This window comes from Rhea pennata, chromosome 17 (genome assembly GCF_028389875.1).
Source record: "Rhea pennata isolate bPtePen1 chromosome 17, bPtePen1.pri, whole genome shotgun sequence".
In the NCBI taxonomy this organism is placed as follows: Eukaryota; Metazoa; Chordata; class Aves; order Rheiformes; family Rheidae; genus Rhea; species Rhea pennata.
This window is the reverse complement of record NC_084679.1, coordinates 1232389-1299344: the sequence shown is the minus strand read 5'-3', so window position 1 is coordinate 1299344 and position 66956 is coordinate 1232389. Positions and strand designations below refer to the sequence as shown.

The 66956-nt window shown below is 53.3% G+C and overlaps 6 protein-coding genes across 10 annotated transcripts in view; 2 read left to right on the top strand and 4 right to left on the bottom strand.

Annotated features, from left to right (window-relative positions):
- Positions 1-9042: 9042 nt before the first annotated feature.
- ASPHD2 (aspartate beta-hydroxylase domain containing 2) lies at positions 9043-14625 on the top strand. The gene is made up of 3 exons (XM_062590114.1): positions 9043-9934; positions 12710-12823; positions 14512-14625. Exons 1-3 carry the CDS (start codon positions 9049-9051, stop codon positions 14619-14621), a joined length of 1110 nt encoding a protein of 369 aa, XP_062446098.1. The 5' UTR covers positions 9043-9048; the 3' UTR covers positions 14622-14625.
- Positions 14626-18668: 4043 nt separating this feature from the next.
- HPS4 (HPS4 biogenesis of lysosomal organelles complex 3 subunit 2) lies at positions 18669-35113 on the bottom strand. 2 transcript variants are annotated; one of them, XM_062590578.1, is made up of 13 exons: positions 35073-35113; positions 33769-33859; positions 33069-33212; positions 31944-32051; positions 31377-31493; positions 31153-31247; positions 28979-29051; positions 28228-28261; positions 27509-27605; positions 26136-27054; positions 22540-22672; positions 21490-21598; positions 18669-20007 (listed from the first exon to the last, which is right to left on the bottom strand). In XM_062590578.1, exons 3-13 carry the CDS (start codon positions 33153-33155, stop codon positions 19836-19838), a joined length of 1944 nt encoding a protein of 647 aa, XP_062446562.1. In that variant the 5' UTR covers positions 33156-33212; positions 33769-33859; positions 35073-35113; the 3' UTR covers positions 18669-19835. The 2 variants fall into 2 exon arrangements, with proteins under 2 accessions (XP_062446562.1, XP_062446560.1); XM_062590576.1 differs by lacking the exon at positions 35073-35113 and adding an exon at positions 34838-34908.
- Positions 35114-35251: 138 nt separating this feature from the next.
- SRRD (SRR1 domain containing) lies at positions 35252-37155 on the top strand. The gene is made up of 7 exons (XM_062590579.1): positions 35252-35355; positions 35430-35470; positions 35559-35716; positions 35789-35887; positions 36129-36283; positions 36558-36603; positions 36880-37155. The coding sequence occupies exons 1-7, from the start codon at positions 35252-35254 to the stop codon at positions 37102-37104; spliced, it is 828 nt and encodes a 275-aa protein (XP_062446563.1). The 3' UTR covers positions 37105-37155.
- A 1074-nt stretch (positions 37156-38229) lies between these two features.
- TFIP11 (tuftelin interacting protein 11) lies at positions 38230-46369 on the bottom strand. Its single transcript, XM_062590575.1, has 12 exons — positions 46117-46369; positions 45710-45863; positions 44866-45022; positions 44208-44335; positions 43544-43696; positions 42220-42729; positions 41419-41525; positions 41030-41198; positions 40629-40872; positions 39850-39992; positions 39388-39553; positions 38230-38677 (listed from the first exon to the last, which is right to left on the bottom strand). Exons 1-12 carry the CDS (start codon positions 46311-46313, stop codon positions 38322-38324), a joined length of 2484 nt encoding a protein of 827 aa, XP_062446559.1. The 5' UTR covers positions 46314-46369; the 3' UTR covers positions 38230-38321.
- An 812-nt stretch (positions 46370-47181) lies between these two features.
- TPST2 (tyrosylprotein sulfotransferase 2) lies at positions 47182-57785 on the bottom strand. Of its 4 annotated transcripts, none has more exons than XM_062590066.1 (7): positions 57705-57785; positions 56651-56718; positions 52452-53367; positions 50837-51035; positions 49459-49509; positions 48403-48450; positions 47182-47643 (listed from the first exon to the last, which is right to left on the bottom strand). In XM_062590066.1, the coding sequence occupies exons 3-6, from the start codon at positions 53285-53287 to the stop codon at positions 48421-48423; spliced, it is 1116 nt and encodes a 371-aa protein (XP_062446050.1). In that variant the 5' UTR covers positions 53288-53367; positions 56651-56718; positions 57705-57785; the 3' UTR covers positions 47182-47643; positions 48403-48420. The 4 variants fall into 4 exon arrangements, with proteins under 4 accessions (XP_062446050.1, XP_062446051.1, XP_062446049.1 ...); XM_062590067.1 differs by lacking the exon at positions 57705-57785 and adding an exon at positions 57026-57042; XM_062590065.1 differs by lacking the exon at positions 57705-57785 and adding an exon at positions 56959-57022.
- A 6832-nt stretch (positions 57786-64617) lies between these two features.
- The window catches only part of CRYBB1 (crystallin beta B1), a 2516-nt gene continuing 177 nt past the window's right edge, over positions 64618-66956 (bottom strand). The window contains exons 2-5 of the mRNA XM_062590010.1: positions 66395-66513; positions 65781-65913; positions 65541-65683; positions 64618-64798 (exon numbers count right to left, since the gene is read on the bottom strand). Of these exons, the coding sequence (XP_062445994.1) occupies positions 64618-64798; positions 65541-65683; positions 65781-65913; positions 66395-66513 (576 nt within the window). The remainder of the gene's footprint in view (positions 64799-65540; positions 65684-65780; positions 65914-66394; positions 66514-66956) is intronic.

Genomic DNA, 66956 nt, shown 5'->3' with positions numbered 1-66956 from the left:
GGCAGCAATCCGCCCGCCGAGCCGCTGCCGGCGCCGGCGGAGCAGCCGCAGCCCGAGCCCCGCGTGCCCCCGGGGCTGGCGTGTGCCCCACGTCCCGTGCCCGCCGGCCCCGGCGCCCTTCCCGCATCCTCGCCCAGCGGCGCCTGTGCCCACGACAATGTCCTGGAGCCTCTGGCAGCTTAGGGATGGTCAGTGCATCTCCGCAGTGTACAGCTGAGACTTCGGTTTTTTCCTCTAAAAACAACGAATGTGTGTTTGTAATTTGTAAAGGTTAAAGAAAAAAACGGAAAAAAAATGTGCCAAAAATGTACTAAGCATTTCATTTCCCTTCATACATGTCTGTTTTTATAAGAACAATGTGAAAATTGCTGGGATTAAATATTTTTGAACATGATGAAGTACTTCGTGGGAAGCTCTGGCATTCGGTGTGACCTTGACACAAATCGTCCCGTATTTTTAACTGCTGTGCACAGGGGCTGGAGCCGCGGGCAGCCCCACGGGCCGGCGCGCCGCACTCCGGCGCCGGCTCCAGCTGCGGGCAGCAGCCGCCCTCGGGGCTCAGGGGTCCAGGGCTCAGGGGTCTGGGCTCGGATCGGGGCTCGGGGGTCCGGGCTCGGGGAGGGAGGGATTTCAGGCAGCGGAAAGGCCGGGGCGGTGGAGCAGCCCAGCAGGTCGGGGTGCAGCCGCCCCGTGGCAGCGCCGGGGAAGGGGCTGGAGAGGGGGGAGCAGCACCCGGCCCCACCGGTGCGCCGGACAGGGAGCACGCTGCTGCCGGCACCCGCGGCACACCCCCGCACACCCCCAGTGCACCTCCAGTGCACCCCCAGCTCACCCCCAGTGCACCCCCTGCTCACCACCAGTGCACCCCCAGCTCACCCCAGCACACCCCCAGCACACCCCCAGCTCACCTGCAGTACCCCCCGGCACATCCCCAGCTCACCCCCAGCACACCTCCAGTGCACCTCCAGTACAGCCCAGCACACCCCCAGCTCACCCCCAGCACATCCAGTGCATCCCCGGCACATCCAGTGCACCCCCAGCCCATCCCCAGCACGTCCCCAGCTCACCCCCAGCGCACCCACAGCACACCCCCAGCACATCCCCAGTGCCCCCCCCCAGCTCACTCATCCAGGGTCCCCATGCAGGACAGCCGCACCTGTCCCCCCGCAGGGTCCCCCTGCATCGCCCGTACTCAGGACCCCCGCACGAGGATCCGCTCCCCGGGGCCCCGTGCCGGGACAGCCCCGCGTGCCGCACGCAGCCCCACGTGCAGCGCCCCGGGACCGCTCCCCCCGTGCCGCCTGGCCGCCCCTGCGCGGTCCCGAGCGGCCATGGCGCGCTCTGCAACGCGCTGTGCTCTAGGGTTATGATGAAGCCTCAGACAACAGCTTCACTTAGCAGCTGTCGGGCTAATGCACGGGGACGGGGGGCAAGGCTCCCACGCGGAGCATTCCCCGGGGAGGGAGCTCGGGCTATTTTTGGACAGAGACTACGAGAGAATAAAAATGACGGAAAAAAAAAATCTCGATGCTCCCATTTCTCCTTGGTGACGCAAAGCAGAAGCCGATCTCCAGCCTCTCGCTCTGTGCCGCGGACCGGCTTTGCCTGGGCGTAGCAGCGACAGCGGCCCGCGCGGCAGGGTGCCGGGTGCTCGCTCCCCGGCAGTCACGTAGCCGATGGCCGCGTTGTGCCGCGCCGCGCCGCGCCGCCGGGGCTCCTTGCCCCTCTCCGGCACCGGGAGCCGGCGCTGCCTCGCGGCACGGCGCTCCTGCCCCGGGGACCCGCGCTGCAGGGGTCCCGGCTGCCACCCACCCCGCAGCGCAGCAGCAGGCAGGGGCAGCGCGCCGAGCCTTGCGGGAGCGGGCGGGAGAGGGTGGGTTAGAGCGGCAGCCGGGCGCTCAGCCCGTCTGCTGGCAGCTGATGGCGACGGGCCCCGCCGCGCGAGCAGCAGCCTCTCGCCGCTGCACAGCCGCGGCCACCGGCTCCAGCGGAGCAGCAGAGCTGCAGGGCTGCAACAGCATCCTTCAGCGCAGAGCCGCAAAACCGCCGCGGTGGAAGAAGAGCGGGGGAGGGACTGCGAGGGCTCTGCGCCGGGAGGGGAGGCTGCCGCGGGGCCAGAGCCGAGCGTGGGGTGGGGGAGGCAGCACGGAGTGGCAAAATCACGCTCAGAGGTTCCTGCGCCTTGCCCGGGCCTATGGAAAATGCACTCGAGTGCTGAATTCCCTGCCGGCTGGTCCGGAAGGGAGCCAGGAAGCAGGAGCCTGCATCCATGAGGGTCTTCTTCCCTTGGGAGCACAGTCAGGACCCACCGTCCGGGACCCCAGTGCCAGCAGCAGGCTGAACGAGCCAGCGAGCCCTGGCCCTGGCAGAGTGCAAGTGCAGTTGGCTGCAGCCGCTGCCTGGCAGCAGCTCGAGGGAGGACTCGGAGGCATCTGCCCCAGAGCAAGTCTCAGGAAAAGGGAGAAGGAATCCCCTGAGCCAGGAGCAAAGCCAGCGGCCTGCCAGGGCGGCACCGGCAGCGCCGTGCCGAGCGCCTCCCGGAGCTGCTCTGGGCTGTCGCTGTGCTCGTTGCAGGCTGGTGTCCAGCTGGCCCCACTGTCGCTGCCTCGGGGGCTCTGCTGCCTGCCTTCCCGTGCCAGCTGCTGCAGCGCCGGGCGCCTCCAGGCACAGCACGACGTGCAGGAGAGCCGCTCCCTGCCTGCTCCCCCGGCCGGAATCCACCCCCTCCGGCAGCGCGGCAGCCCCTTCCCGCGGCTTCGGCACGTGGCAGCACGAGCGCTCCAGGGCTGCCGAGCAGGCAGGGCGCTGCCGGCCTCCGCCGTGCCCGCAGGCTGTGTGTTCCTGCTCCCTCTGCTCCCCGCGAGCCCTGGGAGCCGTGGCTGGAGCAGGCTGCGTGCTGGAGGCCCGGAGTGCCGAGAGGCAGGTCACAGCACTAGAGGGTGAAGGGAGCCGAGTGGTATCTAGAAACCAAGAAGAAAGAGAGAGGAGCCGCCGGTCCCGCAGAGGGGAAGAGGCGAGCGGGAGAGCTGAGGAGCAGAGGCCGGGCAGGAGCACGGGGAAGCGCGGCAGCGGAGGTGGCGAGGTCCGGAGCCGCGCCGCGAGCCAGCCTGCCCGTGGGCAGGAGGATGCGCTGCATGCCATGGGCAGGCAGGAGGGAAGCACTGGGGTTGCGAAGGGTCTGGGTAAGAGCAGGAGGGAATAAATTCACCATCCTTTCACCCTGGAACAAGAAACACTTGAGGGGACACGCAGGAACAAGCTGAAGGTGAGGGGACGAAGAAAATGTCCATGGGAGCAATCCCATCGCAGGAAAACATCAGGAATAGAAAAAGGAGGCAAAAGCGTGGCAAGACAGAAAATGTTGTGCAGCGCACATCTCCAACAGCCAGGGAGAAGGCTGCTCTGGAGCGAGCACGTACATTCGAAGGGGTGCACAGAGCAGATCTCGGTTTACTTCCAAAACAGAGCTCAGGCAGTGACTGAAGGCAACGCAGCCCGGCTCCCCGCAGTGCCCAGGCACCGGATGTCCAAACCGACCCGTGCACCAGCCCCCTGCAAAACCAGCAGCCTTTCAGCAAGCCTCTGCCCGCTCGCAGCACGGACAAGTGTGCAACACGGCGTACGTGGCAGCCTGTCCCGGCAGCGCCGCGCTGGAAGAGCGCAAGGGCTCTTCCTGGAGGCAGCTGGTCCAAACGCCTCTGGTACCAGGGAGCTCGGTGGAGGCGGGTCTGGACCTGTGCAGCAGGGGCTCCTGGGCCCTGTGGATTTGACAGTATTAGTGTGGGTGAGCAGGAAACGGTCTGGGAAAGAAAAAAGCAAGCAAGCAGGAAGCAGAAAAGCTCAAAACAAGCTAAACAAGCTGTTCCTCTGCCAGCACTTAAGAGTTATTAAGGGACACCCAAACTGATAAAGATTTTACTTGCTCTACAGCCAACCTGCAAAGTTAGTTTCTTCTCTTACACAGTGCCAAAGCCTGGAAGCATCCAAAATCAGTTTAAAAAGAGAACATATGGGGAGACGGTTGTGTTGACCCCCTTGAGAGGGCTGAACAAGCCAGAGAGAAGCGCGTATGGAGACAGCTGCATTAACGGTCTGTCTTCTCCAAACGCTGAGATCTGGCTGTTAGAGAAACGCTGCTGTGCTGAACGTGGCTCGGCGGCGCCTGCACTCGCCGCCCGCGGGCTCTCAAAGGGAAGCCCCGGGCGCCGACTCTGCCGTGGCATGCGTGGCTGGTCCACGAGGTGCTGCAGCCCACGCGGCCCCGTGGATCTGTGCACAGCGTGCCAGGCTTCTTCCAGGAGAGCGCAGGTATCCAGGCCCGGCTCCTGTGAGTGTTTTGGCGTCCATGCAGCCTGCTCTGTGCCTGCTCAGATGTGCTGCACATCTGGGGAGGGTTCGGCTGGAGACGCCTGTTCAGCCCCCAGGACATGCAGCACCTGCACCGTCCCCCACGGCCGTGTCTGCAGAGTGACGTGGCCCAGCACAGCTCTTGCATGAGCTCCCAGCAGGCCATGGGATTCATGGAAAGACAGACTTCCCCGAAGACAGAGGCTTCATGATGGTCTGATGGCAGCTGAACAACTCCCCTCCCCCCAGCACCTTCCCAGGAACCCCTGGAGGAGGAAGCTCCTCCTCACACGGTGAGTGGGATTAGCAAATACGCCAGCAGACAGAATTTCCCAGCTGAGGGACCCTCCGAACCAGACTGACAGGAGCCGGCTGCAAGCCCAGGGGGCTCACACCTTTCTGTGCCCCACCCACCAGATCTCCCTCATCCTTGGGACCTGCATTCCCCAGGTGCCTGCATCCATGGTGCTGCATCCCTGTGTACCTACATCCCAGGAGCTTGAGTCCCTGCAACCAGCATCTCCTGCATCTTGGGGGCTGCATCCTTGGCACCCCCATCCCTCACATCCTTGGCAAAGCATCCCTGGGTGCCTGCATCTTGGGTATGGTGCCTTTGGGCGCTCGTATCCTGGTGGCCAGTGTCTCCTGCACCCTGCATGCCTGCATCCTAGGGGACCAGCATCCCCTGCCCGCTAAGTGCTGCAGATGCAGGTGCCAGTATCCCAGGCCAGGATCCCCTGCCTCCCTGGACGCCTGCATCCCCGGGATCAGCATCCCGGGCTAACACGCCCCGCACCTCGGGAGCTGCCGCCCCGGAGGCCTGCGGCCCGGAGCCGCCCCCTCCCGCCGGGGCTCAGCGCGCCGCCCCGAGGCCGCGGCGAGGGGCGGGCCGGGCCCGCAGCAGAGGGCGGGGCGGCGGCGCCTCGCCCGGGCCCGCAGGCGGCCGCCCCGGCGCGGCTCCGGCTCCGGCTCCGGCTCCGGCTTCGGCTTCGGCTGCGGCGGGGGCGGCGCGGCGGCCCCTCCTGCTCGGGCTGCTGGGAGTTGTGGTCCGCGGCGGCGGCGAGCGGGCGCGGAGCGGCGGCGAGCGGGCGCGGAGCGGCGGCGAGCGGGCGCGGAGCGGCGGCGGCGGCGCGGCCCGGGCGCAGGTCGGTACCGCCGCGGCGGAGGCGGGGGCGGCGGCGGGGCCCGGCAGGCTCCGCCCGGGCGGCGGCGGCGGCGGCGGCAGCGGGGGCGCCCGGACCCGCTGCCCCGGGCGCGGCGGCGGCGGCGGGGTGGGGGCCCGGCCCGCCCGGGCGGCGGCGGCGGCGGCGGCGGCGCGGAGCTCGGCGCTGCCCGGCCGGGGCCAGGCGGGGCTCGGCATCGGCCGGGCAACACCGCCGGGGCGGGCGGCACCGCCACGCCAGCAGCACCACGCGCCCGGCGACACCGCCACGCCGGATGACACTTCTGCAGCGGGTGACACCACCGTGCCGGGTGACACCACTACAGCGGGTGACACCGCCGCGCCGGGCGGTGCTGCCAGGCTGGGTGACAGCAGCATGCCCGGTGACGGTGCCACATGGGGCACGCTGCCGGAGGGGGCCAAGCGGGAGCCCCCTCGCTGCCTGGCCGCGCTCCAGCACTGTAGTAACAGCCCGCCTCACCCCAACGCTTGTTTATCCAGAGGAGGCTCCTCGCGCCACTCCAGACGGCGATGCCGCGAGTGCCAAGCCAAGGAGAGCCCCGGCACGCGTCCTCGGCGCCGTGGGGCGAGCGGCGCGGGCGGCCCAGCCGGGCTGAGCGAAGCCTGCCGCCTTCGAGAGAGGCTTGTGCCGCTACCGCGCCGTCCGGATTTTAACTTTCTGCTGCATCGAAACCGTTCTGGCTTCCTTATGTAACGTCGCTGCTGCCTGGCACTGCGCGCTCAGTTCCACATCCTGCACAACTTCAGTGCAATTTTGAATTGATTTCTACTATTTTGGACTGACGCTGCTGTTTATTATTAGCTGACGCTCCTTCTCGCGGAGCTCGGGCCAGCGCTAAGGCAGAGAGGCAGCACGCAGCCGCGCCGGCGGCACAGACCGGCCCTGGCAGCAGATCCTGGCCCCGGTGCCGCGCACGGAGCGGGGCAGCGCCGCGGGGCCCGCTCTGCCGGAGAGGGGACGTTTCCCAGCCAGGCACAACCTCTCGCGGAAGGTGGTTTGAATCGCTTTGCCCCAAGGCTGTCCTGGATCCACGCCGTTTGCAGAGGAGCCTTGCGCGTGCTGGAGCGGTGTGCACCGAGGCACAGGGGAACCGCCCGTCACTCCGAATGCCGAGAGCCGAGGCCAGGGCTCTGTCTTGCCTTCCCGGGGCTCCTTCTGGCACTGCTGGGGACTGCGCCTCCCTCGGAGAACAGCCCCGGGGGCCGGCCCGCCGCTGCGCTTGGGCGGCCGGGGCAGCAAAGTCAGTGTCGCCAGGCAGCGGGGATGGAGAAAAGTTACCTTGCAATTTCCAGACGGCTGTGATGTGCCGTGGGGATTCCTGGGCACGGAGCAGGCACGCGGTGCGCCGCAAGGAAGTGGGATGGAGGGTCGGCTGGGCAGATGTCCCTCCCCTCAGAGAGCTCCAGCTTGGCTTGGCATAAGGCTTCCCGAGGCCGGGGGCCCAGGGGTCTGCGGCGAGGGCAGGCGGCAGCCAGAGCGCGGGCCACTGAAGCACGTCACCATTGCAATCAATAGATAAATGCATGTTTATTAACGAGCTGCAGGATCTTGGTGGGGAGGGCACGGAAGGGTTTGGATATCTTCCCTGTCTAATAAACCCATCCTGCTTCTTTAAGTCAGCGCACATACAGATGACAGAGTGGCTCCCACAGCATCTGCCCCCCCCTTACCTGGTTCATCCTTTTCTATCCTCCTGGATGAGGCTTTTGGCCCCTGCCAGCCTCCGCCTTTCCATGCGGCTCCCAGCCAGCCGCTGCCGGGCCGCGTAGCAGCCGACACTTCCCGGAGGTGCTGTCTGGGCACAGTAATGTCGCAGATTAACAGAGTGGGAACTGGTATGCCTTGCTCCCGCGCCGCGGGGCAGGCTGCGACTGCTTGCCCAGCTGCGCCTGGCCTGGGAGCCTGTTCGGATGGCGGTAGCTGACCCGCCGGATGCTCTCGCTTGGCTGCTTTAAGGGCTGTTGTCAGTAATTCCAGGGCTCTCCTCTGGGGCTGGCAGCATGTTGGGGCAGCTTTCTGTGCGCTTCCCAGCTGCTTTGCCTTTCCCCTCCGTTTCTCCGCCGTCGCCTTGCCTGGCACTCAGAGGCGGCTGGTGTTTGCACCCAGCGAGTGTCGCTCGTGGTTAGGAGGAGTCTCGGCAGCCAGCTGCTTTCTAAAGAGCTTTGACCATAAGACTGCCTGGACGGTAACACTGCTGGTGTGTCTAAAGGCAGGGTTTCCTCGATAGACATTACAAGCAGCCCTTGCCCTCTCCCACACACATCTGCATGGTGGGGTGGGCATGGCTTCCCATCACACGCAGGACGGAGCCGCTGCTCCGTGCGTGCTGCTGAAGGGTTGTTTCCTGGAGCATTTGGCCTCCTGGCCCAGGCAGAGAGCACAGGCTCTGTTTTGGAGAACCGTTTGCTGCCTGGGACCTTCAGATTGCTGTGAGCCTTTCTCCTGAGCTCAGAGCCAAGGCCAGACCCCAGCAGAGCCTGGGAAACTTCAGTAATGAAAAAAAAAAAGCCAGCGCCCAGACCTGACTCCATCAGCGCTGCTTCCTTCCCGGGCCGGGGCAGTGCCGGCTCCTTGCCCGGAGGTAGGGCGGCTGCACGTGCTCGGGCTGGAGACCCCCTGCCCTGCTCACTTCAGTCCTGCTGCTTCGTCTCTGGTTTTAGCCTGGCATTTTGCTTGCATCCCTGCTTTCTCCTTGTATCTGTTGGGACCGGCTGCCCTGGGGAGGGCGTGAGCTGGGGCGCCCCGGGGCCAGGGCACCTGCCTGCCTCGCTCCCCGGTGTCTTGCTCTGAGCTGGACGGTCCTGGACTCAGGAGCCGCCTGAGAGATGCCATCTGCTGCTGGTGGAAAGCCTCTGGAAAGAGAGTCATTTCAGAGCAGTTAGATCACGAGGATAAGCCGATGTGCTGTGAGATAGGGCTGTTAAGAGACTATTGGGAGCTTTGCTTCCAGCTGACTTATCGGCCAGATTTCAGGCGTGATAGTGGTGGAAGAGAGGAGGGGACGGCGGGAGAGCAGAGACGGTGGCCCCAGGGCAGTGAGAGCAGGGGGAGGCCTGGCTCTCCCCGCTTTCTTCCTGTACTTACGGATATTTGGGGATTTGGGGAAGACGCTGTGCTGGGGGCTGGATGCTATGCTTACCATGGGACGGTGTTGGGGTGCTGGGCAGGCTGGGGGGCAGCAGGGCTCCTTGCCCCTGCCCTAGGAGGGGACCGCTCACCCCATCCCCGCATGCACCCAGCTCCCGCAGCACCCGGCAGGGAAACCTGCCTCCCTAACGCCTCTGGATTTGTTTCCCCAGAGCGTTTCAGGATGAGCAAGCCTGGAGCATCTGCGGGGACCCTGCCGCAGGCACGCCGCCGCTGACGCCGCAGTGCTGCACCCCCCGGACCCCCGAGCACGTAGGTGGGACCCTGCCGGCTCACTGCTCCCTGATGCGGTGCTCTGCGGCACGCAGGGGACAGCCGCGGCTCCACTGCCCCATGGTAGAGCTTTCCCTCCGCACCCCGACCAACCTGCATGGTGTGGGTGCCCCTGGGAGCCACAAGGACTGATCGCCGGGCCCTCCTGCACGCACCCCACCACCGCTGCACAAACATGTCTTTGGAGTGGCTGACGGACTGGAGCTGGTCCCTGGACGGACTCCGGGATTTTATCGCCACGGGCATCCAGTCTTTCCGGGACTGCGACACCAGCGCCCTCGCCGCCGTCGCCTGCCTCCTAGTCCTGTTTGTCTGGTACTGCTACCACGTGGGGCGGGAGCAGCCCCGCGCCTACGTCACTGTGAACGCCCTGATGCAGGGCGCCGACGCCAACGGCTTGCAGAACGGGTACGTGTACTGCCACTCGCCCGAGTGCGTGCGCTGCACGCACAGCGACGGCCTTAACCAGAAACTCTACCACAACCTGCAGGAGTACGCCAAGCGCTACTCCTGGTCCGGCATGGGCAGGATCCACAAGGGCATCCGAGAGCAGGGCCGCTACCTGAACAGCCGGCCGTCCATCCAGAAGCCAGAAGTCTTCTTCTTACCGGACTTACCAACCATGCCCTATTTCTCCCGGGACGCTCAAAAACATGATGTGGAGTTACTGGAGCGCAACTTCCAGACCATCCTGTGCGAGTTTGAGACCCTCTACAAGGCTTTCTCAAACTGCAGCCTCCCGCAAGGATGGAAAATGAACAGCACGCCCAGCGGGGAGTGGTTTACCTTTTACCTGGTGAACCAGGGCATGTGCGTGCCCAGGAACTGCAGGAAATGCCCACGGACGTACCGTTTGCTCGGGAGCCTTCGCACCTGCATTGGCAACAATGTCTTTGGGAACGCTTGCATCTCCATGCTGAGCCCCGGCACCGTCATTGCAGAGCACTACGGACCCACCAACATCCGCATCCGCTGCCACCTAGGTAAGCGCCCGGCAGCCGAGAGCTGCGGGGTTGTTTCTTGCTGGGAGTCCTCCCGGGACGCTGCTGCAGCACCGGAGCTGCCCCCCAGCACTGCCCATCCAGCCGCTCCCCCTCACCTGGGTTTTGAGGTGCGCCGTTAGCGACACAGGTATTGCCGCAGCGCACAAGACCGCCACGGAAAGATGTGAGCAAAGAGCGGCGCTGTCCCTGAGGCGGCGAGGTGCTGCTTTTGTGCGAATCACCCGGTAAAGAGAGGCCCGCGCGGCTCACTCCCGGGATATCCCCTCCGGCGGACCTGGTGCTCACCCGCGGCGAGCTGAGCGCTTGCCACGATGGGCTGGCGGGCGCCGCGCGGCTCCTCCGCCCCGCGGGAGCGCCCGGGATGGAAGTGCCCACGCGGCACAGATGGCCGGGATTCTGCAGCGCTGGAATAACGCCGCTAGCGCGGGGGGAGGAACCGCACGGGCCCTGCTGGCAAACACGGAGCAATTGTTCAGCCAACTCCGCTTGGGTAAACACACTCGGGCTGCGACTTGCCATTTAATTATCAGTGAGAACTGGGCTTCAGAACTAATCTAACAAGCGCTCCCGTCCTGCAGAGCAGTTGGTGATATGGGAACTACCCGTCCTAGTGCCGGGAGGGCAGCCCACCTCCAGGGACCCCGGGGCCCCCCAGGCCTCTGTTAGGCCAGCAGGGTCCGTGCTGAGCAGTTCCGGGGAGGTTCACTCACGTGGCCAAGGGCAGAACGGTTCCTGGCACGCAGAGCAGGTGAGGCAGGCTTCAGCCTTCTTCAGACGAAGACCTCCTGCCCCAGCAGCGTACAGCTGAGAGGATGCTCCTCCTCCAGGAACACGCGCGCCCTGGGGACGCTTGCAGTACGGGTCATCCCCTTGTCCTCTCCTGTTTACTCCGGTGGCCCTCCATCTGCTCTGGGGCCACTGGCAGTGCTGCCAAGACACAGTACTTTGCCCAAGGCATGCCAAAGGGCTGCTCATAGGCTCAGCAGCATCCCCACTTTGGTGCTGATGTCCCAGCTCTCCTATGTCCAAACACAGCTGCATGTACGAGACAACCAGCCCCCTGGGGCCAGCTCACTCTGACAAGCCAGAGCGGACTTTGCTCTGGGCACCTGCCATCAGCACAGCCAAATCCCTCTCCAGACTTTTCCCAAGCCCGCTGCCACCAGCCTTAGCACAACTGCCCTGGGTGCTTTGCTGGCTTTGCTGAACTCAGCCACCAGTTCCACTCTTCCCTTCTGAGAGACAGACATGCATCCCCGGGGAGTGCTGCTCTGGAAGGATGTGCTGTGCACTGCGAGCCGCCTCCTCCCAAGGCTTCCCTGACTGCTCAACTTGCTCCTTCCAGCTGGAGTGCCTCCAGTTGAGGCCGCTGTGCAGGGAAATCACTTTGTTTTTTCTAGACTTTGAAGCATGCATTTGAAAACCAGACCAGCCTTTAACTCTCCCAGCTGTCCTGGGCAGCTGGGAGCCCCTGCTGTACTCAGTTTTGGCTTTGGCACTTGAAATCCATTCCTGCTCACGTTTCCAGCATGTCACATGAGCCTTGACCCCTTTCTGAGCCATATCAGCATCCACAGGGTAGGCAGGCTCTGCATCAGCTCCAGCAGTCCTCAGCTCTGCATGGGTGACATTCCCGATGCGCAGGGTGGTAGGATTGGCCCTTGCTGCACTGGCCTGATTTGTACTAATATTTTAGGAAAAGATACATTTTTTTTTCTGGGGTTGTCTTTCTTCATGGGGCCTTCACAGAGCTTCTCCACTTATGAGGCTTCTGGAATGCTCATGAATTCCTGGCCTTGCAGCTGCACGGTAGGGCAACAGCTGTTGCAGCGTCTCCGGTGGGTGACCAAGTCCCAAGGCAGACGATATGAATGATGCAAAGTCAAATGGGGAGTTTGTGGCAGAGCAGGAATTGAGCCCATTGCTCAAGTCCCAGTGCATTTTTCTGCTGATTTAGCCTTGCAGTGGGCAGTATAATTGCAGCAGTGCTGGAGAGAGATAAGAGTGCAGGCTCTCTCTGCTTCTGGCCCTGAAGCCAGAAAAATGCATCAGGAAACTAACCTCCTACATGCACCCCATGCTTCACAGGCTCCAGGGACTTGGCAGCATTCCAGGTACAGAATAGCATGCCGATGATGCTCAGCGCATTGGGATACCCACAGCTACAGCACAGGGCTGCCCAGCAGCGGCCAGGCTGCAGCCAGGCAGGACAGGAGCAGTGCAGGGGCAGGCTAGTGCTGAAATGGATCAACTCAGCTGGGAAAGGCTCAGGCTTTGGAGTTTGGCTTGCAAATGCAGTGGCAGCTTTGTATTTTTTTGAACCCTAGACTTTGCCATGAAGTGAGTTTGGTTCAGCATCTGCTGTTCCTGCTCTCTAGAAGGAAGCAGCCCTTCTCGTCTCCACTTTGCCCTTTGGTGGCAGCAGCGTGGAGCTTGTGTGGCACTCGCGTTCGCATTTCAGGACGTGGCACTGCAAAGTACAGGTCTCTTGACAAAAGCTTGATCGTGTGAGCTGGCTGAGCAGCTGCCCATGCTGCCTCCTGCCCTGTACTGCCACAGGGCCAGCTATCAGCTGCTAAACTCAGCAGGGATGCAGGGCTTGGAGCCGGCTCAGGTGCCAGAGCGCAGGAGGGCTGGGGAAGGGTCTGCTCACTGAAGGGTTGGCCACAGGCTCCTGGTCTGCAAGCCCTGGTCAGCTCTGGGAGCACGGCACTGCCTGACTCACCTCTGTCCTCTCTCTCTTTGTACCTGAAGGCCTGAAGACTCCCAGCAACTGCGAGCTTGTGGTGGGAGGCGAACCTCAGTGCTGGGCTGAGGGCCGGTGCCTGCTCTTTGATGACTCTTTCCTGCACACTGCGTTTCATGAAGGTAAGTACAGAGTGCATGGCAGATCCTGGCTCTCGGCTTGCAGGTCCTCGCAGCTTCATCTCATACAATGCCAGCTCCTGCAGGGCCTGGGGAGAGCAGGGAAGCAGCACACGCTGTGCACAGCCCCTTTTCCTGCCAAGATGTCTGCAGGTCCTGGAGACATTTGGATCCCTTGCAAGTTAGACTGCTGATGCCCTTGGCTTGCACCAGGGTCCAAAGTACAGGGAAGGCAGTATCCCCGTTCCTGGCACTGCAAAGACCCACACATTACTAGTGCTTCTTGCTGCTTCAGGGTAGCAGAGCTTGCCCAGTTCCCTTTGCCCAGTCGACCTCCCGGAGTCCCCTCCTCAGCCTGCCCTAAGGCTCAATTCTCTTCTAAGTCTACAATTGGATTTCAGCCTTGCAGTAGTCACAAACATTTGCCGGTCCAGTATGGGTGCCTCATGGCCTTCTCCATGCCATGACAGCAAGCACAAAAAAAGCCTCCCTCTTCCTCCAGAGCTTTGCAAGGCTGCTCAGTTACTACTGCTGACAGCCACAGCATCCTCACGCTATTGCACACCACAGCAGTACTGGCTGCAGCCTGGCCCTGCTGCATTGCAACAGACCAGCCTGTGAAGTGCCAGAGGGGCTCTTTTCTCCAAAGGAGGGAGAAAAGCTTCACAGGATCCCAGAATCCAGACCCAGCAAAGGCAGACTCTGCATCACCTGTCATGCCCCAAGTACTTGCTCAGGACAGGCAGTCCCTTATGCACCTCATTTGTCTGTAGCTTTGGACTCAGATGACACCTCTCCCACCCTCTGGGTTAGATTGCAATTGGTCTGGCTTTTTCCATGAGGCTCCTTTCCAGCTTTCTAGAGCTTAGATCATCCTAAACCTTTGATGGCAGCAACCTCAGGTAGATGGAATTCATGCTTCCTTGGAAAAACACAGCATTGCAGGTGGGAAGAAGCACGAACACTGGCCTGTTTTGTTGCCTCTCTCCCTCACAGCTAGAGGCTGTACTGTTTCAGCTCTCCTGGATTAACCAGCATTAGCTGCTGATGGCATAAAAGCATCAAGCAGAGGTGTTTTACGCAGGGGAACGTGTGAAGAGAGTGGGAGAACAAAAGCTGCTGCTCCCACATAGACTCTGCTATGGATTTGGGAAACTCAGTTTATTTCAGAGCTGTGGGGATAGGGAAGGCCAGAATAGCACAGCAGAGTCAGTGCATTGCTCTGAAACAGAGCAGGAATAAAAGCTGCCTTTAAACAGCAAGACCAGCGTCATCATGCCTGCTGCCCTGAGGTGGGAAACCTTCGTGACTTGCTGCAAAAAAGCAGCAGTTGCGGGGGGGGGGGGGGGGCTGTTTACTGGGGTTGCACTGGGCAGACACGTCAGGATTTGAGCTTCCAGAGAAGGGACCTTCGTTGTCTGGCATGCACAAACAGAGGGGCTCTATGGCACACGCGACTGCCCTGAGCTCCTTCAGCTCTGGCACACGTGCCTGCCCTGGGGGTGTTGCAGCATCCTCACCGAATGCCTCAGCTCCCCGTTGCTCCTGGCTTCCTCAGGTGTGGTGCAGAGGCCATCCCCTGCACAGGCTCAGAGTGAGCGCAGGTCTCTGATGCGAGAGGAACAGGAGAAAATCCTAGATGCTTCATTGCTGCAAGCTGACATCTCACCAAGCTCTTGAATCCCATCCAGGTGCCCCGGAGGAGGGCCCCCGCGTGGTCTTCATGGTGGATCTGTGGCACCCCAATGTTGCAGCTGCTGAGCGCCAAGCCCTAGATTTTATCTTTGCTCCAGGACGATGAGCATACTGCCTTGATGTCGTGGGTTCGAGGGCAGTCGAATGGCCTGGCGGGCCTTGCTGACTGAGCTCCCGCCGCAGGTCCAGCTCCACACTCGGAAGCCTGCCTCGCGGAAAGCTTTCTCGCAGCACATTCAGTGTTGAGTTCCTCCTTCCTTTGGGTTCTTGTAAATGGAAATTTCCAACTTGTATTAACTCCCCATCTCTTTCTTTCCATCATTTGCTTCAGGGATTCTTTTCCAACATGACAGTGCATTATTTTCTCTCTGTGGTTAGATGCAGTACTACTCTAGTACGTGTTATGTTGCTACTGTGTTTTGCAGTGTACAGAATTAGACTAACAAAACCAAGGGTGTATGTTTGAATGTAATAATGTAGAATTTCTTGTGGTCATCAAAAGAACAACACACAAACTCACACACACACACACACACACACACACACACACACACACACACAGCAAACCAGCCAAACAGCAAAGCGCTGCATTGGCCTGCCTGCGTCCGGGTTTGCAGTCACCCTGCAGACAGCCAGACGGGGCTGCTGAGGCTGCAGCAAGCTCGCTGCCGCTCTGTGCATAAAGCACGTTCAAGGCAGGGGTTGTTCAGGCTGGGGGCAAACCGAGGCAAAATTAGGGCAGTGCTCTGCCAACAGAGTGCTCTTGCACCCACGGCCAGAGGCTCTTGCTTTATCTCTAGCATGTGAGTAGTGTCACAGGGCTGTCGAGAAGGCCCCAGCACATGTCAGCCTCTGTCACTTTTGCCTGGAGAAATCATTTTGTCATACTGGATGCAGAAAACACCAAAATGTCGTTTCTCATGCTTTCCATGAAGCTGGAAGTGCCAGAGCCACAGAAAGGCAGCAAGCCCAGGAGAGCACGTGACATACACCCTATCGAGGGGACAGCTACACAGCAAGCCCTGCTCTGTAATCTGACCAAAGGCTTTATCAATTTGCCTAAATCTCCTTGCTTTATCTGCAACCTTCAATTTTCACAACTCAAGGCTGGGAAGCTCCTGCAGAGGCAGGGAAGCTTGTTTGGAAATAGTACTTTTTTTTTTTTTTTTTTTTTTTTTGACAAAGGACATAGAAGGAAATCTGACTGCCTTCCTTTAACTTCTTGATCTTCTCCTTCTCCTACAGCAAGAGTGAGCATACAGAGAGAGGCAGCTCCAAAATACCTGACAGCCAAGGGTGGGTTTTCAAAGGTAGGGGGCATTTAATTCTGCAGCACAAGAGAAACAGTCCTCCACCTACCTCTAAGAGTCCTGCCCACCTAGCAACCACCAAGCTTTTCTCAAAGTCTGTCCCCAGCATTCAAGGTTTGTCTGGGGGGTTTTGGGTACAGAGCTACTAACTAGTTTATAACATGCTACCCTTAAAGCACAGCATGTCATGGATGTTCATTGCCATACTTGCTCCTCTAGCTGGAAAGCAGCTGCGATAGGCTAGAAAACTGCAAGAGACAGCTGCCTCATCAAGGGTCTTGGGATCATTCACTTCCCAGCACTGTGCCAGGGAGGTAATCTAGCGCAGTTCCAGTAAGATTTCTATACAGATTTTTCAGTTATTAGATTGCAAGATAAGGCAGAGATTTCAAATACGTCTGAAATATTTTTTACACCTGTCTTGTTACAAAATATCTGAAATGCATGATTTCTACACACATTGACTACTTGGAACAGAATCTGAGGAAGCAGGCTGGCTTGTTAACTGTCTTACAGTTTGGTAACATTCATACAGTGGATAAGCAAAGATAATCAATAAACAGTTGTGCTGAAAACAGAATGGGCTCTGCCTGCATGTGTAACTATTCCAGGATAAAGCAAAATACTGAAGATTTGGGTCCATCCTACCTAAGCTGACCTTAACCTGCTGAGGCCTCTGCACAACTTCCTAGTTTGCTGGTAAGGAGAAAAGTGTAGCAAAGACAGAACTTGGGGGTGGAAGAAGGGGCACACCTGGGCTGAGTCTGCAAGTGATAGAATAAGCAAGGAAATTGCTTTAAAATATCTGGCCCCATGGTGCTTCTGTCCATTTCTGCCCAAGCCCATTTCTGTCCTGACCAGTTTTAGCTTCTGTCCAGGATCTCACCAGCAGTCCATTAGCAGCCATGCTGTTAAGGAGCACAAAGAATATTTGCTTTGAATCTCCCTGTATTTATCACATCCCTTTGGGCCATACACTTCACTGCAAAGCCAACCAGCTTGCCACAAGCTGTAGATTACAGCAACATTGTCTGTGTCCAACGTTATCATTGATAACCCTGACACACTAGTCAGCAAAAGAAACAGAGCCATAGACCTGCTTGCCACACTAATTTAGCACATTATCCAGGCTCAGCAGAAGGGCCACCAGCTTGCAGGAGAGTCTTCAAAAAAAAAATGATTTTGGAAAATGCCTCCAGGTTTCTGCGTTGACACATCAAAGGCAGCAGGCACCTTGACCGGGGGAGCTCTAGAACAGAGGATGCTGTGCTGCTGTCAAACTGCCCGAAACCAATGCCTGACACCACCCAAAGCACGGGGCCTGTTTGGTTATGTAAAAAATTGCTCAGCATGAGGCCCCTGGCCCTCATTAGCAGCTTTCTCCTTGCATGGTCAGTCAGGACACAGCCAGAGCAGCAGCTGCTCTTCATCTTGTTATATATGAACACGACCAGTTTTTAAATATCCTTTCTACAAAATAATAGTCATTAAGTCAAGAGCCTGGAGTACTTGTGCTACCACAAAACAATGTTCTTCTCAATACTCAAAGGACTGAAACTGGTCTTGGTGGCCAGATGTAGCACAAGAAGTAAAATAAAATGAAGCCATCACAGCAGTTCCACTCTTCACAGAAGGCATAGCAGATTGTAGCAGAGGACTTCTGAAGACAGCAGCAAAAGTATCTATTTTGTGCTTTGCTGCTGTGCCAAAACTCCCTCCTGTCTCTCTCAGGCTTTTCTTTCAACTTTTTGGTTTTTCCTCATAGAGCTCACAACCATTTCCCAAAACACCCAGCTAGGGGACAGCAGGATCTCCCTCAGGAAAGCAGAGCAGTCTGGAGCTGCCTAGCATTCCTTCTGGCAGATGGGACACTTTCTTGCCTCTTAAGCATTGCAGAGAGCCTCTGGATCTGGGATGCTGAGCAAGCCATGATTAATGCCTGCCTGGTGTCAGGAGGCAGAGTAGCACCTAACTGATCACAGGTGGGAGCCTCTTGGCCCAGTATGTCAGAGGAGCCCTGAGCACTGCAAAAGGACTAGAGCATGCAACCATCTTTTTTCCTGCCTTCTTCCATCTCCTCCCTCACCTACATGATGCTTCTCTACTTTGCACTCCAGAAGTGAAACAACATGCAGTTTGTTCGTAACCTGGGGAAGCAGCACCTTATCTCTGTGTCCTCTTTTGCATCAATCATCACTAAGTCAGGAAGTCTCCTGGATGGTTGTAGCTCAGGCTTTTCAATGAAGTATCACATCTATGCTGCTGTTAGCCAACAGGCAACAGATGGCATTTCCCCACAGAGCAGTTCCACTCTCACTGTCCCCATTTCATGAGGACAGCATCAGCAGGGAGCAGAGCAGCACCTGGAGCCATACAGTTCTACTGCCTGCTGAAACATCTTCTCAGCTGACAGAGCTGGAAGACAAAAGGTAACCCATAACCAGCTTCCCTATGAGCAAGCAGCTGAACTCCCCCCTGGAGTCCATGGAATTCCCTGGCTAAGACCTGCAGAGGGAATCAACAGCCACGAGAGTAGAACAAGAAGCTGCAAGGATGGTAACTTTGCCATGTCCAACTCCTGGGGTGCCCTGCTCACAAATTCACAGCAAAGCCAGTAGCACATCTACCTTTAGCTCTCTTCTTCATACAACCTTTTGTGTTCCCAAGAGATCCTGACAAACAGCTACTTTGCCAGCATGGTCTAATCAACAGGCAGTGCCTGTTCAAACTCACCAGTACAGGCACTCACTCTCAGAGAGGAGCTAACAAGCAGTATGTGTGTTGCCCAACCCCAAACCCCCACAACAGGATCACAAACAAGAAGACCAAGCAGTAAGTGGGACTTTGGCCTTGGACAAATGAGTCTTGGGGACTCTACTTTATTTTCAGTTACAGTGATGTGTGTATATGCACCAGTAACACTCTCTGCAGCATACAGCCCTGTCAGATGGCAAGTGTCCATCTCTCAGGTCTAAGCAGCCCTCAATGCCAATCCCTACCCCAAGCTGCAGAAAGGGGACATACAGTCTGTTTACACAAAATGACAACAACCACAAAGGAGCTATAAAGTCTCTTTCATCCCATTCGCTTAAGGAGCTCCCAGTTGCCTCTTCTGTCAACAGAGTGTAGACAAATCAAGCATTAAGAGAGCAAGGAGGTGAAACAAGGTACTCCAACAACTGTACCTGCAGAGAAGGGAGGGGAGGAAGCAGAAGGCCTAGGAGCAGGCAGGATTGTAGTGCATTCAGTTTCACAGGCAACACCATCAAGGCCCCTACAGGAGGCTAGCAGGTTACAGCACCTTTCTGCATTTGGTGGGGAGTGTGGAAAACAACAGCGTACTGCACAATCTCTGAATAGGCAAAGGAGGACAAGGATATTCCCGGTTCAGCTACAGTATAAAAACCTATTGATAACTACTATAGGAGGATTATTAGTTCTGCAGCACTTATTCTATTCCAGTTAGTCTGAGAACATGCAGGCTCCGTTAATTCAAGGTAAGGAATTACACTGTGGCAGGGGATCATTTCTGCAGATTAAGAGGTATAAATAAAGCCCAAGTCTGACCAGGGCAAGTGTAGGCACAGAACTCCAGGCAGATGTCTGACTGACATCTCTGAAAGCAACTACTGCACAGTGACCCGGCATCCTGTGTAGCTTAGAGCAAGAAAACAGTTTTACTTTAGGTCAAGGCAGGAGGCTCTGCCTACGAGGGTAGAGTAGTATGAATAGTTCTATAGTGAATGTAAACTAAGCATCCCAACATAGCAATTTTCTATCCTCAGTCTTTGGTAAGTGGTCACATCCACAATACTCTGCGTTAGCACAAAATGTGCTGCAGGCACAGGGCAGTAAGAGTGCTCCTTCACCAAGGCAAGGCAGAATGGAGACCCCATAGACTTAGCACAGAGCCTAAAGCCTCCACCAGAATAAATGGGTTTGAGATTTTGCTTACTGGAGATGAACTGACTTTTAGCGCATGCTGAGACAGGTTGCCTCAGTGCATCAGTTCAAAGCAGGTTCACTCCATGCTTCAGCAGCTTTTGCTTGGCCTTGCTTGGTAAGCTGAACGCGCTGTCGTGAGGGTTGGGAACACCCGAGTTGCGGAGTGGAGTGCCCAGCTGCTGGAAGTAGGTCTCCTGGACAGGATTCCGGCAGGCATATATGGCAGTGGAGGCATTCCTAGTAGAGCAGGAAAGAGAGCAATAGTCTTTCAGCAAGAACAGCAAGAACTTCCTTTGTGCAAGATCCACTTCTACTTACAGGACATACTGACTACCAGCCCAGGAGCTGGGCATTGGGATCTTTGTGGCACTGGTATCCGAACTAGCTAGGGAGACTTTTAAGACTGTTTCAGTAGAAGAAAGATACATAGAGTTAAAATGGGCAGCAAAACTATGTAATGTATTGCCAGAAAGCCTGGCAGAGCAGTCCAGTACCTCAAGATATGCAAATATTCATCATGTGTAACATCCCTCTTTTCCCAGAGGAGGTATACTCTCTGCTGCTGTCCATAAGCAATTCCCTGCACAGCACCCTTGCAGCAAAAACCATATGAAGTTATTTAGTCTCATGTGTAATGGATCTAAGACACTACTGAGATATTGTAACCAAGATGCCTGAAGTCACTGATTAAAATCCACCACTCACTATTTACCTCTGAGAGGACTGGGAGGGAACAAAGCAAAGGACCATGTATTTCTCTTTCACAGAGGAAAGCAGCAACTGGTATGTTTGCTGACAACCCTCTGTGACAACTCTTCATAAAATAAAGCAGTTTTAGTCATCTTGCTACTCAGTCTGATTCCCACGTGACGCTGCTTTTTTGGGGGCAATACAGAGTATGCCAGCTTACCCAGCACTGAATTTAAAGAGCCAGTCAATCTAATGCTAAACATGGAGTTCTCCAGCATTAAAGTGTATGATTCACATTCCCTTGGCAAGTAGAGTCAGAGAAGTAAAATGGATTAATTTCCAGAATCACCTTTATCTCATCACTCAGTGGGCAAACAAGCATGACCAGGCAAGCAGAATCTCTGAGCACACACAACATAACCATCTTGGTGGAGATCAGTTACAGAAACAGGGTGGGTGCTATAGCACAGGATCAACTTCAGCTGCTGCTGTGTGGAAAGGCTCTGACTGTGATAAGACCATCTTGCTTGGCGCAATACAATTGAGTTTGCCACGCACATTACAGTGTGTTTCCAACCCAACAAGCCGTGCAAGAAAACAAAATCTAGGTTGCCAATTCTAGGCGCCTTTGGCTCCCAGCCGAGACACAAATTTATTAGGAACAGCTATATTTAAAACTGCATCTTAGAACCTTATGGTGCCAGGAACTGGCAACATTCTAACATTATATCTTAATCCAAACCCTCGGCACAACTCAGCTGTGCCTTCAACTCATTTGTGTGGGTGTCATTGTAGCTTTGCAACATCCATATCAACCTAAAGGAAGTATATCAAGCAGCCTACATCTAAAGAGCAAAGTTCAGGGAAAAAGGTGATATGGCTGGCCTTTGGAAAGAGACAGTGATGTGATTACAGCACACGCTAAATCTCATCAAGACTTAGAAAAGGGGTTGCCTCATCCTGCCTATTCTATGTGCTATACAACACTATTGTGCCTGGAAGAGAGGGGAAGTTATAAACAGATCTTACCTAATTATCATTTCTGAAACATCTGGAAAGTGACTGAAGTCAGAGTGGATCAGCGTAGCAGCTCTCAGGAAGTGCCGATCCATAGGGCCAGGTGTATGAGGCAGGTTAGCTGCAGAACGGGAATAAAGGGGATGAGTTAAAAGCTCACTGTAAAGCAGTCTGCTTCCATTTATTGATGAGCAAAGGGTTCTGGACTGCAGACATTCAGGAACTGTGGGAGAACAGAGATGAGGTGATACCTTAAGTCCCAGTGTGATGTCAATGAAATTTGTCAATGGCTCAGATTTTGCTCAGCCATGCACAAACAAAAAGCTTGGTGTACTTTTCCCCATGTGCACATAGATCAGAGGGGTGACAAGGAAGGCCTAAGACATGGGTTACCGAGAATCACTGAGGGTTCTCTCTCTTTCCCTAAAGCGATTCTTCTAAGCTGGAGAGTGCTAGGATACTGCGTGTGAGGCTGCCAGAAAAGGGGGAGCATTAGAATGAACTGGAGCAACATGTGTATGCGGCTTTCTGCATGTTTATGGTCTACCCATCAATCTAAGATAGCATTCTCCAAATTGCTGGCTACAATCTGCTCCCAGTTCCTGCTTCCTGTAGCCAGAAATGACTGGCAAATACTTCGTTGCACTGAGGGACAAAAGGCATTACCATTAGGGAAGAATGAAGTGTGGGGAGAAGGGAGGCCAGCGCTGAAGTGGATTTCAAGTCCTGTTGTCCTGTCCTTGGATGAAGCAGCTAGCAGAACCCCAAGCAACATGTTTCCTAATGAAGGGCCAGTGGCAGCAGCCCAGCCTCCATCTCCCAACAGCCTCTGGCTCTGATCCAAATCACAGCTGTGATCAACCAGCCTTGAGCAGATTACAAACTCGCACAGGACAAATCTTTCTCAACGGGGTCTTGTATCCAGGCCACTTCGTAAGGATAAGTTATACTAACTTAGCAAGCAATGTTTTGGAGAAATTGTGTGACACATGAGAAAAGGTAGCAATAAACCCTGTTCTCCTATCAAATTCTGAAAACTGACTGCTCTTCTGGAAGACTTACCTGTGAGTACATTCTGAATGCTGTCATAGTGAGTGAAACTGTAGGTTGTCTTGGTGGAAGAAGAGGAGTCTTTGGGCAAAGTCTCCCTCAGATGAACCTCAAGGCCATTTAGAGAAGCCAGACTGCTATGGTACTGGAGACAGGGCAAAAAAAAAGGCAAGTGTTACAGCAGATGCTCATGCTGTACATAACAGACACTTTTAGGGAGGTATCGGAAAGAGCTCTCGTGACTGACAGCAGGGCTAGACCTTTTCACACTCAGCTGCTGCTGCCCAGAGTTCCACCCAGGAACTGCTGGGTAACTTGGGCAAAGAGGAAAGCACACAAGTCAGTATGACAGGGATTCAGAAAAGGTGATAAAGCCTGAAAATAAGCCATTAAACCATGTGATGCCATTAATTAGAGGGGAATCCAAGACTCCATTAATTCACCACCAAATATTACTCTCTAGGGCTCATTTTCACATCCTGCTCTCCATGACTTTCAGTGGTAGCATGGAATATTCTTTTGTTTTTTGACTTAGCAGAAACCAGTTGCTATTATACGAGAAAGACAGTACAACATAGGGTGAAGTTTTATAGACTTGGACTGGATTTAACAGCCTGCAGTGTTTCATGTAGCACCCTCTCAATACAAGAGTAGATCTCCTTTTGGCTTCCAGCACCTAAGAAAGAAAAATGTGCTTTCTGCCTCCTTTCTGAATTTCCAGCTAGCTCCAGTCTGCAGCCCAAGCACTGGGACATCATCACAGGACAAGTGGAACGGTGTCATCTGTGCACTAATGACAGGTCCAGCAGGGACCAGATGGAGGCCTAAACAACGTATTACCAAAACAACGCAATAATGTAAAAGCCGAACTACTTTATTGACTAGACTTTTAGCAATACAGCCATCCTGGCCTTGTTAAAGCCTACTGCATCTCCAAGTGAGTTTCTAAAACTGTGCACAGACTATTCTGCTGATACTAAAGAATATACTGTTTCATACAGCTTTCAACAGGTAGGATTGCTGCCCTGAGCCACAACAGGAAACCATACCCCTTTACTGCTAAAAAGGAATGTGCAGAGGGGGTGGACCACCTGGCCAGAGCAGGGATGAGAATTCCAGCTTGCAAGCTGCAACCTGCCTCCTGTCAAGTGCTAGAAGATTAATTCTGTAATCCCCAAGCCTGTCCATGTTCTTTCCTCAGCCACAGAGAGGATCAAGCCTTCATTCAACACACTGGCATTGCCTACCCTACCCTTGACCCTGCTGGTCACAGAACAGATTTTCTTTTCTGTGCAATGTAATGAAGGTATAAGACCTGAAGACATGCACAAACTGAGTCTGAAAGCATTTCTGCTCTGTAGTGAGAGTCTGTATTAGAAGCTGCTTTCCCAGTGGGATGATCTGTACTTCCTGCTGTTCTTAGCTGCACAAGTAGCATATTTTACCCTTCTTTGGTGTCATTCAGGGGCCTCAAAGCATTCAACAAACATTAATTATAACTGAGCTTTGACATCCCTGAGAGCTAAGGGTCATTTTTAATCTAGAGATAAACAAAAGAACAGACAAGTTGAGGCTATGCCTCAAATCCACCGTGACGCTAGTAGCAGCACCTGGAAGTTACCAGCTCTGCCTTCTAGAATGAAACACTTCTCCCTCCTGGAATGGCGGAATATACAGCACATTTCTGCTAGGAAAGAATAAATACCTGCACCTAGGGGAAGAACAGGATCAAAGGAATGCAGTCAAGGTCAAAATTAAAGCTGTGTAAAAGTAAAATTTTGCTAAAATGAGATCAAAAGCAAAATTATGTATAATGGAAGACAGTACATTTGGAAAAACTTAAGCCTGAATGGAACAGGATTTTGTGAAAACTAGGGCAATATATATATAGGAAAATTGACTGTATTTTTGCTCTACCAAAAGAAGTACAGTGTACCAGTGTTATGTAGTGGATCTTAAGGCTTAATGATTTGAATGACAAACTCAGCCAGAATGGGCCCATCCTGCCTAGAGGTGGCTTTGCTTAGGTTTTTGATGGGAGGGGATGTGCAATGTGTGCCTGTAACCAGCGAAGAGATAACATGAAATAAAAACGGGCATTCCACACACTAGCTGTATCCTTCAGATGTTCCTTCTCAATGGCAAATCAGATATAACTCATGAGGCAAAGCACACACTGGTTTCCAGACACAAGATTACTGACAGGCAGGGGAGGGCCTGGCATCTTCAGCAGGCTTTGCATCCATGTAGGTTGTTGGGAAACACAGCTGCAGTACTAGCCTACCACTAACTACCTTTGGTTGTGGAGGCACAATCAAAAAAACCCAGAGAAGTTGAGGGTATATGTAAAATAAAAATGACCAGCAAAGTTCTCAAGAATGTCATTTCCCACATACATGCATCCCCCCCCCCCTTCCATCCCTCAGCAGAGAAGAGTTAAAGACTGGGAGCCAGCATGTGCCAGTCTATTTAAAATGGGCAGAAAAGGAGACAGAGCCACCTCTGGCACAGAAGACTAAAGCTGCACTTTCTGGCTGGCCTCTGCTGATTTTGCAGCAGTCCTCACGTGCGGCACTGAGGTGGCATCCCCCTGTTTACAGGGGGTCACCAGCACCCGCTCTGAGTCCTGTGCAGCTCAGAACAAAAAAGAGTAACCTTGAGGCTTTACTAATGTTGGGAGGTAGCATTAGTCTGAGCTTTCCTCCACTTCCAGTCTGACAGTTAAAGAAATGAGGTTGTTCCTATGGCAACTGGCATATCAAACAGGCCTCTGCAGCTTTGACTCAGCTCCCTGGTTGAGGGAGAGGCAGAGGCCAGGCATCAGCTCTGCAGACTAATACTTCACAGGGAAATTCTGGGAGCTGGTATGTCCTTCCCCCACACTTGTGAACGGTTCATTAACCACATCTCACCATTTGGCAGGGAAGCCTGCATAAGAAACAAACCAGCAGCAGAGTCATTTTGGGTTGTCCTGGTGCATCACCTGTATGAAGTACCCAACCGGCACCCTTTGCTCCTAACACAGGTTTCCCTGAAGAGAGTACCACCAAGGAGCAGCAGGCTAAGGATTCAGACAGCCAGACATTCATTTAGAAAGGAAACACTTCTGCAACTTGCTGCCAGACACACTTCTCACGGATGCTTCCAGAGTGAGAAGCTGTGACATACAAAGGGGAGGTTAAACAACACAGAGCAAACCTTGTTTTCTGAATGCCACTATAAAACTTACAGGGTTTCCCTACAAATCCCCAATACAACACAATCTTTTGGCTGCCTGTGGGGCTGTCTCAGGTTCGTATCAACACATTCTGCTCAAGAGTGTTGTACTAGCACTAACGGACGATAAAAGGCTGTGGGAGTTATTTATAATAATGCTCTCGCCTCTCAGGCTTGCTGCCTTATGTTTGCTAAAAACCTCCAGTATGTCTTTGGTTGCAGTGGACACTCCCAAACCAAATGGCCTTGCCTTTCACACCACAAAGCAGGCAAGGAAAGAGATGGGAACAGATTCAATGCTCACTTTTCAGTTTTAACCCCTGTTCCATACCACCACCACAAGACAAGCAGCAGAGAAAATATCTGCAGATTTGGAAGGTCTTCCTGCTTACCACATCTGCAATGGCGCTCTGGTCATCTTTGACGTGATCCTCAGCCAGCAGGGAGAGCACTAGTCCCTTAATGCAGTGAACATACAAGCTCATCCTAACTGGTTTGCACTGTTTGCCTGAATCGACACCACCCTGAGCCCCCAGGCTGTCCACCTGAAAAGGTGAGCCACTCTCCCCACCGCTGGGACAGCCTGTGTTCTCTGCTGGGTCAGCGGGCAGACTCTCCTGGACGTCTGTGGCAGGCAGCAAACTCCTGCTTTTGTGCTCTGGCTGTACAGCAGTGGTCAGACGATCCAAACCCCAGACATCACTACCAGTTACACCACTGCTTTTTCCAAGGATACTGTTCCGCCTGACAGTCCCTTGCTTGTCTTGTTCACTTGCCTTCCTTTTGCTTAGTTCTTGAACAGGAGAGCAAACAGATGTACTGCCATTGGCCACAGGACACCTTTGGAAACTGTGCTGCTTAACAGCAAAGTCCACAACAGATTTCCCCATGCTCTGATGCTCCTGCTCCTGGACATAAGGATTTGGGAAGAAAAAGCCTTCCAGAGATGGACCTGTAGTCTGAGCATAATCAGCAGTATGGAGTTCGGAAGTGCTTGGCAGCTCTTCCAGATGTGTCTCTGATGAGACACTTAGCTCTGGGCTTTTGCTCTCTGGGCTGTCCAGTTCTGCAGCTGGAGAATTCTTTGCACTGGCTTCGGGTTCAGGGAAGCCCTTCAAAGGACCTGTGTTTGCAAGGCTGCCTGTCTGTAGAGCATCTTCTGGTGCAGCTGTGCTTGAAGCCTGCTCAAGGGACTCGTGTACAGAGGTACTGTTCAGGTCTTGGTTTTCAGGAACCTCTGTTGATTCTGAAACCACTTGAAGGCAGAGAGTGTCCTTTTCTCCTCTTGGACTTGCTGGGGACATGGATGACCTAGAAGGAGAGAAAAATTGATTAATCTACTGATTAGCACCTGTTTGGGGTTACTAATAACACTACCAACCTATTCTCTGCTAGAAAGCACATTTACCTCACCAAAGAATAGGTTAAGCTCTGATGCAGGCAAAAAGCATAGGCCTCATACATTGCAGATCCTGGGAATGTTGCTCCCTTAGAGGAGCAAGGGTTTTAAACAGAGCACGATGAACTGAGAAACAATGGAACATCCTAGTTGGTCTTGAGAAACAATTTTGCTTTAGGTTGCTTCACAACAGTAGATATCACAAATTTTGTCCAGCCTGAAAGGCCTCACACAGCCTTAACAGCCAGGTGATAGAGTTTGAATAAGTGTCAGAGCAAACAATTAACAATGGCTAGTGAGGACACGCTGCCACATTTTAGGTCACTTGCGGCAAAAACCGCTTCATGCCTCAAATTAATTCCCTACCTACTCATCCACTCCACTGGAAAGTCTCGGAGCACTGAGACCTCATCTTCTGTTAGGAAAACTGGGATGATACGAACTCCCTGTGGCAATGGAGAATCTGCAAGAGCAATGGAGGTTGGAGGAATTAAATTAACATGTCCCAGCATAACGAACAGAAGCCAATCTCCATCAGCACAAAGGCTTCAGCAGGAAGAAAAGGCATGCTCTCATCTTGTATCCTGGGTCATCCTGGGAACTGGCAAAATCTGACTAGGTAGCATTTTCCCATCCACTTAACACCTGACACAGTTAAACTTTTCCTTAGTTTTTTTCCTGACTCTCCTGGCAGCATATCTATAAACTGATGCTAAAAAATGGTAGGGGAAGATTTGGACTGAAAGCACCAGTCATTCTACCCTCATGGTGCCATCAGTGGTCAAGTAGCAACTGGGGAACTGGAGTTAAAATAGGTTTGCTAGTAATCTGCAGAACTCACGATTAAGCCCAAAAGAGCAAATTCGTTTGCTTAGCTGAAGGAACTAGGTCTGGCTACACAACACCGTCTGGCACTCCAGCCAGAAGCCCCAATACCCTCAGCAATATATTTTCGCATTCAGCAAGAACTTCAACATGAATCCCCCCAAAAACAACTCATGCTCTCACTGCAGAGAGAATTCAGCCCCAGAGCGTTGCCCATACACTTGCACTTGGCAATCAGTACTCTGCAGCTGGATGCTCACCAGGCTCCCGCTGCTCCTCATCTCCAGGCTCACTCTGAAAGAAAAGCCAAGAATCAGCTTTGCAGCATGACTCAACACTTGCCCCCAGTGCAATCGCGATACCTCCTCCAGCCTATGCAGAGAACAACAGGAGTTCTCCCTGTGACTACCAGAGAACACCAGACCAAAGAGCAAATGCTGTGATCAGTTTACTGTGCTGTGTAATGATTTGTTCCTTATGCAGCCTTCAGATTCAAGGGGACTTCCCAAGAATTCAATACAGCTCAGATCAAGGAGAAATATCACAGTCTACCATTACTACTTACTCATGGCACAGAAGCTTTGTCCATTCTCGCAACCATAGTCAAGGCAGAGGCTTTACTCATGTCTAGATCTTGATAGATTTTTTGTAGAAGATCTCAAATCATGTAAATACTTAATTTTTAATGGAAACGAAAACTGATCGATTTGTCACTTTTTAGATATTCTTTATGAATATTTAGTACTAAATACCCAAATCTGGGTAAAAGGCTAATCAAATATCACACAGAGAAGAATTCCTGAATTCAACAGCTGAAGAACTAGAAAAAAGCAAATTCCTAGTATAGAAGTCTTGAAATCTTACTAAAAGCTTTTATGAGCTGAGATTGAGTATCAGTATCAATATTTGTTCTTCCCAGTAACTGCACATGTAAGATGTATGCATGAATTGCTTCCAGACTGTGCCCGCACACTGTGTATCTACATGTAGTGAATTTGTTTTGCAGCATACCTGCCCTGAAGATTCATTGCCCTGGAGGAGAACTTTGGCAGTAAGAGAAGGTGGCAGCTGGGTGCTCACAATCCTAAAAGAACAAAATAAAGTCATTCATGAGCAGAGTGTCATTTTCTCAAGTTCAGCTGTAGACCAGCATCACTCAGAGCATCAGGAGAGGCATAGTGAACACTAGTGCTCAAATCAGACAGCTAGAAGCACTCTGAGCAAAACTAGTTGTGTTGCCATTTCAGAGCCAGGTAATCTCTGGGGGAGTCCCTGAGGTTCTATCATATACATCTCTCTGGGGTGGGTTAAACACTGCAAGGGTTGACGGGCCAAGCTCAGATGTGGGGTGTAACTAACACATCTCCACACAACAAGAACATGTGCTGGATGACCTTTAAGATTTCTGTGGTTTTTTTGTCTGTTGGTTTGTTTGGGTTTTTTTAGGTCAGTTCCAATCCAAACTTGGGAAAGGCAGAACTGCCTGGTGGTATTTAATTTTGGGCAACAAATCTCGTTTTGCTGAGTCAAGAAACCACGACCTAAGATATATCAATCCATACAGCAACAGGCTTTCTGCCACTCCCTGCAGAGCTGTGAGCAGTGGAGAAGGTTTAGGAAGAGCAGCACTTGCTGTACTGCAAGATAAGCTCTTTGTACAGGACTTGCAAATGAGTTCTTGATCCTTCCATTTACATCCTGTTGAGATCCACATTCTGTAGACTTTCTGAAAGACTTTAAAGAAGGAAAAGTTCAACTCCAATACAAAGCTCTTTGCAGTGTTTTAGTAAGGTTCAGAGCTCAGTGAAGTCTAATGATATTTCATGAAAAAATCTTTACTAGGCAGAACAGCAATACAATAAGACATATATTGGTGATGAGCACTGGCACATGACAAGAATCAATTCTCCAGTCAGATATTCATTTCCATTGCAACAAGCAGCCAGGGTTACAAATGCTAGCAACTTGTGCTCTGGGTCCTGCTTGCAAGCTTAAGATCATTCCCTCAAAAATGCCTGGCCTATTTCCGTCAGATCTGGAAACATGCATACATCGTGGCATCTCTCCAGTGCTCATGAAGGGTTTTGCAGCACAGTCTATGTAACCTTTTAACAGTAACAAAAGGAAAAAGGTGCTTGAATGCTACTGCCAAGAAATTCTCAAAATCTCCCATCTCTTGCCTTTCAAAGACACCTTTGAGGCTCTCCTTGCTGTGGTTCAATGCCATATGTGCAGCATCCTCAGCTGTCTATGATCTCTCTTTGTGTTGAACAAAGTCAGCATTTCTTGTGGGAAATTCTGGTTCCTTCTTCTACATCATTTCTGCTAGCATTGATAGTGGTCCTGGCCAGCAAGTCAGTCAAAAATATATACATACATATACCCCCATGCACTGAATTTGGAAGACAGCAAAAAAAAAAAAAAAAAAAACTAAGAAGAGTAATGTTTACACATCTTATCCTGATCTGTACATCTGTACAGGGCTTTTACAGCAGCATTTTGTAGATCCCAGCATTTGGAAAGCTCTGCACCTTAGAGACACGCCATCCCCTAAAAAGGGCAAAAGCACTTGCTGACACCAGTATGCTTATATTTTCCAGGTCACAATCCAGGAATGATCCCTACTCTGGGGAACCTAAGGTAAAACGTGAAAAGTGTCTAAAATACTAGAATATGCCAGAACCAGGTCACTGGAATCTTTTCTCAGCTATGTTACTACTGACTTCAACACTGGCACATCAGAAGTTCAGAAGCCAATCTTTCTGTTAAGTACCTTTCAACCTTTCAAGAAAAGTAAAGTTTGTGCCTGAATAATGTGCTCCCGCAGACATTAAATTTACTTTTCTTGGTGAATTTGACCTAAAAGGCCTAAGAAGTTAAGTCTTCATGTCCCATTGAATACCAAAGACAGTAGCATACCTACTAAAACCTAAATCTTAACTTTCTTCATGCTTCGGTTTCTCCTGCTGATAAACAGAGTTAACAATTTACCACCTTTGAAATATACCAGCAGACAGGGTTTACACTATCTGAAGCATTAATGTTCCTGTCAGTTACGAACAGCAGCCTTGCATGTACAGTAAATGCCCTTGCTCTGTTCTCTGGATGCACTCTGGGATCATGGCCCTAAGAGGGGGTAGCATCAACACGCAGGTTAACCCTTTGGGTAATGTCCTGTTACTTACAAGCCTTTGTAGAGAATGCAGCCTGCCAAGATGTGGGGAGACCGCTGGCAAGTTTGTAAGATGAGAGCTGCTTTCAGTAAAAGCAAGGGATCCACCTGGATGGGGAGAAACAGAAGAAGCTAAGCCAGAAAATCCTGGAAAGTGCTCAAAGCAGCAAATAAAAAACAAAAACACTAGCACTAAGGCAGGCCTAGAGCTAGGTGCAACAGACGACAGACTTTTACCTTGGTTTTGTCCAGATTCCAAAGAGAATTAAAAATCTTGTGGAGGTCACCAGTGTTTTTTTGGATATGTTCAATATACTTGTCCCACTGCTTGCTCAGTTCCTCCTGAGAAAGTGCCTGTAGACAAGGAAAATCCATATGGCTGTGACTCCACAGGCCCTAATGCATTCAAGATGATTAGATGCAATTAATCTGGGACAGTAATTGTAAGTGGTAACTCTTATGAGGATAAGGAGAAAGTAGACACAGAAGAGCTTTAGACTGAACATCTGGGAAACATGTCTGTTATGGGATATGTCACCTGAAGGATGGACCAGGAAACTTCATCACTTGAGACTGAGAACAGCAGCACAGAAGGCAGATAAAAAATGACCATGCTGCCTCAGTGAAACAGGACGGGCCTGCTCCCAGTTCTTTGATACACAAGCTTGCTCTGACCCTTGCAATAGGAAGACAGTGCAAGGGAACAAGCCAGCATGTCTGTGCCTGGACTGAGCTTGGCCAGTATGGGCAGCGTCCAAGAACTCTTCTTAGCCAGAAACGTCACAATTCTTGATCTTTAATTACCGTGTAAGCATGGTGCACAGGTCCATTGTAAAACCTGAAGAGGCTGATCAGCTGCTCCAGAAATCGTCTACAGCTGACATCAGGAAGTTCAACAGAACAGCCCAGAACCTTTAATACAGAAAGCCACAAATGAAGAATGTTTACTGACACTACCCAGGGACAGCAGGTGAGAACAATTCTTACTGCTCTCAAATTGAGTATTTAAGATATACAAACAGTTCTATGGTAGGCAAACGTCCCACACATTCACAATCTGACAAAAAAGCAAATTCAAAAATACCCACAGAAGAGCTTTGGCATAAATAGGAGAAATAAATGATATTGGAAATCCAGAGTTTTAAATACACTCCCTTCCCATCACAGATGTTAGAGACATAGCTCAGTGCTCTAGTAGTTAAGAACATTTTCCTGAAAGTAAGTATTCAAATTCATCTGTTATTTACAGAGATCAAGATGCTTCATTCAGCTCTTGAGCTGCCAAGGAAGAAACAGAAGTGCAAGAGCCTTCTGTTTCTGAGAGCTAAATGAGTCCAAACAGCACCGCCTATGAAATAGGTCTGACTGTTCTTAGTCTAGTTTCCAGGGGTTGGTTTGGGGCATTTTTGTCAAGACTATGCATATTGGTCTTAATATACTAAGTGTCTGCTAATACTAATAAAGGTCTGCAGCAGAGAATACTGAGGGTTAGTGGGGAAGAGCAATCAGGCTACCGAATTGGAGCTCGAGTCCTTATTTTAAACTTTAGTACACAGACTTCTGTTTCCAGCCATCGCCAATAGCCCACAGAGGCATGAGTTATGTAGCTCTCAACTGTTTATAGCCACTGCCAGGCATATCTTAAGAAAACATGTTTGGTGTGGACTCACAAATGAGGAACGCCGAGCTTTTTTTCCACAGAACAGCTGAAGTAATTGCCACTACACATGCTTGTACACTGTGGTAAACAAAATTTAAGTTACCTTGCAATGAAAAGTTGTGCATTGCAAGTTCACACCCTAGCTCTCCCCAGGTCTATCTGTGTGCAGGCCCATACCCTGAAAAAAAAAGCCCTCTTAGTTTGATAGTATAGTTGATACTTTCTCATTGTTTTAGCTCTTTGATTGCCCCTAGACCTCTTAAACTCACCCACAGATAGTCTCCATCCACTACAACTGCAAACTTAAGCTTTCTCAGCCGAATAAGACTGGGAGGAACTCCAGAAATTTCAGTCATACAATGTACCACTCCTGCAATCTGTCCGCACAGCAGTTCCTGCTGGTCAGGAAGAGTCTGTTGAAGAAGGCAGGGGAGAACTACTTATTTTCTTTTGAAAAGACTTGAAAAAAAAATCACCACTGCATTCAGTTAAAAATGGATTATGAATTCATTTCAATTATAAACCAAATGCAGCAGCACCAGAAAATTTGTGTGGAAAAAATAACTAGACTGCTTTTTCCAGGCTGCACAAGGGCCTAGAGCTCATCTAGAAGCACTCTGTCATCCCTACAGTGTACTTGTTCACAACATGAAACAGAACTGGACACTGCTAGATGATTCCACTGACAGGAATTCACAACTGAGGGAGCAGAGCATTAACAAGAGAAAGTGCAACACAACCGTGTCCAGCATCAGAAAACAGAGGACTCTTGGTGCACCCTGTGTGGTGGAGCATCATTCCACCTAGTTCTCTCTAGTTGCATGGTTTTCTTAAAGCTTTTATAAATACTGAATGCAAATTTATCCAAAGCACAATCTGGAATTACCACTATTCCTTAAACAGAAATATCAATACATACAGGCAACACAGGCACTGCTTTACAGGCAGCAAAAGAAAAGCAGACGTTACCTGAGAAGGATAAAAATAACAAATGCCAGCACTTGTAGGATCTCCCTCTTCCTTAACCTTTGAACCATCATAAAGGAAAAAGTAATTCCACCTACAAAAGCAAAACATTGGCAGAAATAATCGCGTATTTGAAAGCTATTACACTTCTACCTCTTATTATTTCAGGTAAAACAATACAAAAATATAAATCAGAGACATTGTTCCTACATAACCATATCCTCTGACTTTAGACATGAAAGAGGTTTCAAAAGGGCCCCATGCTAAAAAACGCGGCCACTTTTGTGGGTTTAAAACAGACCCTATAAACCCACAACTAAGAAAAGAGGAAGAATATATGGATTTGTAAAATATTCTCCTATCTCGAGAGCACAGAATAATTAGGTGTTAATCATGTGTAGTCCAAAGAGTTCCCAAAACCTGCTGCTTTTTATTTAAATGTTAACCATGTCTGATAGGCCATAAAAAGTGCAAAATGGGAGCTCCTGTCTGAAGGCAGCCTGTTTCATAATAGTATTCAGATCATACCTTCAAGGGTGTACTCAATAATTAATTTTCACTCCTACTTGTAAGTAGCTAGTTACATTCAAAAGCTTTGCATACAAGAGCCTTCCTGCAAAAATAGAAGTCTAGGGAAAAAAAAAAAAAAAAAAACACACACACACAATTCAAAAGGTGAAGCTAAAGAACACAAGTTATTCCCCAGCCAAGAAAAAAGACTAAATTTGGGCTTAGACTATGCCTCCTCACTTCTCGAATGAGTCACTAAAGAGAAAGTTACTAAGATGCTGCTTTAGCTTCCAGGAGGTCTGAATTCCCTTCCCGGTTTGCCAGACTCCGGGGAAAGCACACGGCTCCTTCCTCATGCTGCCTCAGTTCTCCATCTGTAGGTAGGGAAAATAAATACTGCTCTGCCAGACGGAGATGAGTGTTTATGGGACAGTAACACTCTAGTGTAACAGCACCACCGAGCCAGGCGCTGCGGCCGCCCGCAGACCCGCCGCGGGGGGAGCGAGGGGCGCGGCGCTGCAGGCGGCCCCGGCGGCCGCCCCAGCCCCAGCGCGGAGCTCACCACGGCGCGGGGCCGGGCCCGGGCGCGGCGGGGCTGCCCATCGACGGACTCGGGGCCGCGCGCTCGGCTCGGCCTCCCGCGGGACGCCCAGCGGCGCGGGGAGGGGAAGCGGCCCCGCCGCCCCCGGCCCGGCCCGGCCCGGCCCGGCCGCTCCCGCCGCAGCAGCACGTGACCGTCCTCGCTCTACCGCGGCCGGGCGGGAACAACGCGCTCTCTTCGGAGGCACGTGACCGACCTGTCACTACGGCGGCCGTGCGGGGACACGCAGCCGCCGCGGCGCGCTGAGTTCAGGGCCATGTGACCGCGCCGAGCTCTACGGAGGCCGTGCGGGGACACGTCGCCTCGGTGCCGGGAGCCGCTCGCCGCTCGGGGACACGTGACCGCGCGGCCGCTACGGGGGCCGGGCGGGGGCGGATGGCGGCGGCGGCGGGCGAGTGGCGCGCGGCGGGGCGGCGGCGGCGGCGGCCCTGGGCGGCGGAGGGCGGCGGCGCGGTGCTGCGGCGGCTGCGGGAGGCGCGGTGAGGGCCCCTTCCCCCCCGCCCCGTTTGCCCCGGTGCGCGGTCCCCGCTCACGCTGCGCTTTGCCCCGCCAGGGACGACCTGCTGGGCTCCGGCTTCTGGGCGGCGAGCGCCGGTGAGTAAGCGGGCCGGGCCGGGCCGGGCCGGGCCGGGCCGGGCCGCGCCGGCCGCCGCCGCCCTCACGCCTCTCTCCGTGCCCGCAGGAGCCATGCGGGACCCGCTGGGCCGCGGCGCCGAGCAGGCGGCGGGCGGCGCGGCGCGGCCCTCGCGGTGCGTCTGCTACGGCCTGGGGCGGTTCTGCTCCTGCCCCGCCGCCCGCCACCAGCTCGCCTTCCTGCTGCTGCTGCTGGAGGAGCTCCCGGTAAGGCCCCCGCCGCCTCCCCCGCCCCGCCGCCGCGCCCGGCCCCCCCCCGACCCACGGCTCTGCCCGCAGGTGCCGCGCAGCCAGTGCTTCGTCTTCGACCCCGCGTTCTCCGAGCAGGAGCTGGCCGTGCTGGGCGAGCTGGGCCTGCGCCTCCTCCCCGACAACGAGGTGAGCGGTGCCCGCCGCCCCGACCGCTGCGGCACGGCCCTTCGTCCACCGCGGTGCTGCAGGGGCTACAGGAGGAGCAACCTGTCACGCTGCCGCGGTTTCGCAGGGCCCCAGCTCTACCCCTGCGGCGCTGGGGAGCTCCTGGGGCTGCCTGGAGTGACGTTAGTTCTGCTTACGCTGTCAGCACTTAGGGAAGGGGAGAAACTAACTGTGAGTAACAACAACTGTTGTTTATATGCAGGAGGGGAAACACTGTATTCATGAATCTGCCACTCTCTTTTATATGATCCACTGCGGAAAAGCTTTGTATAACAATGTCCTGTGGAGTAACTGGTCCATAGAGGCACTGTCCAAAATGGTCATCATTGGAAACAGCTTTAAAGGGATTGAGGAAAGGTACAGTCGTATCCCTCAGTGAAAGCTTTCTGTTTTTTCTGCTCCTTGACTCGCTGCAGCGACAACCCTCTCTTCACATGCCTTCTTCTATGGTTCCTGGTGATGATTTTCATGCAGTACATAGGCTTTGGCTTATTTTCAACTCACTGTGAAGTTTGTAGTCATCAACACTCTCTTTCTACCCCATACTTCCCTTTAGAAAGGAAGTCATCTTACATTCATAAGAATATGTAGCATGTCTAATGCTAATTTACCTTGTTTCTTTTTCTGGTAGGCTGTTGTCAAGAATCCTGGAGAGAGATTATTCTTATATAGCAAAGGTAAGAAGCACTAGCTTTGTAAATACTAATGCTTTGCATTGGCAAAACACCTATTAATGAGAAAGAAAATTTGCAAGAATAAAAAAGCCTTTACAACCTAATTTCTTGGATGTTCTAGTATAGAAATGAATCTCCAAAAATCATATTATCTACGAAACACTGCAAACAGTGGTTTTAGTTAGCTTAAGATACAGAGAGGATGAGAATGGTATTAACACAACTTTCAAGAAAAGTTCATCTGCATCATACATAACTGTTCTCTTCAACTACACTTAGGTCTTAAAAGGGACAGAGGAAATTGCATTTCCAACTCACCCTCAGTATATGGATACATTTAATGACACCTCCATCCACTGGTTTCCCTTGCAAAAACTCCAGGAGCTCTCCAGTGAGGTTTGGGAGTTCCTGGAAGAGCCTACTTACCAAGAATGTGACGACTTGGAGATCATCAGAAAGGAAGACAAAGTGAACCTGTGCAGTCCTACTGCAGTGGAGTCTTAACAGCTCTGCAACTGGTGCCTTGTTTTGTACGGTGTTTAATTTGTTCCCCTTCCCCCAGCAACTACACGCGCTTGAGGTTAAGCTCAAGGATTGGCAGTGTTGTCGTTATCTGCCAAACTTAGAAGTGGCAGCACCTGAAAACTGACCTTTATGGGACAGGTTTGTCTCTAAAAGAGATTATTTATTAAATGTAAAAGCTATGCTGTGGTTTATGCTCACTTAACTAGAGCTAGCTAATTTAACTAAAAAAAAGTTTTAAACCACTCATGTTGCTGAATTGTGCAAAAGTGACTATTAAAAGTCTTTGTCTATACTTCTCATAATTTGAAATACCCAAAAGGGGTATTATTTCTGGAGGATTTATAGTTCAAGGTGTTAATATCCAGTTCCAAATGTAGGCTTAAAATGTCTCAGCTGAGGACTAGACAGGACTTCAGCTGTCTGGTGCCACTGAAAACAGCTCTTCAGCCACATTCTTCTGTGAAGAATTGGGTCTTTCCCCTCTAGAACAGGAGAGAAGGAAGAAAGGGGAAAAAATAAAAAAAGAAACAAACTCAGTTACCATTCCTCAGTAGTGAGTTTCTCAGAGTACGTGTTCTGTGAATATGCTGGGCGGGGGGGGGGGGAGGGGGGGAATCACCTCCCTTCCAGCACTGTGATCCAACACAGCAAAGAAAGGCTCCTGGACCTGACAAGGGCCTGAGGTTTAGAACACGCACCAGCTTGAATGAGCCAGCAGCACACTGTGGCCTGGCTCTGAATAAGGGCACAAGAATTTTCACTGTCAGCAGTTAGAGGCTGTGAAATCTTCATCACTGGAGACTTCTGAGACTCAGCTTAAATTTTTGCAGATCTGGGGTAGGTAATAGCCCTGCTTTGAACAGAGAACGAGCTCCAAAGGTCCCTTCTAACCTTCACTTGCCTGATGATGTGAAAGGACAACTGATGGATCTCTATCAGAGGTGGCAATTAGGCTAGCCATCAGAACTGCTTGTTTCTCCTTAGCACCAACTTCCACATACAATTTTACCTATTGACACCATTTGAACAGCTCTGAAGAAAAAAAAAAATCCTGGCATATATCTGAAACTTCATTTACTTACAAATCCTGACATACAACTGAAGTTTCATCTATATACAAATTTGTAACTTCTTTATTCTAAGACAGTTACATTAAAATAACAACAAGATCATCTTCACAGTTTAAGGTAGGGGCCTTATTTAGCCATATCAATGAGACTCTGGAGAGAGGTTGGCACCCAAGTCTTTTCTCCCTGTACAAATACAACACCTCTGTCAATGTAAATCACAATCCGTCCAAACGTATACAACTGTTTTCCTTCATGCCGTTTTCCAATCACAGGCATGAAAACAATATTGTGTTCCTCCGCTTTTGTTTGAATTAGGTCTTTAAAATTCATCGGCACAGAGCTGGCAGCCATGCCTATGCCTCGCTGGGCCATGTTCTCAGCCTCTCGACGCTCCTGCATGGCTTCATACTGAAAGTCTTTCCTTCGCTCTGTGTGCGTGAGGTAGGCAATGTTCTCCCGAGCACCTGGTTGCATGTAGCCACCTGTTTGGGAGTGAGATGAAACATGTGAAAACAAGGTCCCAGGCCATTCCTAGCACAAGGTATATAAGTAAGCTCCAATCCAGGGCACAGGAAGTATCAAATCTTGTAAAGCAGATTCATAAACTTAAATCCTTTTCAGACATTCTTGTTTCTTATGTTTTATAGTGTTAATATGATGTAGACTAGGTAGGTCAATCAGTGAACTGCAAAAGCAACAGGATTTGATGCAGTCCTCATTTGTATCTGAGCATTCACAGCAGAGGAGGATGCTGCACTGCTACTGACAAAGGGAAAAATCTGAACCAGAATCTCACCCAAAATGAAAAAACACACCAATGAATTAGAGCTTCAGAATCTAACATTTTTAAATGATGGTCTCTGATGGTCTCTCAATAACTGACATAAAATATACTATATTCAGATTACACTGAAAGAGAATCAGTTGCTTAATGGCAGAGGCAACCAATCACCAAAAATCTGTTTTGCTTCAGTGAAGTGCAGACAATTAAGTAACACCTTACAGGCATTACTTATGAACAGAGCAAGGTAAAAAGCATTTAGAATTTTGCTGCTCATTGAAGCTGCTGAAATGCTGATTAGCAAGGCCATAAACCTGTATTATATATATAAATACACACACACACACAGACTCACAGGAACAAAATGTTGCTTTATTGGGAGAAGTGGAGCCACGAAAATAAGCCACCTACCAACACTAGAAGAGACAGCCCGGTTCATGATATCAAGAGCTTCATTAAATTTATCTTTGATGGATGGATGCGCCAACACTTGGTCTGAGAACATGGATTTCCAACCCAAGTACCACTTCGTGATCTCTTCATAATTGGGGCTGTTACTAAGCCAGGAGCACAGCACCTGCAAAACGGTATGACAGATCAAATTCAACAGGACAGAGAAATGGAAGAATTTATGGGAGAAAACCCTTATTATCACTTAGTATGGCTATTAATGAGCTTTCATAACTGAGAAAAGGACTGTGACAGTGTTAGGAAGCAGACTTTAATCTGATAGGTATGAAGCTATGAGTGGCAATCACTCCATTTTACAGAAAAATTCCAGTACTGGAGCAGCAATTACTAGGCAGAAGTCACTAAAAGACTTCACTGTGAATCAAGTCCATTAAAAGTTATTCAACCTTGATTATTTCTCACCTGCAGCCACTTAGGGAAGAAGTGTTTCTCCAGCAGTCCAACAAGACTGGAGACAGAAATCATTCCTTCCCAGTCAATTACCCAGTAGAATGCATCCATGTGTTGCTGGTGAGGGTTTATGATGAGCTCATTCAAACACATCCCTAGAAAATGAGGGAGGAAAGTTAGAACAGAACTTGACTCATTGTTTTTTCAGTGCTTTGACCTATTTAACTAGCAACATACATGACTGGAAGAGCAGTTGTATTGAATATTAGCCAAAAGACCTTCAAGATTTTTTGAACTGTTTGACTGCTACCTGCCTCCAAAACAATATGTAATTTCTGGAAATGGAAACAATGTGCTGCCGGAGTTGAGAAACTTAAAACATTTTTATTTTAGACTAAAGCATCTTTCAGCCGGCTTGCATGGCTGAACGGTGAATTACAAGATCCCATGATGAAAGCATTAGTGTAGACCAAAATAAGGCAGGAATTACCAAAAGACATTTTATAGCACAGTATTACATATCAGCTGTCAGACTCATGTGATTCCTCTGTTCTCAACTGAGACAGAGAAACAAGACAAAAGCCACTAAGAATAATCAGAGCACTTCCCTTTTCTAAAACATCTATCTATCTGAAAAAAATGCATGATAATACTAACACAGACGATGTAAACTTGCTCTAAACTAATCAATAATATCCCTTTGAAACAACAATATATGTATTTTCCAGCCCTAAGAGGGAAGCTAGCAACCAGCTCATGCAAGAAATTCAGCACTGTTTGGCTTGTCTCACCTAGTTTAGGCACGATGTTTTTGACCATGAAAGCCTCCCATGACCCTGGTGTAAACACATCTTTCCAGGGCTGAAGGATAAGTTTGGCCGAGGAGTCGCTGGGATGCCATTTCTGCAGCGCATTTGCCAGTTTATTTCGGATGGGAGAATACAGTGGTTCTAATCGTGCCTGCATCAGGGGAAGCCAAGGATGAATCCAAGAGTGGATTGGGACTGTGTCTGTCAAAGGATTCCAGTTTTCAACCTTGAGGCAAAACAGATACAGATAAAAGTAAGTCTACCCTTTAATCAATAACCTCTGCCAAATGCAACATACCAGCAACTTTGGAATTTTTAGTCAACTAATTTGAAATACTAGCTCAGAACACAGCTTTATTCTAAAGCAGCTCCCCTCATCTTACCTCTTTCTGTAGCTTAGGGAAGATGAGCTGATCCAGAATGTTATCCAGTATCCATACAGGAACAACGTGTACCCAGCTATCCAAGAAGTCCACCATTGACCCACAATTCCTGGGTTGCCACTGCGTTACTATGTTTCTTACATAGGGCATCCAGATTTCCCACATCAGTCTAGGAAAAAAGCGAAGTTAAGCTTAAAACTATATCTCCAGGCCTAAATAAACCAAATGGGTAATAGCTATTTAAAAGCTGCTTTTCTTTTAAATATAGCTAACAGCTGGATTTTATCTGACACATCAAGAGAATCATTTAAAAAGCACACATCTATCTGTTTATCTCTAAGGAAGCAGCCTTTGAAGATGTTGCACAAACTATAGTTCATGTTATTTACCTGTGAAAAGCATCTGTTGAAAGATCCTGCCCACTGTGTGATAACAGCTGATCATTTTCCAAAAGGCTCTTCCATTTGGCTATAATCTCTGTGCCATACGTACAGTCCTGGAAATAATATAAGGCATGGGCAGTCTTTATCCTTTTTCATTAATTGCAGCTGGTATCTAGAAAGAGCAGGCTGATAATAGGCTTAGCAAGAGAGAGCATTCTCGCCCAACTCTTCTGCCACTCAAAAGGCAAGCCAGGCACTTGTAGCAGTTACCAGTAATCCCACAGGAGGAAAACTCCACTTTATGGATTTGAAATACCCCAAAGGTAGAAAGGTGATAATCTGTTCTCCACCCTCTCTCCAGGTGTATCGAGAGAACCTGGACTCTTTCACCCATCACAGGCTAAATGGCATAAAGAACAGAGAGCACAGATACGACTAATTTAAAAACAGACTTTTCAATTTTTGCCAAAAAAGGAGTACAGACTTAGCTTTCACATACTTTGTCTTCCCAGAAGCCACTGTCATAAAAGGGCTTGATTTTAATCTTACAGGCTTCTACATGGTTCACCATTTTATATGCTTCGGCATTACCGAATATCTGGGTAGTGGTGGAGAGCTTATCAACCTTTCGGATACATTTATTTTGCTCTAGCATGAGCACTGGGAGCTTTCTCTGGAGCTTTCCTCTCCTCTGCCATTTAATCAACATTCTGATCACAGTGTGGGGCAAAAAGTGAAGGGAGTCAAAACAATAAAGGCAACTTAACCATCGAATAAAAACTGTGAAGAAATCAAACTAATACGCACCTTGAGGGGATCCCAGTTCTTGAAGTAATCTTTCATGAGGGGATAAACTATTGCTACTGCCAAGTCCACCCTATCAGACATTCGGTACTCTTCATAGTACTTGTCTTGAAGTGTCTCAAAAATCTTTGCACACTCATCCAGGGTTAGGGGATTTTCACAACAGGGCTGCATCCGTCTCTCACACTCTTCCACCATCTCCAGGACTTTGCTGAGATTACTAATTGCTGTCTCCTCGTGAGAGAGGACTTCAGACATCTTCTGTATCTCATGGGTCAAGTTGACAACCATGTCTCTTTCGTACTGCAGCTGCCGGTCATTCTGGATGATCTCCTGCTCTGTGATGTCAATGAGAAGTTGTAAGTTGTGCTCCAGCTCAGGCAAAGCAAATCCCTGAGGCTTTGAGTCTTTGCCCAGTGGCTGCTGAGGACTGTCATCTGGAATATTGTGCTTGTGGCTAATTTGACTGTAGCTGTAATAAACCTTCTGTTCACGGCCCGTCATATCTATAACCTTCCAACAAACAAGAAAAAAAGCATGTCTTAAAAAAAAAAAGCCAAAAACTTATTTCATGTTTAAATTGAAAATTTGGATTTCTGAGTACCTTAATTATTCCAACAAGCTACTGATACAATCAGGTGTTCTAAGCTGTTTCTAAAAAAATCCTACTCTCCACCTGAAGATTTAGAATGAATGAATAACACTACATGGAATCAGAGCTGGAACTAAGTGCAAAGAAAAGGCCTCTTTTGGCCTCTGAGCTTGGAGAGAAATGTCCTCTTCCTCTAACATCAATTTTACCATTTCACCAAGTATTTCTACAAGGAGTGATAATGCAAACACTATATAATTCATTATGGCACAAAGTCTTAGCTGATTTTATATGTTTTTAAAGACATGTAATTTTAGGTGAATAATTAAGTGCATCAAGGACAAATCTAGTTACTGTTACTTTTAAGTGGAGGGTGGTGCAGAGTATGTGCTCAGATGCACAGTCATAACAGGTACAGCTGGGCTTTCAAAGGCAGACATGCATTTAATTTAAGACAAACGTGAGACAATTAAACTTAACTTATAATGAAAGACATCTAAGCTAATTTGCATTTTTCTGAGGGCAAAAGGTTGCTTGTGCTCAAGTGCCATGTTCCTGGGGACATAATAGTGTGTTAAATGATTTGGTGGCAAGTCTGAGGCCTTTGATTTTCATGAGGCTGTGGACAGCTCATTCTTATAAGTATCAAGATTACCAATGGCTAGGAAGCGCTCACAGTACTAGTGCGGACAAGTCATTTTCCAGAGATGCCATCACTTAAGTTATCAGCCTTACCTTGACTTGAGACAGCTCCTTTTGAGGTGCTGAAAGCTGTTTGCTGATCCTGCCCTTGGCTTTCAATTCTTCTACTGTCTTATAGTTGTATTTGGGCTTTTTCTTGCCTCCATTAGGATCCTTCCTCCACTGACTGAGCTCTTTTTGAAATTCCTAAATAAAAACAAGCAGGAGTTGCAGGTTGCCTCTCTATCATGACCCAAACTTATCTATTTTCTACAAAAAAGATAACCAGCAGATTAATGAAGAATGCCAAATGCCATGCAGCAAAGTAACAGAAGTAGTAGTAAAGCTGAGTGACAAACTGGCTCAGATGCTGTGGTCCACTCAAAAATCCTAATCACGATTGTAGCAATACATTTCTGATTTTTTTTAATTAAATAACAGGAGAAAGAATACCTCCAAATGTTTTTACTATTTTAGCCAAAGAGGATTTATTCTGCGGAACTTGTAGCAAGAATACTGGAATAAAGCGAGCCAGAATTTATGAAAAGAACATTGAGTTTACAAGAAAAATAAATGCATGAAACAGTGTTATGTCTTTGGCTTCTTACCTAAAATTGGCCTAAACAGTTTTCTCTGACATAGAAGCTGATACCAGACCTGAATTTCATACAATACAATGCAACAATGAGAAGAGATATACCAAGAATCACACACGCACCTCTTCAGCTTCCTCTTCTGAGTCAACAACGGGGAAGTCTTGCAAAGATTGATTGGTTCTTTCAGAACCATATGCCCCCACAGCTCCTTTGCCTTTTCTTTGTTTAGCCTCAATTGGATTGATAATACCTGAACAGGACAGTAGTTAGATCAGAAAGGATTACAGTTTAGTCAGTAAGAAAAAACTGAAAGTACTTTTCTTACAGTAACCTGAGTTATCAAATTAGCAATAACCATGTGGCCTGGCATTCTGCTTCTTACACTATAGTATCTACTATGACTACACTAATTTCTTAGTAGTTATAAAATTACTTAATTTGTGCAGATAGTCACAAAATGCAGAGTACTATGCACATACGTATTTCACTGTTTTCTCATTCTACTGCATGAAATAAACATCTCTTGATTCTGAGCTGACTACTCGTGAAACTTTATCTCCTTTCTCTCTTCTTCTTCTTCTCATACAAGCTAATGAAAGCACAGAACCAGCCTACAGGAAGTTAAACATAATTGAATATCATAAAGATTCACATAATTTACAAGAGATGCCAGAAAATGAGAATGAGGTCTTAAGCCACCTCAAGATTACAGTTCCTTAAAGAATTCAATCTCTTGTCCAAATTCCAAGTTAACAAAACACAAACATGCAATCACAGTACCTTGAGCATTCTTCCCAAGACCTCTTCCAGGGACATAACCCATCTTCTGGAGAAGCTTCTGCCCAATTCCCTTAGTGTGCCTCTCCCAGCTTCCAAAATCCATGAAAGACTTGGTCCCCCCTACAAAGCCTTTCTGACTGGGTTTGAAATTACCACCCTATTTAAAAAACAACAAGAATTTTGTAAAGGTAATGTAATAATCAAGCTTTGCATACATCTACTGAAAACAAAGGCACCCTCCCTGAAAGATTCAGCTGTCATCCCACTGTAGTGCTGTTTTTCTGGCTCTCGATGGCAAAGAGCACCACTTTGGTGTCCATTTAAGCTGCCCGTCACTTATGAACTTTCCACGCAAGTTGCCAGTTATTAGGCACTATCACTGACTATAGCTGCACCTGCTACTGATCCTTTCTATGTTTGATAGCTAAAAAATAGGGCCTGGATTTTAACCTGTAACATGCACATACTTATCATCTTGTTCTGCAGGAAGAAATCATCCTTTAGGCTTTTAATAGTTGAAAGAAAGGAAATAAAACATAAGCATTCTTTAATTTTTAACCGCAACTGATCAAAATTAATAGGATTAGAATAGAAGGGCTCAAAAAGGAACAATATTCCCAAGGACACAGAACACTACCTAAGTATAGCTATAAAAAAATAAATAAATAAATAATAAAAAAAACCCAGAAAAGTTTCCTTTAACTACATATAATATCGGTTCTCTGATTCACAATTACTCCTCCCTTTCTTGAGTACTCTATTATTGGTTCAAGAACTTTGATGCTATTATAATTCAAGCTTCATAAATGCATGACAATTAAAAAAAAAACTCTGGATAACTCACTGTTTTTAACTTCTTCGGCACAAATTCTTTAGGGATTTCTTCCTGCTTAACAGGTTTTTCGTCTTCATCAGAGTCTTCTTCTGACATATCCTCAGCGGCTGACTTTTTCAGTCCAGCACTGATGAAGTTCACAGGGGCTGAGTAGTCCCTAGAACTATATATTTAAAAAAAATGGTTTCTGTAAACGTTTATGGCATGATTTCTGCCCCGGTGAACCCCTGCATACCCCCAAACAACCCTTGAAACGGGGGTATCCCACCCTAAGGGGGAAATTTAAAAGCTGGCAGCGGCTAAAGCAGCGATGCGGCTGCTTGGTCTGCCCGGAAACAGCGGCGCTTGCCCCCAGCGCAGCCGGAGCGGCCTGCGCGCCCCCCCGGCGCCGGTGCCCGGCCGGCCCCAGCGCGCACCGCTTGCCGCCGAAGCTGGGCCGCTCCTCGTCCGAGTCGCGCTCAGCCCACACGCCGTAGGTGGCCTCCTCCTTGCTCTGCCGGTGGCGCTGCCGGTGCGGGTTGAATTCGTTCTGCAGGTCCCAGTCCGACACCTCGAAGCTCTCCATCTCCACGCCATCCTCCCCGTCCGTCCCGTACAGGTGCGACATGGACATGGCGCCGCCGGGCACCCCCGGGCCGCTCCGCTCGGCGCGACTCAGCGCGGCCCCGCCGCCGGGCACCCCCGGCTCGGCTCGGCCCGGCTCGGCCCCGCCGTCGGGCACCCTCCTCCCGGCCCGGCTCAGCGACTCCGGTCCCCGCCGCCGGGCATCCCCGGGCCTCTCAGCTCCGCTCGGCGCGGCCCCGCCGCCGGGCACCCCCGGGGCGCTCGGCTCGGCTCGGCCCGGCCCGGCCCCGCCGCCGGGCACCCTCCTCCCGGCCCGGCTCAGCGACTCCGGTCCCCGCCGCCACGGAACGCGCCCACCAATACCAAGCACCACCCGGAAATGAACCCTCTCCTTCCGGGTCACGCGCCCCGCCCTCCGGCCGGAGCCACACACCCCTCCACCATAGAGACGCCCGCGCCAGGGCGGGATAAAGCCGACGTCCCGCCCCGCAGCCGCCGCTCTATGGTCTGGCGGACCGACAGAGCCGGCGCGGCTCGGGAGGCGGCGGGTCGCCAGGAGCCCCGGCCCCGAGCGGGGACCCGCGCCGGGACCCCCGCGGCCCGGGCGGCGGCGGGTCGCCAGGAGCCCCGGCCCCGAGCGGGGACCCGCGCCGGGACCCCCGCGGCCCGGGCGGCGGCGGGTCGCCAGGACCCCCGGCCCGAGCGGGGACCCGCGCCGGGACCCCCGCGGCCCGGGCGGCGGCGGGTCGCCAGGACCCCCGGCCCGAGCGGGGACCCGCGCCGGGACCCCCGCGGCCCGGGCGGCGGCGGGTCGCCAGGACCCCCGAGAGCGGGCCCGAGGCGAGGCCCCGCGCGGCCCCGTTGTTCGTGTCAGAGCAGCACGGGCAGAGCGCGCCGTAAGCAAGGAGCCGAGCACGGGACGGGCGGCCTCATATATTAACTCTTAAATAGATTCTGTAAATCACAAGCGAAGGGAGGGCAGGAGGCGGCTCGCGGACCGTCACTCGTACAACAGACGCTCTGCGGGGTTATCGCACCTATCTCTGCTTCGTGAGTCAGAGAACAGCACTACGAGACACGTAAACGCAGCCTTAAAAAGTTCTCAGTTAATTGAATATAAAATCTCTTTCCAACGCGCTTTGAAGTTGCAGTCAGAATATTCATTTCCACAGATTCTTTTACCACGGAGCATTCAGAAAAGGTAGACAACTGGTACTTGAAGTGTAAAATGTTTGGCCTTTGCAAATAAACGCAAAATACATTCCTCGTATAGCAGTCATTCTGGCAATATTATTAGCAAGCAATATGCTTGGATAACGGATTTCCACTTTTGCAATTGCAAACTTCCTGTTGGACAACAGAAGGCTATTTGCAGCGTTCTGAAAGACAAGAAACGCACAACCTCAAGGATAAGATACAGACAGATTTAACGCAGCAAATGCATGACTAATAGTCTTAAACCAGCAGCTATAGATAAATATCTAACAATTTTTTATAAGTCCCAGCTCCAGGATAACGAGCATACTTTATCCATCCTTATTCAATGCTTCTGCTTCTTTAGCACAAGATACTGCTTTTAAATATAAAGCAATTTGTAAAGGTTCATTTTTAGAAAGGAAATTTTCATTCATAGTTTAGCATAGATGCTACCTGAAGAGAGAGACAGAAAAACATCCAAGATATTAACCATTGTTTCTGGAGAAGAAATCAAGGGTTGGAGTTTTGTTTTTCCCAACAAACTAACAGCATATGTGACTGCTCTCTCTCTTCTTCCGTGAGGGCAGTGCACATCCTAGCAGGCTACCGAGGGAGCTGCTTAGCACAGCTCCACATTCCCACACTCCATTTCAATGTTCCCAGCAGGGCTATTCAGTAATAACTCTCCCAAATGGCTGATTTCGATTTTGCTGAAGTAAGCCTGTTTTCAGAGCTTAGAAAAACATCTTCTCACAAATCCTCTCAAGGAGGTAGCACGATTGTAGTTAAAACTTAAAGCAACTGTGAAGGATCATTCACATAAAGAGCAGGCCTGGAGCAGCTCAAATCAATGAGCACAAGAAAGCATACAGGCAAAATACTAACTCTGGAGCAATGCAGGTAAATTTGCATGAGTTCCAAATTAACATACAAGGACTTACCTGGAAATCATAAGTTTATTAGTGAGAAGATGACGTATTCTGAGTCACCTAGAATAAGCCAAGAAGGTAGAAGGATTAGTTTTCTGTCACCACTTGCAACTCTGAACATCCCCAGTGTTCCAAGAAGCAAGAAAGGGAAATGTTCAGGACAGAAAATCATGGCAACTACGGAGAATCAGCAGGCACAAGGTTTTGCTAAGAGCCTACAGTCCCCTCCTGACCTCGCATTCCCTCGGCTGCGTACCACGCAGCCCAAACCATACACACTTGCTTCATTAGCAGCCCTGTTTTCTCATCTCCGATTCTGGCTATACATCTTTCCACGTGACACTTGGGCAATGGAGATAAATCATGCTGCTTTCTTTAGGAGTCAACACGTTGAACAGGTAAAACCCAGGACCTTTGACTGAAACAGCGTACACTCAGTACCAATCTGCTGCATCTCCTATTCATGCTGGCAGCACTTTCTGGAGAACTGAGCGTTACGTGCAATGGCTGTTGGATTGCTCTGCTTTATAAAAGATGGTTATCAATTGTTTTCAAACATAGCACTGTAAGGAGGGAGTTGCATACTTTCAACACTTGAAAACAGTCACACAAGTACAAGAACCTAAATTTGATAAGCCAGGCACTCCCTAAACACAACAAGGCCCAGGACAATGAAAACCTTAAGAGTTAAGGAACAGACAAGGTGGGAAGAGTTTTAAAGTAACAGAAGAAAGCACACAAGTCTGATGAGCGACCACAGAGCTCCACAGCAAGAATCCATAAGCAAGAGCAAGCCAGGAGAGGTGATGGGGATGGACAAGCAGGATGTGAGCAGCACAGAATACCATTAGGATTTTATAGGACAAGACACGATATCAAAAACATGGAGGGAGGAAGTGGTGCACGGCATGAGGGAAGGGAATACAGGATGGGCTGGAGGACAAACTAAAGATGTGAGCATGACCTGCAGCTGGGCTGCCCAGCCTGCATCTGCCCAGGGAGGGAGCAAGCACCAGGCACCCAGGAATAACCAGCAGGGAAAAGCCCTGAGAAGTGCCAGACGCTTACCTGAAGATGACCTTTCAAATTGGCTGGCGTTTTATAATCCCCCTTCAAAACCTACAGAAAAGGCAAAATGAGAGTGACCCCGTCTTGAACAGTGGCTGTACGAATATCAGTAAGTCCACCTCATTAACTGCAGGGATTGCCCCAGTGTATCTGAACCAACAGAGATCTCCTGATGGGCATTTGTTCTACATCATGCTGATGTTGGGGAAATAGCGGGAGGTTTCCTCCTTAGTGACTTTGTAAGCAAAGACAGGGAATGGCAAATGGCATGCTGCTGGTGCAGAGGCCGGACAAAGGCAGGATCTCTGGATCCCTCCTTAACCTGAAACAGGAGAGTATTTAGGCCTTTAGCGTCATGCCAGTTCTCCAAATTTGTGCCAAGTACTAGAAGGTCCACAGCAGAGACTCCAAGAGTCTCTTAACCCTGCTGGGGGAAAATGTTCATCCAAATCATCCGTGTCCCTAAAGGACTCTCAGCACACAGAGCAAGGAGGAACTATCAGAGACTAAAGTATTCGGAGCGCAAACCAGCCCAGGGAAACTCTTCAGAGCTTCCTGTTTAGTGCTGTTACTTTCCTGTCAGCTTATGGATCTGCTTATAGCACACCAGGGACCAGTCCAGCCTGCAGGCGTTCCTCCACGCCCATCGGTGTGACAGAGGACATCTGGCCCGAGAGCACCGTGACGGGGTGTGCACGCAAGGCTGGTGAGGCTGCCGAGTCCCACCACAGTCTGAGGAGGAGCTGGTCTGCTTCAAAGCGTGAGAAAAATTCCCTCTGTCTAGTTACTGCTGTCTGTGGCAGAAACATGTGGCAATATTCTGAAAAAAAATCCTTTTGGTCTTTGCCCAAATGCATTACCCGCCTCCACTTACTCACATTCCTCCTGGGACTGTGGGGAGCGGCAGTGAGCTACACATGAACATAGCACAGCCTAATCCCTTCTCCTGGGGCCAGACTGGAGTTTCTAGAGCCAACAGCTTTGCATCTAGATAACACAGCACCGCTCCCTTGCCTGGTATCAAGAACTGGGCTGGATCAGGGAGGGGCAGGCCAGTATCTGCCACAACAGAAGAAACAACCACCACCACAAAACTGTAGGGAACATCCTCAGTCTGAGCCACACCAGACTCAAGCTACTGCATTTGTCTTTGTTTTAAAGTAACCTCAGTGTAACTGCATGTCTATCATTCATGGTCTCACCAGAAAAAGAGAGCTTTTGTTTCTCCAGTGCTCTTTTTTGATTTCATTCAGCAACCTCTTCTACTGCAGAGGGCTCTGCGGGTGCAGGGCCTGCACAGGCGGCCTCTGTTCCAGGGTCAGCCCACCCTTCCCGTAAGTGCCTGGCTGTGCTCCAGGCAGACAGCAGCGACACTCACTCTGTGCGTGTTGTTGACAACTAAAGGGTCCGGATTGCCGTAGTTGGGCGGATTGGCATACGGGTCGTAGCCGAGCCTGGCGAGCATCGGCGCTATGTGGGCCATGTCTTGCAGTACATCCCCTGGGATGTGTCCGATCCATTTAGATAACGCCTCCATGTTCACAGGCTTGATAACCTGGTCTGTTGATCTTTCTATCCTGGAAAAAATAAAATAAAAAGGAAAACAAGACACTAAAGTTGCTTTCAATTGGATTTCACATGTATATTAGGCCGAGACAGAAAAACCTTCAGCTGGTTAACTACCCTCTGAATGCCCAAGATGTACATGTAGCTCAAGTGTTGTTGAGTCCGTGTCAGGATCAAACGCTCCCAAAGCAGGGGCTGGAGGCAGAGCCATCGGCGAACCCAGACGCGCCGCTCTCAGGGCAGCTCCCATCAGGACAGCAGTAGCTCCCTGCCCTCCAGCCTCGGCTCTGACAGCCCCTCTCCAGCTGGTGCCTTTAATCTGAAAGGGCTGGACCTCAAGAACATTGTGGGTTCAGGTGAGCCACTTGCCTTGCAACCAGGTTCGGGCACTAGGACCGACAACGCCATCTCAGAGCACGCCAGCACAGGAGGTCCTGGGTGGGGGGCCCTTGCACAGCGCAGGCTCTCCCCTCCCACCCTGCACACGGGGCGACTGATGCTCAGCTCCAGCTATGCAGCATCTGCTCAGCACTGAGCCAGAGGAAACCACACCCGACAAGGCATACATCACTCCCCACGTTAGAAGGGATAAATATACACAAAGACTGCAGATTGTGAGCTGAGAGAATTACCCAACTGCTGAATCATAAAGCATATGCAATTCCACACAGGCTTTTCAGGAAGAGTACGTTAGTGCTGAGGAAAGCAGAGCCGAAGAGCACGCCCCTTGGCTGCCTTGGGGACAAAGCAGTGCAAGGACGCCCACTGCTCTGAATGCACTTTGCATGGTTCCCATACAGGACGGATTAATTTTTGCTAAATTTGACTTAAGCTTCCACCCAGAAAAATAATGAAGCAATAAATGACTGAAAGGAGCTGGGTCAAGCAAGCACCTCCTGGAACAAAAGAGAAGAGAAGCTAGGGAGCAGTGGTGCACGCCTCCATGAGAGGAAGTATTTCTTTTATACTGCAGTGCCAACACCAAACATGGAAAGAATTAGTGCAAACTACTGAAAGCAATTCATTAACAGCAAAACTGTAATCCCAGTCTGAGCAGATATTTGGGGACAGGTGGAGAAAAGAGTCATTAAAAAGCTCAAGTTTCTGAGTAAGCAGTTCTTTTCAATTAAGACACCAAAATTGCTTCCACACTGTCAACAGCAGATGAATAAAATACTGTCACCTGCTTTTACAATCCTTGCTTAACAAGTTGTTCAACGGAGTACAACATATTGCTAATATTCAAGCTGTGTTTTATTTAGAAACACAAAGCCTACAGCAGCAACGCGGGATGTGCTACCACTTCTGCCTCTGAAAACTAAGAACAAACATAAGCAAAAAATCTTTACCCCCCAGTTTTGGCCTTGACCTGCTTTGTCTAATGGAAATACTCTTCGAAAAGCAGAGGCAGTAGCTGAAACACTCACTTGGAAAGAGACACTCCACCGGGCTTCCCTATCAGCTCTTCATGGTGCAGCACCGCATCACTCCAGGAAATACCTAGGAACTTCATGATGGCATGCATGGACTGCTCGGGGTGCAGGACTAGCTGCTCATAGTACACCGGCAGGCACCGGGATCGCCCGATCTCCAAGCACTGGGAATACATCACCTCGATTGCTTTGTTCCACTTGGTAAGGCAGTCTCGGTAGCTGTTCAGGTCAAAGCCTGCGATTGTCACCTTCCTTGTGATCATTGAGTGGACAGACGCCCGGCCGTCTCGAACCATGAGGAGGAATTTGGAATTGGGAAACAGTCTGGACAGGTAGACAGAGGACTTTAAAGTGAAAGGGTCCTTGTTACATAAATACCTGGCTGGCTCGCCATGCTTGGCGATGACTTCCAGTATAAAGGCCTGCATAGCAGCGTCCAAAACTTGGTCTGTCACTCCTGCTTCGTCCAAGCGCATCTTCTCCCGTCCCGACTTGGACCAGGCCTGGCGCATGGCCAGCACACGGGGAATGATGCGGGTCTCCTCCCCGCAGCGGACCTCAGGGTGGGCATCAAGCATGGCTCTCATCAATGTTGTGCCGCTCCGTGGGACCCCGCCAACGAATATCAGAGGCATCTCCTTGCTATAACGGTACTCAACCTGGTTGGAGTCCACCATGACCAGCTCCTCGTTCTCAGGTCTCATGAGCCTGTGCCTCCTCTCGCTCAGGACCTGCTGGCACTCCAGGACCTGCTGGCCGAGATGCAGCGTGACCATCAGGGCAGCCACCGAGCCAATCGCCAGCAGTACTCGCCTCATGGTGACCCGCATCCTGTTCTCCACATAGGTTGGAGACCAATGTGTGACCACACTTCAGCTTTCAGCTAGCGAGCGTTCGATCCTATGTGCACCTGCAGAAGAAGCACAACCAGTTCAGCGGAGCAGGAACAGCAACACAGCCACCCCACACTTTCTGCCTCACCTCACGGCACTCAGGAGGCTCAGGCATCCAGCCTCGCTCCCCGTGCTCCTTCTGGGATGCTGACACCATCCCAGGCTTTCATCACCTCTTTTACTTATCAGCAATGTACAGGCTTGGTGCCTTCTACCCACAAAGTAATTAAGGTCTGTCTCAGAGCACACCCAAAGAGATAATTTCTTGATTGTTTCTGTTCCCAGAATCACAGGTTTACAGCTTGAATAAAGCTCCACAAAAGTTCAGGAGAGGGAGGGGACAAGCTTACCCAGTCAATCCATTTCCCTAACACAGTCTAATTTAGCCCTCATCTAGTTATTCATTTGGATCAAGCATGTACTAGCTTAGGAGAAAAAACACTCCAGCTTTACTTCCACCAAAATGGTAGCAAACATTTCAAGTGTTTGTTCTGTCCCAGATGAATCCCAAACCCTCCTTACAGCCTTCCTCTGCTCCAGCACAGAGGTCCCCTGCACTCAGCACACCACCCTGCTCAGCTTCATCAGCCACCTGCTTCCTTTCTACTTTTGCTTTAGTTTAACATATGTTGCCACGGGCGGGGGGGCGGCTGAAATAAAAAAGTATTTCATGCAAATTTCAAAGGTCCAAGTCAAGAGAAGCAATCATCAATTAGAATGAAACAAGCTGTTTGAGAAATTAAACCAATTTGAAGGGTAAAGTGTAAGTAATAGCAAAAAATCCAGCCAACATTAAGTACTCTTCTCCCAGACACTGACCTTGCATAAAACTCCTTGGAGACTTCATCTGGCACTAAGATGGGTTTTCTGCTCCTTGGTGGGATATTCCAGCAGGGAGTCTGCTGTTTCCGCAAGTCTCCTGCTCTGCCGCTTCCATAGGAGCCCTAGGAAGACTGGCACAGCTCCCCACACCCTCCCTCCTTCTCGCTCCAGTTGTGAGCACAGGTTTTGCAATCCTACCCTTGGGTCACAGAGGGATTTCAAGTTCTTTGTGATTACATGGTTTGGGCGGGAGTTGAATGCGAGCGGAAGGAACTGGACGTCCATGCACTTTATTTCACGGACAATCAAAAGCAGTGCTTGAGAAAAGCTGTTTCTCCTCAGACTCTCTTACTGAAGGACTGCATTTAGCAGTGGCCCATGCAAAAATTCCTTGAAGCTGTTAGCAACCGCCACGGCTCCCGGCTGCCAAGCAGCCCGCTGTTTCCCTGCGATACCTGGCAGCGCACAGGCTGCCCGGAGCCGGGTGCTCGGCTGGCTCCGGCCTCCGCTCCTGTGCCAGCCCCTTTATACCTAGCTCCACCTACCTGCACTGATCCAACTGTCAGCTTCCCACCTAAATTTACCCTCGTTTTATGTAGTTGTGCTCATGCAGTCAGCTTACCACGACATAACGAGTTAGCGCCCATCTGCCCCACATTGTAACTAGCCAGGTACAGCATTTCCCATCCCACCAGCAAAGAAACGTAGTCAGTAGAATTGCTTTCATGTTGGTTTAGCTCCACGGTTAATGTCTTGGCTAAACACCTCATCACGGTTTCAAACGCATGCCCATAATCTATATAAAAGTCAAGTGCTAGTAAGTTTGATTAGATCATTAATCACTTGGAACAAGAAACAGTTCTCTGGCATTTATGGAGCTAAGTGCAGCGTCAGAGCCATTAAAACAACAAGTACTCCTCTACTGCACCTTGCTATCTCGATCTGCTCAGTCACGTACATATGCCCAAATGTTCACCCTAAACATAACTGTAAAGCCCACAAGAGCCATTTCAATGCATTGTAGTTGGAGCAGTCAGGATTTAAGGCCAACCAGAATAAATAAGAATATGTAGACCAAGACAGGCTAATCAGGAGGAGAGATCTGTATTTTAAAGAGGAGGCTGCAAGTGCAGAAGCACTCACTGCTCTCTGCAAAAATAGCTGAAGCGAGCATTTCCCGCAGCGGTTCTGCTCGCAGCGCCCGTCTGCGTGCTGCGGGGACCGTGCGCAGGGCAAAAAGGGAAACTGCTCGTTTGGGTATGCAAAGCGGGAAGCTGGCTGCGAGCCGCGCAGCACCATCCCTCGGCTCCAGGCCCTTCTCCCGCCGGGGACCGGCGCTGCAGCGGGATCGCCGCGGTGCTGGGGGCTTCCTGGAAAGCCACCAGCAGAAGCAGGGATGCCACAGAATGCTTCGAACGTAGGGAAATTCTTCAGCTGGGCTCAGCCTGCCACGGGGCAACAGGAAACAGAGAAACCCAGGTGCTGACAGCTGCGATCGGGGAACACAGCTTCTCCACTGCTGCTGTGATTTGAGCTCTCCCTGCTGCTGTAACACACCACTTCCCTCATCAGCAGAAACCCAGTTGTGCCAACTGCAAAGCAGCAAGGGGGGCCCAAAGGGCCTGAAGCAACCAAATTTCTCCAGTGGGATTACCCCAGTTCACCCAGACCTGCTAAACGATCACCTGTAAGCACGCTCAGAAACACTGTGCTGAGCGACTGTAAATACTTTCAGCTTGTTTTTAGCTGTTTATCATCATCTCCAGTAAGAATGTTCCAAAATTTATAGGGCTTATTGGACCAAGAGAGAATAGGGATAGGTCATTTCCTCCACAGCAGATATTCTGGTGTAAAACATTATGGCATAATTAGGCAGCAGGACTCGCTGATCAGAGACGATCTTCCAGTCCTTCTGTTGCACAAATTGACTCCAAGAGTTTAACTCAAGTAAGAGCTGGGGAGTTCTCAGAGGCTTTTCTTATACACGACACCATGGACTTAAAATCACAGGCAGTGCAAACCAAAGCACCGGGGACTGACACAGGCCCGCAGCAGCTCGCACAGCCAGCAAGCCCCGAGTGCGCAGAAGACGCGGCTGTGACCCGGGGACACCACGGCACCGACGGCGTGTGACCCAGACAGCTGACAACCGCATCTCGGGCTGCGGATGTGGCAAGGGTCTTAAAGAAAACGGAATCGAGCACGAAGAAAGATGCAAGCTAGCAGAGAGGAGATCATAAAGCAGCAACAAGCAGGGACCCAGAAGGTCCTATGCGTAGGAAGTCCCTTGTATGCTGCACGCTGATAAGACATCAATATCAACAAGGCTTAAACTGTTTCTTGTAAGCTTGTGAAAGCAATAAAATATTAATAAAGCATCAGCAGAGGTGTGGAGAGACACATGAAATATTCATCAGTCCACTCCCAGCGTCACAGGGGAATCAACGGCTCTGGCAAGCCCTCTCCCTACGTGCTTACCTTTCCCGGGTAAGGGCATTCTGCTGCTAGCCGAGCTTCATGCTGAAACACAGGTGGCCACCAAGTACCTAACCGGGAAGAAAAAACACAACATTGAGCTGTTTGGCAATGCTGCACCGTCACAACCCGACCGGGCGCGAAACCGAAGCTCCCAGATCCTCCCCGCGCCCGGGTTTCCCGCATTAGGGAGCGGAGGGGAACCCCACGCAGCGCGACCGCCCGCAGCGCGAGGCCGGGCTGCAGCCCTGCAGCGCCGAGCCCCCGCGCCCTGCTCCAAGGCTCCCGCCTGACCCCAGCCCGGTCGGCACCCGCCGCGGGGGCTCGGCTCCAAGCAAGGCCGCGGCGCGAGCCGCCTCTCCGGAGGCGCTTCCGCACCGCTGGGGGTTGTCGGGCGCCGGCAGCAGCGGTTTAGCAGCCCCCCCGGCACGGCACGGTGCGGCACGGCGCTCCGGAAGCGGCTCCCGCTCTCGCCCTTGCGCACCAGCGCGTGCTTGCAGACTTCCTTCCTGACGCCGGCCGCTCCGGCACGGCGACGCCGCGGCGCTCCGCGGCCTCCTCCCGCGGGCCGTCGGGAGGCGGACGAACACCGGGCGCAGCCCCCGCGCCGCGCGGGCGCCCGGGACCCGCGTCGCCGGGAGCAGCCAGCCGGTGCGCGAGCAAGCGCCCGCGGAAAGCGGCGGCCAGGCTGCACGAGCAGCCGAGCACCACGCGCGTCCTCCGTAGACACTGCGCAAGGTTTCAGGTGTAGTTCTCAAAGCAGTGAAGCGTTACCCACAAACAGCAAGAAGCTTTCAGAAGTCTGATATGATTAAAAAATGCATTTTCTTTAAACCATCTCCCCAAACAGCTCCTATTAACTGCAACTTCCCCAAAAGGCCCAGGTGTGACACGTTTAGCTCAAGTCACTGCATCCGACGAAACGCTGCAAACCCGCTCCCGCGCAAACCCTGCGCCGGGACATCAGCGCTGAACTCACATCTTCAAAAAACATCAACAAAATCAACACGAGCCATCGATTAAGTCACGCGTTGTGCGCTACACCAGAACAACCCACATCGCCTCAAGGCGATCTCCGCTGGGTCGGGCTGAGCTCGGAGGACGGGCACCCCGGGGAGCGCTCGTGCTGCGGCAGGCAGGCAGCCGTGCTTCCCGTGCTCGCTTTCGGCGTGCTAGCTTGCAACGCGCGCTTCCAAACACGCACGCTCTTCCAGACATTTTCCTCTAGCAGGACATACACGCTCAAATCCCGAAGAGGCAGCAGCACGTGCACAAAGGGGCCAAAAAGGTCCAGTAAGTCAGGGTGAAGAGCAGGCAGCAGGCGGAGGAGAGGCGAGAGGAGGGCAGCGAGGCGCCGGGTGCTTCTCCCCAGAGGGCTCAGAGGTACCTGCAGGAATCTGAGCCGATCCCAGCAAAAACATACGGGTCTGAGACCAATTCGGCGCTGCGGGTCCCTCTGGACAGCTCCCCAGTTTGCTTTGCACCACAGACACCGTCTCTCTGACTGGCCCCTGGACAACCTCCCCATGGCAGAAACCCTTCCCGAGCAAAATCAGCGGCGGGGGTGGGGGGAAGGGGGAGTCAAAATTCTGCAAGTACGGGACTTTAAACAGACATTTTAGCAGCCAGACCCAGCTCATGTCACCTTTAAAAGCAACCACATCTCGAGCTGACGTTGCAGCACGCATCAGCTCTGCCTTGTTTGCTTGCAGGGAAAAGCACCAAACGAAGATGCACGAGTCAAATACCAAACAAATGCACTGACTCCCTAAAACCCCCTCTTTTTCCCCAATTCTGCCAGGCAGCCTACGGCGAGCAGCGCAGTGGCCCTGCGCGGTGGGGCGGCTCTCCAGCGCCGATGGCCCGGCGGGGCAGCTCCGCGCCGCGCTCCGGCCAGCTCCCAGCGCCGCCGTCGAGCCGTCTCGCATCCCGGCGGCTGCTGCTTTGCAACCGCGGGAGCTGGGGGCTTCTCGCCAACAATTATTTCTCCCTCAAACCACAAATCCCTCGGACATGGAGGCGCGCAGAGGGTTCTTCACTGCTAAGGACTTAAAAAAGCACCAGTCTCTGGCACGCAGAGCAGTAAGGCAGCGCGCGCAGCTTCAAACACCGACTCGCTTGCTCCAAAGCACCTGAAAGGTGAAAACCCAGAGGCGAGCGGCGCACTGCCAGCCGAACACCCCAGCAGCATCCCCGGAGAGCCTGCGCAGGGATGCACGAGCAGCGCGCCAGCCTGCTTTACCAGGGTTTACATCAGACCAGCAAGGATTCGACAGGCATTTTACAGCACAAATGTACTGTATGTTCGTTGCCTTGAGGCTGTTATGACTAGAAAAACATTTCACTATCCTGCTCAATGCTAAAATGTTCCCAAAATAATAAAAATCCCACCAATTTACAGTACCTTTGTGCTATTTGTCTCGTTTCAAGCACAGCAGCGGCATTTTACCATTCAGCAAAGGAAATCACAGTGCCCCTTTCTGCCAGCCTCTCCAAAAGACAAAACCTAAACAGCCTTTCTTTCCAGCTAGCACATTAATTATGAAATGCTGAAAATGGAGACTGCCAACGGGAGGCCGGCTCAGGAAGCAGCACTGCCAGGGCACTGCAATAAGCTGGCGCACCTACCACAGCAGAATAAAGCTCAAGCTGGCTTTGCTGGAGAAGTTCACTACCTCTGCTCCCACAGCCTGAAAAGGGGGGAAAAAGGAGGGGGGGAAAAATGAAAACAAGGGAAAAACAGAAAAAGGAAAAGCATGCTGTGTCCCCAGGTCTGGGCATTGCAATCACCATCCCTACAGGCAGGTCCAAAAATCCCCTGCACAGGGAACGCCCATCCTATGGGAATATTTGCATCCTGCTTTGGGTCAATGCCAGCAGCGTACCCCAGGAGCCCGGACACCTCCGGACACCCCCGGCCGTCGGAGAGGAAGAAGGAAGCTTCGTCCCTCCCAAGGCTTCGGCTCCGGGAGCGCGGCCAAGCCTGCGGCGTGCCGGGGCAAAGGCCCGGCGGGCGCGGTGCTGGAGCAGGCAGCGGAGGCAGAGCCGGGTCTCCCACAGGTATTCTTGCCGGGAGCAAAGTGGCAGGCAGCTCCGGGAGGCACCCGCAGAGGCAGGGCACGGCGCGCGGGGCACCCGTGCCCGCGGCATCCCGCCGGGATCCGGGGCGCCTCCGGCTGGCCGCGGGGAAGCTGCTCCTGCCGCATCTCCTCCGCGAGCCAGGCGGCTTCCGAGGAGACATCCTCCTGCTCCGTCCCGGGACGGCTCCGGCGGAGAGACGCGAGGCTGCGGGACAGCCCCCTCCCCGCGCCGCGCCGGTGGACCGGCAAACCCCTTGGAGATGGCCTTCCTCTTGGAAGAGCAGGGAAACGGGACGACAGCTGCGAGCCGGGAGAGGGATTTCCAATTCCCAACCAAGCTGCAGTTCAAACGTGCGGAGCGCAACTTCCTCCCGCGCTTCAGTCGCGCTGCAGTTATCACCCGGAGGGAAAAGGCTGCCTCGGGAGCAGCGCGCTGGATTTCCATGCCGGGGTCTCCTCCACCCCGCCGCCCTCGCGCTGCTCCGTCCATCTCCCGGGAAAGCGGAGCCCACGCTTGCCCCAGCGGACGCCGCTCGCCTCACCCCGCGCTTCCACCCCCAGTTCGATGAAGGCTCGCCTTCCTCCCCCTCGTGGGCTCACCAGTCTCCCCATTCACCTTCTTGGTGCAAACGCGACTCCTCTCCCCCAAGGCCGAGCAACAAATATTCCCCCCGTGAATGTGGGCGGTCAGAGCCTGCCACACAACGGGTGGGGAGAGTTGGGGGGGGAAGAGAGAGAGAATTGCTAGAAAAAATAGTATCTTCCAATAAAAAAATATTTTCCCAGTCCACATGGCAAATATTAACACTGGGCCAGCTCCACTCTTGCAAGCACAAAGGTCGCTGTTTGCAAATAAAAGGTTGTTTCTACAAGAGAAACCAAAAAAAACTCAAGTTTGTTTAAGAAATAAAATCTTTTTGTATTTGCCCTCGAAGCAACAGTGGATCTCCGTGGGCCTGCGAGTGCCGACTGCGGGAAGAGCAGCTCTGCCGGAGCAGCGGCACCTCGACGCCCTGCAATTCCCCGAAGAGCGAGCCTGGAGGGAGGCAGCGCCGCAGTAAGGGGGGAGCATAAAGAAAAAAAGCACATCCACCTCAAACAGGGCTTCTTCGAGGAGAACCCGTCGCTCGCTCGCTGCCCGCGCCGCGTAGTGCCCGGCAAACCCCCGCTCCGCAGACGGTCCAGAGCGGCGGGGAAGGCAACGGCAAGCCTGCGGCACCACCCGGGCACGGCCGGGCAAAGGCAAGGCGCGAAAACGGCGCGTCGAGCCCAAGCGCCCGGCACGGCCAGAGCTCGGCTAGCAGGGGCAGATGAGCGAACGGGTTCCAAGCTGGGAGATGCTTTTTGGACCGAGACCGCGCGTGCAGACAGACGCGGCAAGGGACCCCAGGAAGGCCCGCGCAATCCAACAACACTCTTCCCGCGGAAGGCGGTGGCCGCAGTCCCGCCGCGCTGCCGGGGCACAAGAGCGCCGCGACTCCGGCCACAGCTCCCAAGGAGTCTCACGCTAAGCAGAAGTAACGCGGATCTCGCACCTTCATCACGCAACACTGCGAAGCAAAGGCCAGGAGAGCCTGAGGCAGCCGCGGTGCGGGGGCACGGCGGCATTCCCCGCGGGCTGCGTGGTGCGCGGCCCGGAGCCGCCCGCGCTGCCCCATGAGCGTGCCGTGACGCTGGTGTATGTGCCCGTGCACAGGAAACGGCGCGTCGCAACCGGGTGCCCTGGGCTCCCCACGGGATGTCTGGAAGAGCAGGGCTGAAGGAAGCCTGGCAGCGTGCAGCAAAGAGAAGGAGACGGGCACGCCGAGCACCCTGCACCACTTGCTGCGTGCCAGGCTCCATGCGCTTGGCAGAGCACTGTGCACCGCACGCCGCCGCGCAGCGAGCACCCGGCACCACCCGCCGTGCACCAGGCACCCGGCACCACCCGCTGCACGCTGCGTGACGCACGCTGCCACTGCGCTCCCCGCACCGCTGACCCCACACTGCCCGCCAGTGCTGTGCACCGGGCACTGCGTACCTGCACCACCCGCCGTACACCCTGCACCACCCACGGTGCACCGGGCACCCTGCACCACCCGCCGTGCACCAGGCACTGCATACCCTGCACCACCCATGGTGCACTGGGCACCCTGCACAACCCACGGCGCACCGGGCGCTGGGCACCCTGCACCACCCACGGCGCACCGGGCACCCTGCACCACCCGCCGTGCACCGGGCACCCTGCACCACCCACTGTGCACCAGGTGCCACATGCCTGCACCACCCACCGTGCACCCTGCACCACCCGCCGTGCACCGGGCACTGCATACCTGCACCACTCGCTGAGCACCGGGCACCCTGCACCACCCACGGTGTACCAGGCACTGCGTACCTGCACCACTCGCTGAGCACCGGGCGCTGCGTACCTGCACCACCCACGGTGCACCAGGCACCCTGCACCACCCACGGTGCACCGGGCGCCCTGCACCACCCGCCGCGCACCGGGCACTGCGTACCTGCACCACCCACGGTGCACCGGGCGCCCTGCACCACCCGCCGCGCACCGGGCACTGCGTACCTGCACCACCCACGGTGCACCGGGCGCCCTGCACCACCCGCCGCGCACCGGGCGCTGCGTACCCTGCACCACCCACGGTGCACCGGGCGCCCTGCACCACCCGCCGTGCACCGGGCGCTGCGTACCTGCACCACCCACGGTGCACCAGGCACCCTGCACCACCCACGGTGCACCGGGCACCCTGCACCACCCACCGTGCACCGGGCACTGCGTACCCTGCACCACCCACGGTGCACCGGGCGCCCTGCACCACCCACGGTGCACCGGGCACTGCGTACCTGCACCACCCACAGTGCACCGGGCACCCTGCACCACCCACGGTGCACCGGGCACCTGCACCACCCGCCGCGCACCGGGCACCTTGCACCGCCTACCGAGCACCCCCCGCCGCGCACCGAGCGCCCTGCCCCAGCCGCGGGGCACCGAGCACCGCCCGCCGCTGTCACCTGCCGACCATGACCCAGAGCTGGCGGCCCCACCGCACTCACCGGGACCGGGACCACCGGGGCCGCCGCCGCCGGCCCGGAGCGGAGCGGAGCGGCGCGAGACGCGCGACGTCACGCGCACGAGGGCCCGGGAGCCCCGCCCCGCCCCGCCGCTCCCACTGCGCCTGCGCGCCCGCGCGGCGGCGGCGGCGGGGGGCGATCGGTGTGACACCGGGGGTGTGCACGGGGGTGTGCACGGGGGGGGGGCGATCGGTGTGACACGGGGGGGGTGAGCGGTGTGACACCGGGGGTGTGCACGGGGGGGGCGATCGGTGTGACACCGGGGGTGTGCACGTGGGTGTGCACGGTGTGACACCGGGGGTGTGCACGGGGGGGGGCTGATCGGTGTGACACCGGGGGTGTGCACGTGGGTGTGCACGGTGTGACACCGGGGGTGTGCACGGGGGGGGGCTGATCGGTGTGACACCGGGGGTGTGCACGTGGGTGTGCACGGTGTGACACCGGGGGTGTGCACGGGGAGGGGCTGATCGGTGTGACACCGGGGGTGTGCACGGGGGGGGGGCGATCAGTGTGACACCGGGGGTGTGCACGGTGTGACACCGGGGGTGTGCACGGGGGGGCAGCTGCATGGTGTGACACTGGGGCGTCTGCGCGGGGGGGGGGGAGGTTGATCGGTGCGACACTGGGGCGTCTTCGTGGGGGGGTCATCTGCACGGTGTGACACCGGGGGTGTGCACGGGGGGGGGGCGATCGGTGTGATACCGGGGGTGTGCACGGTGTGACACCGGGGATGTGCACGAGGGGAAGGGGGGCTGATCGGTGTGACAACAGGGCGTCTGCAAGGGGGGGGGGGGCCGCACGGTGCGACACTGGCGCGTCTGCGTGGGGGTGCATGCACAGTGTGATACCGGGGCATCTGCACGGGTGAGCATGCCCGGGGGGGCTGCATGCACGGTGTGACACTGGGGTGTCTGCACAGAGGGGCTGCATGCACGGGGGGGTACGTGAGGTGTCTGCATCGGGCAGGGGCGCATGCACGGGGGTGTCTGCGTGGGGGGATCCCCTGCACGGCGTGTCAGTGGGGTGCATGCACGCTGTGTTAGGGGGTATTTGCACAGGGGGTGCGGGGGTGGCCCCCGGGTGTCCGCCTGCGTGCGCAGGCGTGGCGGTGCTGCAGGGGCCTGGGGAGGCTGCCCCTCCGGGGGGGGGGGGGGCGTCTGGGGCCAGGCTTTGGTCTCGTTGGTCCCGGGCTGTGCGGGGATCCCACGGCTGCTCCAAACGGCTGGGTGAACTGGAAAGCGGGTGAGCGTGGGGAGCTCACCGAGGCGCGCGGCCGGGCTCGGCGGGGGGTGGGGGGGAAAGGGGCGCAGCTGCAGCAGGAGCCCACCCCAGTGGGGCGATGCAGCCTGTCCACTCCCGGCCAAAGCTTGGGACCGTAGCCAGTGCTCTCCCTGGCCCCCGCAAACCTTCACGGGGCTCCCCGCTGCATCTGGCCGCCCGGGAGCAGTGGGGTCCCCCCCGCCCACGCGGCTGCCCTGGACGCGTCGCGCTGCCGCAGGAGCCCCCCGCTCCCCGCCGCCCGTGCGAGCGGCTGCTTCCCCCAGCCTCTCCCAGGCAGCCCCGGCTCCCCCCGGGGCGGGGGGGAGGGATTTGGGCCGGCAGAGAATGATCCCCCTGGGAAGATCCTCCCCCTCCGTGCCCCCCAGGCCGGGAGATGCGCTCGCGCACAGCAGGCTCTCAGGCAGCGCTCGTCTTCCGATACTCTTTAATCGGCATCAGCATGCGAAGTGCATCCAGGAGCTGTGCAATGTACAAGGAAAGTGCTGCGGCGCGAGCGGGGAGGGGGCTGCTGCGGAGCCGGCCGCGCCGGCCGCCGCGCTCGGCTCAGTCGGAGGGCGCCTCGGGGGTGACGAAGGCGCCTCTCTGGTCCCACTGCATGTCCCTGATGCGCCGGATGGACTGGATCCGGGGCTGGAAGGCGGACCACTCGTTCCAGTGTCGGAAGTCGCCGGTCTCAAAGAGGTACTGGTAGCCCCTGTAGCCAGGGTACTGGTACCCGACCCAGCTGCGGGCAGAGCAAGCAGAGGGCACCTGAGAGACGAGGCCGGGCGCTGGCCCGGCTCCAGCTGCGCGGCCGGGCGCTTGTCAGCCCCGTGCGGAGGCTGCCGGGCGCGCACCGTTCATCCCCGCCGCAAAACTGCCCCGCGGGCTTGGCACCGGGGCACGCGCGCCCTGCCCCACGCTGCGACCCACGCCTGCAAGCTCCCCGCTGCCCTGCGGGCTTTGCACGGCCCATGCGCCCTGCCCCACGCTGCGACCCACGCCTGCAAGCTCCCCGCTGCCCCGCGGGCTTTGCACGGCACATGCGCTCCCTGCCCCACGCTGCGACCCACGCCTGCAAGCTCCCCGCTGCCCTGCGGGCTTTGCACGGCACATGCGCCCTGCCCCACGCTGCGACCCACGCCTGCAAGCTCCCCGCTGCCCCGCGGGCTTTGCACGGCACATGCGCTCCCTGCCCCACGCTGCGACCCACGCCTGCAAGCTCCCCGCTGCCCTGCGGGCTTTGCACGGCACATGCGCCCTGCCCCACGCTGCGACCCACGCCTGCAAGCTCCCCGCTGCCCCGCGGGCTTTGCACGGCACATGCGCTCCCTGCCCCACGCTGCGCCCCATGCCTGCAAGCTCCCTGCTGCCCTACGGGCTTTGCACGGCACACGCGCTCCCTGCCCCACGCTGCGCCCCACGCCTGCAAGCTCCCCGCTGCCTCGGTCCCTTGCACGGCCCCATCCCCTGCTCCAGCTGCTTACGTCCCGTTGGGCACCTTCACACTGCCCACGCGGTCGCAGAAGCCGTAAGCCCAGAGGCTGGGCACGTCGTCCTCCTGGATCTCCGTCTTGTTGCCCTGGAAGTCAGCAGACTCGAACAGGGAGATTTTGTGGTCCTCGGCCTCCTGGGGAGGGCAGGGGGGAAGCGCCGGGCTGAGCAGGCGCGGCGCGGAGCCGCGCTCGGCGCACGGCAGGTCGGGGCGCCCCGCTGGGGCCGCTCACCATCCTGATGGGGCGCATGGACATGAGGCAGTCGCTCCGGTAGCTGCTGGACCAGCTGTCCCAGCGGGGGTACTCGCCCTTCTCCAGGATGAACATCTCCCCGCGCAGATTGGCCTGCTCGTAGGCCACCCAGCTGGGGAGAGGGCAAGAAACGGCACCCGGGGTTGGCCGCCGCCGCCGTGCGGACCCTCTCCCCTCGGCTGGCGCCGGGGGCAGCCCCGTTGCCGCAGCCCGCCGACGAGACGCAGCCCGAGAGCCGCCGCCGCAGCACCTGCTTCTCCGGGGCGACGCGCACCGCCCAGATGCAGGATGGCAAACGCGTGCGTTCCTGGGCACGGCCGCGGCGCGGGCACGGCAGCTCCGTGGCCCGCCGGGCTCCCTCGCTAGCCACGGTGCCCCGCTCCGGCCCGAGCACAGCCTGCTCGAGCGCAAGTGCCCGGGCGAGCGGCCGGCAGCACCGCGGCGTCTCGGATACTCGCGGCCGCGGACCCGCAGCCCCCGCGGGCGCACCGCCCCCTCCGCCGGCCCCGTGCACCCCGCTGCGCCCCGCGCCCCCCACCGCGCCCCGCTGCGCCGCGCCGCCCCGACCCGCGCTGCCGGGCTGCGGCACTCACGGTCCGGAGGCAACGATGACGCTGCGCACCCGGTCGAAGCCGCGGTCGGCCAGGTTGAGGCACTCGCCCGTGAACTCCAGCTGCCGGCCCTGGAAGTTCTCCTGATCGAAGACGACCATCTGGGGGCAGAGGGGCAGATCGCCGAGGGAGCCGCGTGCGGCCGCCCACCTCGGCCCCACGTTTCACAGGGGCTGCAGCCGCCCGGTGCCCTTTGCTGGCTGCTGCCACGCAGGACCAGGACCAGGTACCACCATGCGGGACCGGGACTGGGACCATGTGCCATGGCACAGGACCAGGACCATGCACCACCGTGTGGGATGGGGACTAGGACCACATGCCACTGCTTGGGACCATGTGCCACCATGTGGGACCACGTACCACTGCACAGGACAGGGCCTGGGACCAGGTACCACCGTGTGGGACCAGGACCATGTGCCACCACGTGGGACCATGCACCTCCATGTGGTACCAGGACCACGTACCACTGCACGGGACTGGGACCGGGTGCCACCACGCGGGACCACATGCCACCGCATGGGACCGGGACCATGTGCTACTGCGC

Excerpts from the sequence above, each read along its gene's own strand:
- TPST2 (XM_062590066.1), bottom strand. The coding sequence starts at position 53,287 with ATGCGGGTCACCATGAGGCGAGTACTGCTGGCGATTGGCTCGGTGGCT. Across the intron at positions 51,036-52,451 it reads GGTGGAGTGTCTCTTTCCAA|GATAGAAAGATCAACAGACC; the intron begins GTGAGTGTTTCA and ends TATTTTTTCCAG. Across the intron at positions 49,510-50,836 it reads TTGTCAACAACACGCACAGA|GTTTTGAAGGGGGATTATAA; the intron begins GTGAGTGTCGCT and ends CCTTTTCTGTAG.
- TFIP11 (XM_062590575.1), bottom strand. The coding sequence starts at position 46,313 with ATGTCCATGTCGCACCTGTACGGGACGGACGGGGAGGATGGCGTGGAG. Across the intron at positions 41,526-42,219 it reads AGAACTGGGATCCCCTCAAG|GACTGTACGTATGGCACAGA; the intron begins GTGCGTATTAGT and ends TATTATTTCCAG. Across the intron at positions 39,554-39,849 it reads TCTTCCCTAAGTGGCTGCAG|GTGCTGTGCTCCTGGCTTAG; the intron begins GTGAGAAATAAT and ends ACCGTTTTGCAG.
- HPS4 (XM_062590576.1), bottom strand. The coding sequence starts at position 34,878 with ATGGGCAGCCCCGCCGCGCCCGGGCCCGGCCCCGCGCCGTG. Across the intron at positions 22,673-26,135 it reads AGAGCGCCATTGCAGATGTG|TACCATAGCAGTCTGGCTTC; the intron begins GTAAGCAGGAAG and ends CCCTGTCTCCAG. Across the intron at positions 21,599-22,539 it reads CATTCAGAATGTACTCACAG|CTAACCTGCCTCATACACCT; the intron begins GTAAGTCTTCCA and ends CCCGTTCTGCAG.
- ASPHD2 (XM_062590114.1), top strand. The coding sequence starts at position 9,049 with ATGGTGTGGGTGCCCCTGGGAGCCACAAGGACTGATCGCCGGGCCCTC. Across the intron at positions 9,935-12,709 it reads CCGCATCCGCTGCCACCTAG|GCCTGAAGACTCCCAGCAAC; the intron begins GTAAGCGCCCGG and ends TTGTACCTGAAG. Across the intron at positions 12,824-14,511 it reads GCACACTGCGTTTCATGAAG|GTGCCCCGGAGGAGGGCCCC; the intron begins GTAAGTACAGAG and ends AATCCCATCCAG.
- SRRD (XM_062590579.1), top strand. The coding sequence starts at position 35,252 with ATGGCGGCGGCGGCGGGCGAGTGGCGCGCGGCGGGGCGGCGGCGGCGG. Across the intron at positions 35,471-35,558 it reads CTTCTGGGCGGCGAGCGCCG|GAGCCATGCGGGACCCGCTG; the intron begins GTGAGTAAGCGG and ends CCGTGCCCGCAG. Across the intron at positions 36,604-36,879 it reads ATTATTCTTATATAGCAAAG|GTCTTAAAAGGGACAGAGGA; the intron begins GTAAGAAGCACT and ends AACTACACTTAG.